Source organism: Antechinus flavipes, chromosome 1, assembly GCF_016432865.1.
Source record: "Antechinus flavipes isolate AdamAnt ecotype Samford, QLD, Australia chromosome 1, AdamAnt_v2, whole genome shotgun sequence".
In the NCBI taxonomy this organism is placed as follows: Eukaryota; Metazoa; Chordata; class Mammalia; order Dasyuromorphia; family Dasyuridae; genus Antechinus; species Antechinus flavipes.
In genome coordinates, this window is record NC_067398.1 from 125,955,402 (window position 1) to 126,027,490 (window position 72,089).

At 34.1% G+C, this 72,089-nt stretch overlaps 1 protein-coding gene across 1 annotated transcript; it reads right to left on the minus strand.

The window, feature by feature from the left end:
- Positions 1 to 2,399: 2,399 nt before the first annotated feature.
- Positions 2,400 to 55,726, minus strand: C6 (complement C6). The gene is made up of 17 exons (XM_051971061.1): positions 55,719 to 55,726; positions 55,293 to 55,449; positions 53,083 to 53,227; positions 48,243 to 48,384; positions 38,356 to 38,494; positions 34,804 to 35,004; positions 32,552 to 32,792; positions 30,738 to 30,860; positions 28,438 to 28,604; positions 23,372 to 23,597; positions 21,627 to 21,798; positions 21,297 to 21,408; positions 18,229 to 18,361; positions 16,432 to 16,620; positions 13,316 to 13,403; positions 10,696 to 10,937; positions 2,400 to 2,816 (listed from the first exon to the last, which is right to left on the minus strand). The coding sequence occupies exons 1-17, from the start codon at positions 55,724 to 55,726 to the stop codon at positions 2,635 to 2,637; spliced, it is 2,667 nt and encodes an 888-aa protein (XP_051827021.1). The 3' UTR covers positions 2,400 to 2,634.
- Between the last annotated feature and the right edge of the window lie 16,363 nt (positions 55,727 to 72,089).

Sequence of the window (72,089 nt, forward strand, 5' to 3'; positions counted from 1 at the left end):
AACTAAGACTCATAGAGTGTCCTGCCCAACATATCATAGATGAAATGTATCAGAAGTGGGATTTGAACTAAGATTTTCTTGCTTCTATGTCCATATGCTTTTTACTATACCACATTGCCTTTTCATAACAATCAAAACAGAACTAATGTGTTGGGTGTAGAATACTGAAGAAATGGAGGCAGTTTGGTTGGCATAGGAGAGCCAGATGATCTGAGTTCAATTCCCTTTTCTACCACTTATGTCCTATATGACTTTGAGCAAGTCCCTTAACTACTCTGTTCCTCAGTTTCTTCATCTGAAAAAATAGGAGGGTTAGATTATAAACTCCTTGAAAAAGGAATCTGTCTTTTGCCTCTTTTTGTATCCTTAGCACTTAGCACAGTGCCTGGCACATAGAACTTGGTACCTAGCCCTCAATATATGCTTATTGAATTGAATTGAATTGGCCTCTAAGGTTCCTCCCAATCCAAAATTTATGATCTTATGATTTAATGAAATAGATTTGTGTTAGAGATGGAGACTTTTATAAAGGAGATAAAACAAAAACAGATTTCATTTAGGTCTAGCTCACACAAGCTCTTGTTAAATTAAAATCTCAATGTGACAGTGATGTGGAGTTGAAGAGCTGAATTAAAGGATCTGGTCTTTCTCTCTGCTCTCCAGGCCATCCCTGACAAAACAAACAAAAAGTTATTCTTAGAACTATTATGTCCAGGGTAGCTCTCTGGAGGGCTTCAGGATCAGCCAGAGTCAGGATAAATCAAAGGCCTTGGTCTTTAGGGGAAGAAGTGAAGGAGGCAGCCAAGCTGCCAAGAAGCTTGCCAAAGGAATCCTGGATGCTGGAGTCTGGATTCTCCAGCCTCTCTCCTCCTTGTCCTGTCGCCAAGTGACTCTGACTTCTCTCCTCCAGCCCTCCAATCTTTGCCTCTGATTATCTCACTACTAAAACATTCAGCAAGCACCAATAGTGAGGAGAGCCATCACATCACCATCTCATCTAATTATGTATATAGAGCCATTATCTCACATTGAATAGGTAATTAACCTTAAGTGCTCTCTTGTCTGATTCAAACATACCTTTTCAGAGTTTCAGACCTCTCAAGAACTCTATAAGGAAGGAGGTCCCCCCCCCCCAATACATTGTTGTTAGAAAAAGTTTTACTCAGGTCAGATGCTGGTAGGAACTTAAGTTGTAGATGAAACTGCTCAATTACCAAGTTTCCAGTATCCCTCTGAAGATGTTGCAACTAAGCTACTTTCTTTTTCTAATCTAAAATTAATTTAATTTCTAGACTAGTCATTAAACACATCTTCAAGGAGATTTTCTTTCTTTCTCTTTCTTCTTTCCTCCCTCTCTCCCTCCCCCCTTCCCTCCTTTCCTTGCCTCCCTCCCTCCATCCCTTCTTTTCCTCCCTCCTTCTTTTCCTTCCTTCCTCCTTCCCTCCCTCCCTCTTTCCCTTTTTTCTTTTCTTCTTTCCTTCCTCCCTCCCTCCTTCTTGCCCTCCTTTCTTCTCTTTCTTATAGACTTGGTCAATCTAAGGGGTGTCAAATTTTATGTCAGAGTTATTTTAATTTATATTTCTGTAATTATTAGTGGTGTAGAACACTCTTTTCTATATAGCTATTGGCAGCTTTTATTTCTTCCTCTAAAAACTGTCTGTTTATATCCTTTGACCTCTTATTTTTATAAATTTAAATCAAACTATGTATCTTAAATATTAAAACTTTATCTGAGAAATTTGCTGCAAACATTCTCCCCCCATACACACAATTTCCTGCTTCTCTTATAATTTTACCAGCATTGTTTTTGTTTGTACAAAATTTAAAAAAATGTAATCAGAACTGTACATGTTCTACTCTTGTGAACCTTTTTACCTCTGTCTTATTCATAAACTCTTTGTCTATTGATAAATCTTAGGTAATTTCTTCCATGCTCCTCTAATTTACTTGCAATAAATATCACCCTTTATGTCTAAATCTTGTATTCAATTGGGCTAATTCTGATAGATGGTGTGAGATGTTGGATTATACCGAGTTTTTGCCAGACTATTTTCTAATTTTCCTAACAAATTTTATCAATTAGTGAGGTTTTTTTCCCCTAATACTTGGTATCTTGGATTTATCAAACACTAGGTGCTCATTTGTTGCTATGATTATGATCCTAATCTATTTCACTGCTGAATCTTTTTTATTTCTTACTCATAACCAAAATGTTTTGACAATTCCATTTTGTAGTGTACTTTAAAATCTGATACTGCTAGGACCATTTCCTTCTCATTTTTCCATTGATTCCCTTGATATTCTTGACCTTTTGTTCCTCCAAATGAATTAAAATTTTTTTCTAGCTCTAGATTTTTCTTTTTTTAGTAGTTTGATTGATATGGTACTGAGTAAGTAAATTAATTTAGGAGCATTGTCATTTTTATTATCTTGGTTTAGTATATTCATCAGTAATTAGTATTTTTCCATCCATTTAGATCTGCTTCCAATTGTGTAAAAAGTACCAAAAAAACATTTTTGGGGAGTGAATTTCAGATCCATTAATCCAGTGCCTTCCAAACAGGTTTTCTAAATATTTTTCTCTGTAGTATGCTGGGTTGTTGTTGTTGTTGTTGTTGTTTTTGCCTCAGGTCATCAGGCAATACATTGTCCTTGATGCACTATTTCCACTTTCTTTTGGGCACAATTCAGTGCTCCCAGCACACAACTATTCATTGTTTTCTTAGTCTTTGAAGAGCTTATTCTGATGCAATAGTCTTGTTTTCCATTCTTGGGACATTGATAGGGCATCAGACAGGTACATGTATATGTGGAGGCTGAAAAAAGAGAGTATATTATTTGCCACAGACCTTAAGAAACTTTTCATCTAATTCTTTTCCAGATTACTAGCTCTGCAATATATTATTCAATTCAATTAAACAATTACTATAAAACAATGGCTGTTTTCAGTTATTACTCTAAATTAGAGTAGCTAGAGAAATACAAAGTTTAAATAAGATACAATTCCTGCCTTTATGGAAGTTACAGTCAACTAGGAGTAGTTTAGTTGGCTGTACTATCCATTATTAATTTAGATGAGAGGTCCTCAGTTAGCTGGCCTCCTGCTATTGCTTATCTCAAATGCTACTTAGTTGCTTAACCTTTCACATACAGGTAACATACAGATTCATAGTAACTATGACAATATGTAATAATGATCTCTCAAAAAACAGATTTTTAACCTTTGTTGTGTCATGGACCTCTCTGGTAGTGTGCTAAACCCCATGGATGTCAAATGCATAAAACAAAATGCATAGGATTACAAAGGAAATCATTTATATTGAAATATAATTATCCATCTATATCTAGATGAGAATTGGGTGCATCAGATGGGCACCAAAGGTGGATGAGCAACTTTGAAAAGGACTCAGGAAGCCCTCTCCACCAGAGGTGCTAACCCTCTTTGAGTGCTCCTAAATCCAAGTATTAGTAAAAGGGCCTTATTCTATTCAGAGTTCCAAGACAAGGTATGGGAGCGATGCTATTTAGAATATAGAGAAAGGAATCTCCATGAGGCAAGTGGGAGTTGGAATATGGGTCATTTCCCACAGTTCTTAGAATAAATAAATCTCCGTGAAATAATCAACACAATTTTTGCTTACCATTCCATATGATTGTTGTCAGTTCATCCTAGAAATGAGGTGAAAGATTTCCCTGTCCCTATTTTTTGACACTTTAATTTATGTTGTAATGACGACAACAACAATAATTAACATTTATGTAATATTTTATATTTTACAAAGTGCTTTTCATATATTACCTTATTTGATCTCCATAGCTACTTGCTGATATAGGTACTATCATTATTCCTATTTTACAGATGAAAAAATTGGGTTGAAAAAGTAACAATGTTTGTCACAAATTAACATAATATGGGAGGTGGCAGAATGGTGGTAGTTTGGGGAAGAGCATTTGTGTCTTCTCTTCTTTGACATAAATAATGTAATTTTAGAGGCATAAAATTCAAGAGTTATGCTGCCTTGTCAGTCACTGTCCTCAGGAGCTCTTGGCTGCATTTCAGGAAAGTAGCAGAGATTTACTAATCTACTAGTTTGTTATTGGACTGAGAGTGACCACCAAAGAGTGGACTATGTCTTTTAATTGCCTTTGCACAAGAATTGGGGTAAAGGAAGAAAAAAATAGGGATTAGACATGCCTTACTATTTCAGCAGTAAGAGGCTTATTCAAGAATAATAATAAGCTAATTTTTATATTTTACTTTGAATTTCACAAAATACTTTTAATATAATATCTCATCAACTCTACAATTCTCTGTGTGTAAAAGTGACATTAAATCTGAGACTGAGAGAGCGTCAGTGATTTGCTAAGGGTAACATGTCTAGGAAGTGTGGGAGGCATGATCTGAACTCAGCTCTGTTTGAGTTTGGAACCAGTCTAGCATTTTTATACAGACAAGTTGACTCTAAAATGACATTATTCTCATCCAGAAAGGATGAAAAAAAGAAAATCCCTCATTGCACTTTGTCAATTTCCTCCTCTTTCAGCCTCAGTTTTCTCATCTGCAAAATGGGGATATTAATCATCCTTACTTTACAGCATCATTGTGAGGTTCAAAAGGATCCACTACAAGGTAGCTCTTTAAGTTTTAATAATTAAAATATTTCAGCTTTAATAACTTAAACAGGTATTTGTAAAGCACTTTGCAAATCTCGTAGAAGTATAAAATGCTTAATAATTGTTAGTGTTGTTGGCGATCATCATTACAATATAAGCTCAGACTTCAAAAATAAACTTTGTCTTTCTTCTAGAGTTATTTTAGAATAGTCACAAAGAATGATCTGAAAAAGTATATGAAAAAAAGTATATGGACAATTTAGAAAAAGAGGATTTGGTTTCCTAATCTAATAGCTTCATGAATAGTATTTAGTTATATAAGGTAGATGGCAAGAGCATTTGATTTAATCAGGACTTCTCAGTTCTGCTATTTATTTATTAGCTGTGTGATCCTGAATAAATCATTTCACCTTTACACTCCTCATTTTCCTCATCTTTAAAATAGAGAGGTAGAAATAGATGAGCTCTTAACTGTCCGGCTTTTGAATTCTAGGAATTAATAGCTAATGATAATAATAATATTTATATAACACTATGTACTAGACACTGTGCTAAGTGTTTTAATATTATCTCATTTGATCCTCCCAACAATCCTGAGAGGAAAATACTATTATTGTTCCCATTTTACAGATGAGGAAACTGAGGCAAACAGAGGTTAAGTGACTTGTCCAAGAATAGCATTAAATCTACTGCCCCAGTTAGTTCTCTCAAATAGAACAATTTTAACCTCAGCTGTTTAATTAAAAAGAAAATTATTCCACTACTTTGAAGAATAAAAACAGAGACAAGGGCTATCACTAGTCTAACACATCTGGATTTTTGTATCCTTCCCTCTCAGTGGGGATCATGGTGTCTGGCTACATCTTTCCTGGCAGACTGGCTCAACATTACTGTGGCAGCCAAGAAACGTTTCACAAATTTATAAGAAAACTCATTGCTTTTGCCCTGGATTAGGGAATAGATAACAAAGTCATACAGTGATGTTGACACTCTGTTCTCTGATGGATTTCATTGGAACACAAAAAGCTGTGGGACAAACACTTAAATGTGGACATAACATTAATTTCTTTGGAAATTATGAAATGTAAATGGCAGGTGAAATGAAGGGATGTCAGGTTGAAACAGATAGTTAATGTACTCCTTCCTGAAGGAGATCTTTTTATTTCCACTTATTTAATACAGAATCCCACTTTGTTAGGTGGTAACAAAGAACTATAGAACTATAAATTGTTTAGTAATTGTTACTTTTAATTATCATCATTACAATATAAGTTCAGACCTCAAAAATAAACTTTGTCTTTCTTCTAGAGTTATTTCAGAACAGTCACAAAGAATGATCAGAAAAAGTACATGGACAATTTAAGAGAAGAAGATGATTTGGCTTCTTATCTAATAGCTTGATGAACAGTATTTAGTTACATAAGGTACATAAGGTAGGTGGTACTAGACTAGATAGAAGGGCTTCTGAAAAAAAGGCAGTAGGATTGTCAAGTAATTTTCCACAAAGTATAATTAGCCAAATAGTCATCTGATATAAATTAGTCAAGTCAAGGAAATAGATGTTTTTTAAAGTTCCAGAAATGTCCCTAGAAGAGTTAGAGAGAACAAACAAGGCAGAAAGCATTGTTACTGCCTTCAGGAAGCATAATATGATCTAAGGTTCATAATTCATGTAAGTATTTTACTTATGAAATAGTTTGAAGTAATTTTATTCTTTGGATAAACACTTTATGAATAAAATATCCTAAGATTACAAATGGCAAAAAAGAAGCCATGGACATTAGTAGAAGGAATTTCCTTATCTTGAAATTTCCAATGCTAATGAAATCAAAGGTTTGGTCTAAAAGTACACCCTTACTCTGTCCACGTGATGAGTGATTGTTGGAAGTTCAGTTTCATTTATTTTAATATGTGGCCTTTTCTTCTGATTAGTGAATCCTGGATTGACCTGGATCACTTCATGAGGTTCACAGGTGTGCATTCTTCACTCATAGCTCTCTGTTTTTCTAAGTCCTCACCGGTGACATTTTTCTACTTCCTTCCTGCTTTCTACCCTTTTAGTTCCATTTTATTTGTTTTCTTCCACTAAAATGTAAATTCAGAGGTTTGGGACTATCTTTTTTTTTCTTCCTTATATTTGTATCTTCATTGCTAAGTTAGCACAGTTCATAGCACATAGTAAATGCTTAAAAATAGAATATCTATCTATCTACCTCTGTCCATCTACCCATTCAGCTATCACTATCTCTTTATCATCTTTCCATCAATTTCTATAATCTTTGTCTCTGTTTTCCTCTATCTCTCTATCTGTCTCACTCTATCTCTCTGAATCTGTCTGTTTCTCTGTGAATGTGTGTCTGTCTCTCTCTGTCTCCCTGTCTGTCTGTCTCTCCCCCTGTCTTTGGCTAAATATTCAGAACCACGTAATAGTTGGCCTTACACTACTCTTTCAATTCAATTTCCTTCTGTTCTGCTATATAAACGGTCATTGTTGATAAGGCTTTCTTTGGTCTTCCAAATAGCAGGTTATGAATAGTCCTGACTTCCCACATTTTTAAGTGATTTTCACTCTTCTCCTATCTTCAGTGGACCTCTTCCCCTTTCCTGTCTCTATAAATCCCATCCATCCTTTATGACCTAGCTCAATACCTCCTGTACAGATAGTTTTCTTCAATTACTGCAAAGCACAGGGAGATTCCTCCTTTCCCTGAACTTCTCTAATTTATTGTCTGTGTCAACTATTTGGCACTTTATTATTTCATGTTGTTAATTAACTTTTAAATATGTATAATTTAGATTTCTCCCAACTATACTGTGAAACACTTGAAGAAAGAGAATTTATTTGAATCCCCTGTTATACTTTCACTCTTCCTGTGCCCAAGAATAAACAAAGTCCCTTGTACAAAGTCAACACTCATAAATATTTGTTGATTAAAAGATTTATATTCAGAACTTAGGAAATCTAGTTTACTACACAGAAAAAAACATATATTGGATAATCTGTGGTTAAATAACTCCATGCTGATTAAAAAAAAAAAAAAAAAAAAACTAATAAGGCCAGAAAGTACCACATTATATTCCTCTTTAGGTTGAGTAGATTTGAAAGAGAGGTGAGGAGATACATATACATGACCTTGGAGACATCTGGCACCTCATCTGTAAAATGAGGTGATAGTGCTAAATCATCTGTAAGGTCACTTCCTGCTCTAGTAATCCATTCGTTTTTGTCTTCCTCCTATAGGCAATGGAAAGCTTTTGAAGGATTGGGGGTAAAGAATGACATAATAGTCTCTATTTGGAAGGTTTGTCTGGAGATGAAATGAAACAAATAAGAGTGGGAGGAGAGGCCTAGGAAGAGAGACTAGAGACAAAAAGGCTAGTTAGGTGACTAAAGGTGATAGGATTGAGCAAGGGTGCGATAATCAACCATTGTGGCTCCTTCTAATTCTCAAATATTCTTGATTCTGTGATTCTGTCTTTAGCTAGGGGCCAGAGCTTATGCACCACTGGAAGTCTTCCATGTTCACTCTTTGCTCTGTCATCCTTGTTATGGTGGCAGTGGTACAAGACCTGCAGGATCCAAAGATCTAGGATCTATGAATTATTCTATGAATTCTATGAATTATTGTCACAGATACCAGTGCACAAAGTGGCCCATAACTTTCCTAGGATGTCAGCAGAGGATATAGTAGTTGTTAATAATCATGTTAGTTCTCCCCGACAATTGAACACTCTTTTCTCTTTCAATTAGTCCACATTGTTCTGCTTCTGTCATTTTTGCACCTGGCCAGAAGGGCCCTCAGTAGGATAGGGCTCATTCATGAGGACAGCAGATGGAGCCTGGGGAAATGGAGACTGTTGTTCCTTCAAAGGAGTCTATTTCACCTTGGGGTTATGTTCCTGTTGCAAGTGCTGTGATGATAACATGTGTGGCTGGGATTTGTTTAGACTGGGTAACTAGAACACTCCTTCTCACATCCCCCTAGCCAGAAATGATTGTCCCAAGTCTGTGCTTCCCTTTTTGGCTCTTTACCTTTTATTATGCTATTTGTGATCATGTCTTTCTAACTAGAATGTAGTTACAATGCTTTATCTTTATAAAAATGAGTCCATGATTGGAAGAGGGGTGAGAGGGAAACATTATGATTATTTCTCAAAAGTAAATTTTGTTATTTTCCTAATTTCATTTTTGTGATTGCAGCAAAAGTGAGCATGATATAATCAAGACCTTAAGTTAATCAAGAAAAGATTCAATTCAACTCATTAAGATAATCCAACCAGTTGTGGCCACTGAGAAAAGGAGGGGTCTGTTTTTTTTTTTTTTTTTTTGTCATTTTTTTTTAAGCCATGGATATTGATGCTATTCTTTTCCAGGCACTACCAAGAAGAATGGTCTGTGACACAAATCTATTAAACAAAATTGGCCCTAGCAGAGAGGATATTCAGTGTGGAAATATATTCTGCTTTATATTTGTATCAAAGATCAGAGCATTGCAAAATGTTCAGACTAAAGTTCTTGAGAAATCCCTGTGGCCCACTTTAATAGCCCTAGGACATTCTGTTAATTTGGGTAAACATGGGATGAATGTATGAACTTTGGAGTCCTTCTTTGAAAATATGTCAACTCTTGAAATCTATGGAGATTTCAATACAGGTATCACAGAAGAAGTAATAACAAGCACAAACGTTTTGATAAAATTTATAGTGGGGAAGATTTTTCATTTAGACAACTGAAAAGAATAATGCATGGGAAAGAAAGCAAAAGAAAATTCTTTGCAATCAGAGAACTCCACTAAGGCTTTTGCTCAATGATAAATGGGATGAGCCAGAATAGAAGATAACTCATTGAACTCAAATGCCTCAAATAACTGACCTGCTTAGAACCTCACAGCACCAGAGAACATTTATGATATCTTATGCTAGCCAATAACCCTTTCTCTTTATATGTACTTTTCTAGATAACATTTCAAGATCTTTCAGCATCCTTGAAGAAAAAAGCTATATTTAAAATGCAAAATAATATTGAATAATATTTTTTAAAATTGTGAGGTAATTTCTTGTTGAATGCAGAAATCCCTTTTATGATATCCTTGATAGGTAGCCATGCATTTGCAACATGGAACTCTCTATCTCTTGGGGCAGCTGATTTCATTTCTGCGTGGCCCCAATTGTTAGAAAGATTTTAGGTATGTCCTAGTAATTTCTTGACCCAACAAATTGTTCCTAGAATGAATTCTATTACAAATAACATAGTCTCAATAGGAGTTGATACATTACATTGAGATTTCATTTTCAATCAATAGATGACTTTATTCTGAGGAGTGTGATGATGAAATTTTCCCCACTGCCCTAAATACTGTTTAGCCATGGGTTGAATGTGGTAATGAGCACTAGGTATTGATTTCCTGATTTGTTACCACAAAGATTTGGTCCATTGATGGTATCTATCTGCGTCTACCCTTTGGCCTTCAGTTCCACTCCAGGGATAAGAAAGTTGGAGCTAGATGGTCTGCTTTAGCTTTGTCAAGTATTATCCAGACTTTGGAACCTGCCTATTCTTTCCATATATTCAAGTGAGATGAAAAATATTTGCTTGGAGGAAAAAAAAGGCCATAAAATGCAAAAGGAAGAAATGAGAGGTAACTCAAGACATGGATCCTGACTTTGGTCACCATCAGAAACTTTTAAAAACATTTTTGAATTTAAGTTTTGGTGATTCATTTGAAAATATGACATATGAATGTATTTTGCATCACTTCACATGTATAATTAATATTTTTAAAAAATGTTAAATTCTTTTACATGTAGTTGGGAAATATATATATTTGCTGACACTCTGTAACCCATCTCTCTGTATTTTATGCAATAATGTGGATATTTTCTATGAATTCACTTAAAGACAGAGATACTTCACTAGTAGGTTTTTCTTTAAGTAGATTAAATGAATGAGTAGATAATAGTAGATATTAATAGTAGAAATAATAGTAGTAGAATAATAATAGTAGAAAATGAGTAAGTAAATATTAGTAACAAGAGTACCAATATACAGGTAATAAAAGCATTTAATCAATGCAATCTCACCTGAACAACTTTCCCAATCATAGCATGTGTCATAGCCACAGGGTTCCTTCTTTGTGCTATTGAATGAAAGTTTTATCCTTTCAATGGCTTGTTTCAATTGAGGTCCATCCTGGCAGGAGCCAACAGATAAGAAATGTAGTTTCTGAGTATTTGCACATTTCTCTGCCAAAAAATTACAGCTGGGTTTGGTAAAGTAATGGTTGGACTCTGAATTGAATACACAGAGATCTTCTGAGTTATGACTGCAAATGGAAAAAAAAAAAACATGTTTATCTGAAGAAAAGAAGGAGAAAAAGATAGACAAAGAAGGCTTTCAGCTGAATGATATCAACTTCTAATTGGTCCTTCTGCTGCTAGCATCTTCCCTATTCCAATCTATTCTACAAACTTGCCAAATTAATCTTTCTAAAACAGTATTTTCATCAAGATGGTCCTATGCTTGCAAGCTATCAATGGCTTCCTACAGTCTAAACAATAAAGTCTGAATTCCTTAGCCCAGCAGTCAGACTACACCATCTATAATTTGATGTCAATTTATAGATTTATTGACTGTGATCTTCTCTCTCTCTCTGCCTTTATATATATCCTATCCATTCTGGACGACAATACATGTATCTTACAGAAATGATGCTAATGTTAAAGCCAGATCAAATCGACCTTCTTCATGAAGCTTTCACTACTCAGTCTATTCTAAAATGATTACCTCCTTATAAGAACTTTTGGCTATATTATTCATTTGACATTTGATTGTAGATTGTAAGCTGTTTGGTTATTTTATTTTCCCCATGTCTACATATGGACTTTCTAAGTGGATATTAGAGACTTTATTTCTTAAATGATTAGTCATTGTTCATCAATTACATCAATAAAATAAAATAAAAATAATTATTGTATTTAAATTTATATTTGACACACTACCAATGAAACCAACAAAGTTTTAATATATAGAATTAGGCAAAGAAATATCAAAATTCAATTAAGGAGACGAAAGATCAGGAATTTTAAAGAAAATAATATGAAAAAATAATGGAAAATGGAGCTTATTATGACCAAGTCTCAAAGTGTATTATAAAACAATAAACATCAGACATCTTTGGTATTGATTAAAAAATAGAAAATATGACCAGTGGAAGAGGCTAGGTAAGCAAGATCCCAAAGCAATCAAGAAGCTTAGTGTTTGATAAAAATCAAAACCACAAATTACTGAGGTAAGATTTTCCTCTTGGATAGAACTGAAAAAAACACAAGACAGTTTTGCAGAAAATAAGCTTAGATCACACATATTACATTAAGCTCCAAATGACACACAATCTACATGGGGAAAGACAAGTTTAAAAAATAGAAACAAATAGAAGAAAGTACTTTTTACAGTTGTTCTAGGAAAAATTAAAGAGGAGAGGAGGAAAGTGATAAAATAGAGAATATAAGTTACAAAAAAAGTAAGCTTACATAAACAAAATCAGTTTAGCTAGAATAAGAAGTGAAATTGTTGATTAGAAAAAAAAAAACAAATTTAGCAATGAAAATCTCTGATAAAATTCTGATATGCAAAGACCTGATACCAATGGATAAGAATTAGAGCCATTCCCCAATACATAAATGATTAATGTATATGAACAAGTATGACACATAATTTATTTCATTTAATCCTTACAACAACCTTGTAAGACAAATGCTATTATTATCAGTGTTCATGTAGAGTACAATAAATTTGGTTATTGATGAGAAATAGTACAAAGGCCACTAGCTTCGCTAAGCCCAAATATGACTCTTTTAATTCTTGGACCTGGTTTGATTTTCATAGCAATTATAGGCTTGATGATTTTGAAAGAAATTCTCTTATGCTATCTCCGTTGATCTTTGCAGTTTTGCTAAGTGGAGTCCCTGAGAGAATTTGAAGAAGATTTAGATTTGTGATCAAGATGTATAAAAAAAGTTAAAAATAATTTCCTACCAATTTTATGATAAACGTTTAGAATGAGAGAATTTCCAAAGATAGCAGGAGAAAAGGATACTAAAAGATAGATCTAAATGTTTAAGCATTTCTCTAGTTAGCTAAATGAAACCAGCTCACTAGAATCTGAAAGCTCAAAAGTGTTAAACATTGCCTAGCACTGTGATATACAAAAATTTATAGAACCTTCTTCTAGGGAGGATGAAGTGTAGTGAGTGAATATAAAGAGTAACAATAAAGAGTAGCAGAGAGCCACTTCTGGCTTATGGTCCAAATGACTTGCCCATAATCATTCAGATGGAAAATATAAGAGGTGAGATTTGCATTAAATTCTCTCCTGACTCTGAGTCCATTTTCTACTACACCATGCTAACTCTGCTGTAGTATTCAAGTGGTAAGTGTTGAATGTGCTGGTTAAGACTATGGCTAACAATAAAAGACTTTTATGCAAAATAAGGAAGTATAATTAAAATAACTCATGGAGGAAAGGAATTTAGACTAATGGGAGTTTATAAACTCTAAAAACAAATATCTTATTACAATCATTCCACTTTGGAAAGAAGTCTTAGATAATATCCTTTATACTTGTGATTTCAAATTTACAGATGACTATCACTATATTAAATAATCTTGTCAAATTTCAAAATGGTCCATATGACACCTTACCTACAGTCTTCTTCTGAAGACATGCAAACACATTGGGATTCCACCAATTTACGTCCTGGTCCACAACTACTCATGTGGGTTAGAATATCTGGAATAGAAAGACTTCAAGACTTTGATCTATGCAGTAATCAATCAACTTCAAAACACTGCTTGTTCCCCTCTCCCTTTTAAGTTCATTATTTATTCCTAACATTCTTTTTTTTTTTTTAATTTTGAGTTCCAAATTCTTTCCCACCTTCCTATTTCTGTCCTGCCCACTAAGAAGACAAGCAAAATGATAAATGTTAATGACATTATATATGTCATGCAAAATATTTCCATATTAGCCATATTACAAAAAAGGCCAAAAATGATGAAGGTAGGAAAATTATGTTTCATTTTGCACTCAGTTCACTCTGGAGGTGCATAGAATTTTTTCATCCTGAGTCTTTTGGAATTTTCTTGGATAACTTTTTTTGATCAGAGTAGTCAAATCTTTCATAGTTGATAAATATCACAACATTGTTGTTACTAAATTCAATGATTTTAATCCTCTCACTTCACTTTGTATCAGTTCATATAAGTCCAACTATTTACTTTTTTCTTGAAATTACTCCCTCCCCAATAATTTCTTGTGAAATAAGAGTATTATATCATAATCATATATCACATTTTAGCTACTCCCCAATTGATGAGTATCCCTTCAATTTCCAATTATTTGCCATTATAAAAAGTGTTACCCTAAATATTTTTGTACATATGGTCCTTTTCCCCCTTTTTTTTTTTTTTGGTCTTTTTGTGGTACAGATTTAATAGTAGCTTAGTTTAAAATATGCATAGTTTTATAGCCCTTTGGGTATATTCTACAGAATGATTGAATCATTTCATAACTCCACCAACTGTTCATAGATGTATTTTTTCTTATCCCTTGAAGTTTATGTCATTTCTGATGAGTATGAGATGATTTTTAAAAATTTTCATTTCTCTAATCAATAGAGATTTAAAACATTTTTTTCCATATTATCTTTGATTTCTTTTTCTGAAAACTGCCTACTCATATCCTTTGATCTTTCATCAATTGGGGGATGACTTTTTTAAAAAAATAAAATTGACTCAGTTCCCTATATATTTAAGTAATGAGGCTTTTAACAGAGAAACTTGCTATAAAATTTTCAAGTTATTTCATTTTTATGGCATCTTTTAGCAAAACATCATTTCCCAAATCTCTCTTCTAATTAAGTCTACTTTTGCTTTTGTTTTGTCTGAGATCATGATTGCTACCCCTGCCTTTTTAAATTTTTACTTCAACTGAAGTATGAAAGAATCTGCTCCAGCCCATTTTTTCCAATCTGTGTGTGTATTTGTCTGTTTCAAATGTATTTCTTGTATACACTATATCATTAGATACTGATTTCTAATCTATTTTATTATCCACTTCTCTTTTATTTTATTTTTAATTTATTATTTTATTTTTCCCCAATTATATAGGAAAACAATTTTTAACAAATGTTTTTAAAATTTTGAATTCCAGATTCTTTCCCTTTCTCCCTTCTTCCCCAATTATAATGCAAGCAAGGTCATACATGTGTAGGTAGGCAAAATATAATCATGTTGTGAAAGAAAACAAAGACCAAAAAAAACCCTGAAGAAAAATAAAAAAGTTAAAAAAAACTATGCTTCAACTTACATTCAGACACCATTACTTCTTTCTTTGGGTATGGATAAAATTTTTCATCTTAAATCCTTCAGCATTGTCTTGGATTATTGTATCCCTGAGAGCAGTTACGTCAAGAGCTGATCATCTTACAATATTACTTTATACAAGTACATTTCCCTCTGAATCAGCTCAAAAAAAGTCTTTTTAGGTTTTTCTGAGAACATCCTGCTTTCTATTTCTTACAGCACAAAAGTATTCCATCACAATTAAATACCACAATCTTTTCAGCCATTAAGCCAATAATAGACATCTCCTCAATTTCCAATTCTTTGCCCCTAGAAAAGTGCCATCATAAATATTGCTTGTACAATTGATTCTTTTCCTTTTTGCTTTTTTTGGTTTTTATCTCTTCTACGAGTGATGTCTATTGGTAAGATTGGATGGAGTCACTGGGAACTTGGTAAAAGGACTCTATACAACTTGTACTTGGAAATTACCCTTTGAATTCTGGACATGATGGCAATGATGATGAAATTGAAAGGCAAATTTTATACCCATTTATGGCACTGACAGTAGACTAAAATAATGTATTATATCTGAAGGTTCTTTCATATCTAAGTCTGGTCCTAGTGATTAAAGTCATAATCCAATATACATTGGCAATTTATTTAAGTTAAGTGTAGCAGAAGTACTGACTAAAGTTGAAAGGCTTAGATTTGAATCTTTCCTCTGCTACTTAATTCCTGTAGGAACTTGGGCAAATTGATTAAACCCAGAAGGGTTTTGTCATCTAGAAAATAAGAGTTTGGATAGGTAACCTATTTCAGTTTTAAATTTATGATCCTGAGCCTTCTGTGATACCTTTTAGTTAGATCCTATGATCTAAGGGAAAAACCAAAGAGTCACCCTCCATGACCAAGATTTTAAACTACCCATTCAACCAATGACTTCTTTTCCAGATTTTGTTATTCTTTGATTGTTCATTTATGTCTTGGCTCAGTGACTCCAATGAACCATGCTGATCATGGGATTTTCTTGACATGATATTCCATTTCCTTCTCTCCAGGCAAACAGAGATTAAATGATTTGCCAATGTCACACAGCTAGTAATTGTCTGAGTCCAGATATGAACTCAGATTTTCTTGATTCCAGGCCTAGTACTCTATTCACTAAGCCATCTAGCTCCTCCAAATATAATTTATGTAAACCTATATATGTCTATATGCATGTATACATATATATAAAATACACACACTTTGAATATGTACATATTTTTACATACATACCTATACACACATACTTTATGTATATGTACATAAAGCATAAATATGCACACACCTAGTTTACATTATTGTTAATAACAGGCTAAAATATACATTGCCATTCTGCAATATGTCCCAATCATGCATGTTGCACATTAAAGGAAAATATACATCATCACTGCTATATCATTGATTTGGCTCACTACTAGGGCACTAACCTTGTTTACAAGTGAGTGAACTTGGAATAACTGGCTCCCAGGACTTTTTCCCACATGTATAATTTGGTGGCCCAGTAATGACAAAGCCATGAGGGCAAGTAAGCTTGATAGTGTCTCCGATGTCATATATACTTTGATATGGTGTGATTGAAAATCCTTCCTGTACTAAAGGCTTTAAGCATCCTACTCCTATAGAGAGAAACAGCAAAATTAACATGTTACATGAAAAATCATATATTAATAATTATGAACAGATTTTCGGAGATTTATGGGAATTAGGATGCATTTTATCAGCTCAGTTACATTGCATCTTAATGGATAACTTAGAAGTTAATGGTTTTCATTTGTATGGTACTGCATAATTTACAAAGCAAAAGAAGTAAACTTAGGGCACAGACTTTGGAGTCAGAGGATATATGTTCAAATTTTGGCTTTATGGCTTACTACCTGTATGATCTTAGGCAAATTTTTCAGTCCCTCTGGGCTTCAGTTTCCCATTCTGTAAAATTATATGGGAGATTAGGTTATAGTCACAATCCTTTGCAGGTATCATCCTCTAAGCTATTTAGGACTTTATTGTTGGCATAATCTCATTCATTTCTTATAACAACCTCTTGAGGAAAACATTATTATTGCCATTTTACAGATGAGGAAACTGAGACCTGTGGGAGAGGGATAAGCAAACTTGTCTTAAGACATATAGGGATTGAATATCAGATAAAATTAAAATCCAGATCTTCAAACTCCAAAGTAGGAACTCATTCCTGTATGCCAAAGGGTTTAGCCAGGTTTGCCACAATGCTGTAGTAGAATGAGGATAATGCCATTCATGGATAGGGATGTGACTTAGATTTACTACATCCTTAAGAGCACACTTTTCAATTATCTAAGCAAATGGGTAATAGAAAACACCATAGGTGACATATACAATAATTTTCAAGTGTAATTAAAACCACTAATTTCCATCTTCTTTCCAATAGATATTTTAAAAGTGCTTCTAATGAGCTACACATTGCCTCATTCAGTTTTGTTTCCTCTCTTTGCTTAAGTGGACTAATTGCTAGGATGGCTACCAAGCAGCCAAATGACGAACAAGTATTAAGACTAAGAAGGAAAACAAATAGCTTATGAGGAGACATGTCAGAAGCAGCCTTCGAGTTGTGAAGAGTTGGTAGGAATGTTTAGATAATGTATCAATGCAAGGAAGACAAAAAAGTTTAAGGTATTTTTGTCATTTTTTTTATACGGATATGTGAACCAAAGAGTAATTACCCTTAAACCCTTTAGAAAAGGTATTAATTTTATAATAAATATTTTGAAAAAAATTTACTTCTAGGGACAAAAATTTTATCTATCAAAATTTATAAGGATTAATTAGGGTCATTTTTAAAATGTCTATCTTACATGTTGGTGTTTTGATCATTTTTTTTTTTTTGCTTCTTTTATTCTTTATTATGAGAAATGGTTCTTTGGGAGGGGTGTAGATTTGCATACATTGGGAAAATTAGGTGATTAAAAAAAAAGTTACAAAATTTTATTTTTAAAAATTACTAGCTAATGACAACAAGTTCATTAACTTGTTTTAGCTGCTAAAACAATAGGATTCATTAATTTACCTTCTATTGAATCAGTTTCTTTTTGTTGATTTTAATTTTTTTTTAATTTTGTTACTCTAATCTGGCATCAGTTCATCTTTCTGGGTATCTCTAAAATTTTGTGGCTTAACTAGAGGCTTTCTTGGTTCCCTTCAAGCCTGGAGATTATGGATTATTCTAATATTTATCCACATATCCTTACTTTGGCATTCCACATCTTCTTGCTTCCATGACCGGTCAGGTAAGCACCTAAAGTATGGGTACCCAACAAGATTGAAACCCATCACACAAGCAACTTCAACTTCTTCTCCAACAGAATACAATCTCTTCTCATTCTACAAATCAAATAAAGCATAGGAATACAATTCAGAGATTTTATGATACTGTCATAACACCGCTGCCAATAATATGTCTCAAGAATTTCCATATCTTTGAGAGCTTCTAGATTGATTGGGAGTTGACTTATTCATGGAACTAGAGGTGATATTCTTTCAGAAAAATCAGGGTTTCACCAGAGAGAGTATCTTACCACCTGCTCTGTCATTATTTGTTTCTCTGTACCTTCTAAATTAGACCTCCAGAGACCTTACTACCTCACCTCAGAAGGTATTATTCTACTCAGCTTTCAGTCAGATGAGGGCTAAAGCTTCCCAGTTTGGAGAATGAGTACGTCAGTCTTCACCTCTGTCCCTTATACCTAGAAGGTTCCATTATCCTAAATTGTTCTTCATCCTATCCAGCCATTCACAAGCATACAAGCACCTGACCCCAAAAGTCATCTTGCTATCTGCCTTATCTGCCTCTGTAACCCTTCTTGTAACTATGCTATTCCTCCATTTTTTTTTTTTTTTACTTCTTGCTCAGGGAAAAATAATAAAAGATCTGATAATCTACCACTCTTTGTTTCCACTTATAATCTCTTTAATTGCCTAGATCAAAGCTCTCTCAGTCCATGTCTTGTTGTATCCTTCTAGTAGAAATTGAGGTCCTTGAGGGCTATAGTAAAGTAATTAAGGACTGAATCAATGATTGAATGATATGTACTCTTGAATAAGAACTTGGGAGTGTGGCAGCTGGGACAAGAATGCTGAGTAACTGACAGTAGTATTTATGGAACCCAAATGGTTAACAATTGCATTATCTATTTCACCAAATACTGTTCACCACTTCACTAACGGAAACAGATCTTCTGGATCTGGGTTTCAAATGAACTCAAAAAGTATTTATTTATTAAATTCCCAATAGAGTTTAGTGAGCTATATTGGTTATTCAGTATACAAAGATGGAACAAGACAAATTTTCTGTCCTGAGAGGTCTTAAAATCTACTAAATTCAATAATCAATATTTAAACTACTCTGTCAGATCAGTTGCATAAGGAAACCAAATATGACATTTCTGTCCTTGCCTTTTCATAGAGGACTTGACATATATTGGTTTCTGGACAAAGGTTCTACCATGATAAAACATGACTGAAATTCAGCATTATCTCCACCTACAAGGTATATCATCTAAAAAGTACCAGGAAGAGCTCACAAGAGTAGGTCAGTATTTATTACTTTTGTAAAACACCATTCATTGCAAAGGACATATGCTCTATAAAGAGAATCTAGTAGACATACCATGGTCTTTAAAATAAATTATAGAGATCCAAAAGAACAAAGGTTGAATCTGCTTCTGAGTATAAAAATAGGTAACATTTGGGAACTTTATAAAATAGCCATCAGATAAATATATTTTGTACATTTCTAATTCTTCTTAATTGTAGGGTTTAAAATAATTTTGTCTAATTCTGGGAAAATCTAGGGCAAAGGAAAATCTTTGTGGGTCCATATCAGACTGTGAAGTAACTTACTTTTAAAAATATATTCTTCTAGAATGGATATTAATGACAAAGATCAGTGCTTACTTCTTCATGTCCCTAACCCACCTAGAAACTTTTGCAATAGTTCTGGAAATAATATGTGATAGAAAAGCTGTTTAGAAAAGAACAAGTATAGGCCTTGTCTCAGAAAATCAAGTATTCATCATAAACAAAATACAGAAAAGTACCTCCTTTCCCAGGTCAGAGAGGAGAAAGTCCTAGTTCCTCCCCATCTTTCTCCCTGTTTTTAAATATTAATAAGATTTGAAAGTAAGGAATTGAAATTTTTCTTATCCATTCCCCTCCAGATAATGCTTTGTTAGTCTAGACTGTATCTGTTTCATTCAGGACTTATTAATGGATTGCCTGAACTCAAGAAAGGCCAAATTATCTAGATAATACAATCTTCTATAATCATTTGCAATTCATTATTCTATTCAATGGTGTGCTGGTAAATTTTAACAATGGATTGAGGGGAGAGAAAAGAAAATGTAAGCATGACAAACTTTTAAATTTAATCATCACTATTAATGTATTATTCATCACTTTCTTAAGTTTAGATAATCAACAAGACAATAATTCAAACTCTAGTCTGTTGATTTCTGAAATATAAATGCTCACAATGAAAACTTAAATTTTTTAAATTAAGTTTTGTGAGTTAGTTTGAGCTGGGTCCTGACTCTATCCCATTTAGAGAACTATGTCTACCAGGTCTGGTGGTCCAGTTTAATTTTAACAGTTTCACTATTATTGTTAGGTAGCGTCTTCTCCTGAGTATGCCATTTTACTGAGTTTATACCACATAGGTATGTTGAGGAAACCAATTGAAAATTATATAATTAATTAAAAACAGATATTTTAAGAAGAGTATCAGCGTTTTCCCCCTTGGAGTGAGATGGCTGCTAACAATTAGAGATTCAATCTTTTCTTTGACTAGTCATTCTACAGGGCATACTTTTGCCCCTAGATAAATTTACAGACCTAGAAGTGAGCAAGGAAACTATACCACTGCCAAATTATCCAAGTTCACATGGATTAGAGTTTAGCCTTCCCTCACACTACTACTACCTTACAAACTATTACTACATTTCATGACTAGAGGGGAAAAGATTGATTAATCTTCCAATGAAGTTTGGGTGAGGGAGGACAGGAGTTTAGGGATGAAGATGGATGCAGTCTGTTACCCAGGTGGAAACAGAAAGGTAGGCATGGACATTACCTGAAAATTTGGGCATGGGATGGGATCATAGGACTTTACAATTTTTGTGTTCTTTTTAAAAAATCTGCAGGGACTTACTGAAGTAGATACATACATGTTCTCAAAAGTAGTTCCAAATTGCAAGTATGTCAGTTTTTTTCTATGCCTAAGACTCTATCATTAACATACTACATGGCTAGGGCAGCTCACCCTGAGGAATCCATTTTCAGGAGGAATAGGTTTAACACATCCAGACTCAGGATCAACTTCATCAATATCCACCTCTTTTAGGGCCTCCTCATCATTTATGCAAAGATCTCCCCTGGGGAAACAAAAAGGCATGTGTGACTGTGTGTGTGTGTGTGTGTTTTAAAGAAAATTAGAGAAAAACCCAATGTTTCATCAGTACTGTTTTTCAAAGTCTCACCAGGACTCTTAAACTATGTCAATTACTAATCATCTCTTATCAAAATGCCTTAAGAGTACTTTCATTATTCATATTAGGGAAGGAATAATCCTTAGTTCTTTCCTATTCTTTACCTATTTTCAAATATTGAAAAAGAACAGTCCTCTTCTTGTTCTTGTTCTCCTACACAAGGTTTTCCCCCATTCTGGGGTGCAGGATTGTTACATTCACGGGTTCTTTGTCTTTTATAAGAAGCATCACATGGACTCCAAGGGGACCAGCAACTCCAGCCACCATCAACTTCATCTGGGATAAGAATAAACATCACCAGGAATTTGATTAATTCTTCCCAAAAATCCAAGATGAAGAATACCTAATTGTGGCTTATTTGTAAGTAAGAGACAACAATAAACAATAACAATAGCAAAATTAAGTATTGAACAAGACATTTTGCTAGGAAGTAGGATGGGGAGACAACATGGATGGCTAGTGCTTTATAGATCACACCAGGTGGTCCCCATGTCATCACTCAATCAATAGTAATTTAATTGCATTTATGAAGCACCAAATATATGCCAGGGGAGACAAAAACGTAAAAGGCAAGGCCTTCCCTTAAAGAGTTCACTGCCCAATGTAATATAACTGAACATACTGATGAGAAGGACTTAAATCAAGCTCCTCCTGGAAAAGATACTAGACTAACCATTCCATGAAAAATGGTAAGTAAATATAATTTCTATAATTAGAAATCACAGATAAGCTTCCATAAATGGGAATAAAGAATACTTTTTTAGAACCTGTAGGAAGAGGGTATCAATTAGATCTTGATTACAGAAACTGACCTTAACTTTCTAAGTGATCACAGGAGAATAATTACTACTGATGTTGCTAGGTATGGTCTTCACTTTTATTCCTGAGAATGTCAGTCAACATTATAGAACCTTTGTACTATAGTAGGCACAATTACAAAGACTAGAAGCAAATGTTCAGCAAGTGAGGTATGTCACTGAGTATTTGCTTATATGAAAAAAAAGAATCCTGAGTATAAAAAAACCTCATTTTGCAACTAATCATAAAGATTTTTTGTATAGTTAATTCACTAAGATAAATGTGACTGAAATTGTGGAATGACTTTCTGAATTGATAATTCATCTTTTCGATAGCTCTCACTTGTTATATACGTAACACCTTTTGCTGCCCTAGATGCAGGTGTTTGTTACTAAAATAGGAAGTCACAGAATTTCTCAAAATTAGCCTAAAAATGGCACAAATTTAATGATCTTGGAAGGCAGCTATTATCTCAGGGTGGGAAGACTGCCCTATCCAGGTGCTAATAATTATTTTGAGAATTACTCAAGAGGGAGGGCAGAAAGTTGATAAATACAGTAAGGCTTCTTGCAAAAGTTGCAAAATGGGGGTAAAACTGTTAAACTATTAGTTGTAAATATGAAGTTATAAAGTTATACTTCAAAGAAAATTCAATCCTAGACATTTAAGGAAAAAAGAGTTATGATTAGCTATTTCTTAATAGAATGCTGCTTCTATTAAGCAAGGGAGAACCTCCAAAAATGGGTTTTTCATTGACTTCTTCAAAATACAAAAAATCAGTAAATAGATTCAATCTTATGAAAAAGAAAAAAAAGGACTGAAAACAAAACAAAAAAGGTCAGGCTAAAATATTGTATCTAAATGTTATGTCCTCTAATGCTAACACACAGAGACTTGCACATAATAGGAGCTAAAGTCCTTCTAGTATTTATGATATTTTCAAAGATGATCCCTAAAAGATTTTACACAGGATGGGGTTGTTTTCATAGATTGTCTTAATACATATGTTAGAGAGAATATGATGATTTCATAACAACGCATTGAAACCTACTAGATGTGTAATCTGGGGCTCTTATCTCACAGTTCTCCCCATAAGTACCACTTTGACACACACAGAGGCACTCAGTTCCTGAAAGTGTGGGTCGACCATTGTTAGGGCATGGAGCACATTTGCAAGGGTCAAATTTTTCAGCATATTCACGTAGAGCTCTCTTGAGATTTTTCCGTTTTGTTACCGCACAGGGAATGTTTTTCACCAAATCCAAGATAGATGCCAGCTAAGAGAATACCAAAAAAAAAAAAAAAGAGTAAATAATCATTTAATCAAAGAATAAATATATATTAAGTACTTGTTTAAGTACATACTGGTATTCTAAGCTAAGTATTTGGTTCACACAGAAAAGTTATATTTTAAAAAGTCCCTTTTCTGAAAAAGGTGATATTCTAATGAAAAAAAAAAACATAGTTACATAAATAGATACATACAAAATACAAAATAAATGGAAGGTATTCCTTGAGGGAACAGCTCTGCTATCTAGGAGGAAGTGGAAAGGCTGCTTTGAGGATTATTTGAGTTGACTCTTCAGGGAAGTTAGGAACTCTAAGAAGTGGAAGGAAGGAAGGAAGGAAAACAAGCCAGAAAAAGCACAGACCCTGGGGATTGAAATGTTCTATTGAAAAGACAGCAAATAGGTCAATATGATTGGATTGCAGAGTGCATGGAGAGGAGCTGAACATAAGAAGATTAGAAAGGAAGGAAGAAGTCAAGCTAAGAAGGGCTTTAAATGCGAAACAACTGACTTTTTATTTGATTCTAAATGTAGTAGGGAGCCAGAAGTTCATTGAGTAATGGGGTGATAGTCAGACCTGCTCTTCATTTCCTACCCCATTGCCTTCCTTTAGACCTTCCTCTTTCATTTTTTAGCTTCTTTTTGTGTGTTGTATTCCCTCATTGGATTGTTGTTGTTATTGCTGTTTGTCCTTCCTTATCGAAGAGGACCAGGATGTCAAGATAAGCAAGTGAATTGGATTTGAGTCGCCTGGTTCACTGTCCCCTCCAGAGCCATCTGAGTCTAGTGGCCAGATCTGGATCAGGATGACTGGAGATGACCCTGGATGCCATGGGAGACCTTGGCCTTTTTAAGCTAAGGTCTCAGTTTGACTGAGACTGCACCCATTTAGCAATTAAGTCAAGGTAACAAATGAGGCAAAGAATTTCCTTTTTCAGCTAGTCCAAAAAAGAAAAAAAAATCTAAATGAACAAATAAATATGGGAGGGGAAGACTCTCAGGGTTTCAGTAATCTTTTTGAGGTCAGAGACTATCTTGCATGTCTTTGTATCCTCAGGATTAATATAGCACATGTCATATAGTAGTTATTTATTTTTTGCTGAGGCAATTTCATTAAGTGACTTGCCCAGGGTCACACAGCTAGGAAGTGTTAAGTGTCTGAGACCAGATTTGAACTCAAGTCCTCCTGACTTCAGGGCTGGTGTTCTATTCACTACACCTCCTAGCTGCCCCATTTAAATGTTTTGTTTTGTTTTGTTTTTTGAGCAATTGATTGATGATTCTTTAGGAGAATCACTTTGGTAGGAATAACCAAAATACTTGGCTAGATATTCTATCACCATAGAAATCTGATGGAATAAAGGAGAAAAGCTGTTTGTACAAAAACTTTTCAATTTGATATAACCAAAATTTTCTATTTTGTGGCCAATAGTGATCTCTAGTTCTTCTTTGGTCATAAATTCCTCCCTCTTCCACAGGTCTGAGAGGTAAACTATCCTATGTTCTTCCAAATTATTTATAATCTCATTCTTTATGCCTAGGTCATGAACCCATTTTGACCTTATCTTGGTATAGGGTGTTAAGTGTGGGTCAATGCCTAGTTTCTGCCATACTTATTTCCAATTTTCCCAGCAATTTTTGTCAAATAATGTGTTCTTATCCCAAAAACTGGGGTCTTTGGGTTTGTCAAACACTATATTATTAAAGTTATTGGCTGTTTTGTCCTTTGAATCTAACCTATTCCATTGACCAATTAGTCTGTTTCTTAGCCAATACCAGATGGTTTTAGTAACTGCTGCTTTATAATATAATTTTAGATCTGGTAAAGCTAGGCCACCTTCATTTGATTTTTTTTCATTAATTCCCTTGAAATTCTTGATCTTTTATTTTTCTATATGAACTTTGTTGTTATTTTTTCTAGGTCATCAAAGTAGTTTTTTGGGAGTCTGATTGGTATAGCGCTAAATAGATAGGTTAGTTTAGGTAGTACTATCATCTTTATTATATTTGCTCGCCCAATCCAAGAGCATTTAATATTTTTCCAGTTGGTTAGATCAGACTTAATTTGTGTGAAAAGTGTTTTGTAGTTTTGCTTATAAAGTTTCTGATTTTCCCTTGGCAGATAGACTCCTAAATATTTTATACAGTCAGTAGTTACTTTAAATGGAATTTCTTTTTGTAACTCTAACTGTTGGGTTTTGTTAGTGATATATAAGAATGCTGATGACTTTATGTGGGTTTATTTTGTATCCTGCAACTTTGCTGAAGATGTGGATAGTTTCTAATAACTTTTTAGTAGAGTCTCTGGGGTTCTCTAAGTATACCATCATATCATTAGCAAAGAGTAATAATTTGGTTTCCTCATTGACTATTCTTATTCTAAAAGAGAAAAGCTGAAAAAATTTCTCACTTAAAAGGAATGACATAAGATGTCATTCAGGTCTTGTAATTCTGGAGGAAAATTGGGTGAAAATGTAGGGTTTATTTGCCTATCTTTGTGAGAAAATACAATTTCTTTTTGTCCCTCTGTTTCTTGCTGTCTCTGTCTGTCTTTCTGTTGCTCTCCATCTCTTTTCTCCCTGTCTCTATCTCTGTCTGTGTCTCTCTGTGTATCTTGCTTTTTTTGCCTTCTCCAATATGATATTATATGTCCCTTCCACCCTCTTAGGAATCATTCCAATGGAGGTGATAGGCTCTAAGCTAATTCTTTATTTTAGGCATTTCTCAGAGGCTTCTATACAAAGAACAGTGTGGTTGATAGTACCTATCAAATAGACATCTAACAAATGCAAGATGATTGACTATGAATCAAGCAACTAATAGGCTAGACACTGGGTACCTCTGCTAAAATCTTACAAAGAGATTTTACATCTCTTTAAAAATCTGAGCATAGATTGTGACAGGGCATGGGAGTAAGTTTGAGAGAAATTTTTCTGACCTTGATATTTTGGTTTCTGATATATCCATAAGGAGAAATGAAATAGCAAAAGATGAAAAAATAAACAAAGTAGTAGGATGAACAGCAGAGTTAGCAATGATAAGGGGAAAAAAAACCTACTATGGAGCAACTTCACTTTTGGCGTGACAGATTTGATTCTTGAATCAGTTATTTTCTGTAGTATGTAAAGCACCACCTATCAATGCTCTCTGGTTTCTATTTCCCATATAGCATAAATGTCCTTCCTTAATACTCCATATAAATAAGATCTAACTTCCATGGGGACTGAATTATCTATTTCCTACTCAAAGAAAACATCTTTTGGGGGATCCTATTTACAGAAGTGGCTCTGTTTATAAGGTAACCAGATTGAAAAGGAATTTAAATGATTTATAAAGAGAAGGCTAAGCAAAACCGATAAAAAAAAAAAAAACGAGTTGAAATCAGGAAACCTATGTTCAAATCTGGACTCAGACACTTACTGTGTGACCTTAGGCAAGTTACTTAACCTGTCTCAGTTCCTCATCTGTAAAATGAAAGGGTTGATCAGAATGGCTTCTAAGGTCCCTTCTAGCCAGAGGTATACTCATAAATGGTTAACAATTAGTAATGTTTAATAATAACAACAAAAATACATGCAGGACACACTTTTAATTTTAATTTTAAGCTGCATTATTATAATTTTCTCCATTACTTTCTTAAGTCTAGAGAATCAACAAAATAATAAATCAAACCTTCATTCATAATTTTTGCTGAAAATTTAACGACTCATTAGTTAGCTAGTTTAAATAGACACCATCAGGTCCTTAATTTCATATATGATTTATGGGCATTTCAGTGGGCATGAGGCCTTCTATCAACCCTAGCAGAGATCGCCTTCTTTCATGAATTTTAGTAATCAATTGGCCAATAGTTAGTAAGCATTTATTATTTATTATGTGTCAGGCACTATACACTAAGTACAAAAATGTCCAAGTAAATTGGGGTAGTGGAGGCAAAATGGTATAAGTTTGAGGACCGTGTTCAAAACTCACCAATGAACCTTACAGTATCTACTATAAAAGGCAGTTGAATGGGTCAGTGGATAGAGCACTGGGCCTAGTGTTAGGAAAGCTTGACTTCAGACATTTACAAGCTGCATGATCCTGTGCAAGTAACTTAATCTGTTTATCCTAAATGATTCAGTAGTTGAGCACTGGATCTAGAGTCAGAAAGACCTGAGTTCAGATCCATCCTGAGACTCACTAGTTATATGATCCTGGACAAATTACTTAATATTTGTTTGCCTTAATCCACGGGGGAAGGAAATGGAAAATCATTCATTTTACCTGGGTCATATCAGCAAAGTGAGTAATTTGGAACAAACAGACTCTGAGGTCTTTTCCAGGTCCACTGGATGATCTAATGATCACTTCTAATCAATGACATCAAGAACAGTAAAAGCTGGAAACCAGTGGCTCAGGAGACATTTTTTCCTCATTCAATCATCCATGAACACAAAGGTCATCAAATTAAAAAAAAAGACTTGTAAGAAAAATGTAGAAATTAGATATTACCATATGCCCAGGGTGATAACAAGTAGTATTTGTACAAGTTTGAACTTTTTAATGCAATAAATTTCCTTTGGTGGATTTTCAAATATATTTGAGATATGTCCTGAATTCTAAATAGTGTTATCCAAAATACTTGTTTAAGTAACAAAAATGATATAATTTCAATTTCATGTCTGAGGGGAAAAAGCATATTGTACAGCTACACAAAAGGGAAGAATGTATTTCTTTTATTAACTGGAGGAAGGCAAAAAGAATGGTACATGAAGGACAGGAAGTTTGCTTTTATTTGCTTGAGAATGACTATACTGTTGACCATTAATCACTCTTTAAATTTTACCTCAAAGTTAACGACAGCAGGATTTTCCTTCACGGACTGCAGCCACTCAGTAAATACAGTCTCTTCTGGAGAGGCCCCTTTTTTCTCCCATGCCAAAGCTGCAGCATATTCACTCCTTCCTCCTTGTACAAGAGAAAGGGATTTTTCAGCTCCCTGCAGAATTGAGCCTGTGAAGAGGTTTGAATGAGATTGTAACTTCAAATTTATTTCAACTTTGCACTTTAAAAATGAAATCTGCCTATTTGAATCCTGGGAAAGTTGATAGAAATCATTCATGGCTATGGTTCATCATTTGAATATGTTGAGTTTATTGTCATTGTACCACAGATGAAAAGTGAAATGTACTTTTTTCTTTTTTGGAGGCAATTGGGGGTTGTGACTTGCCTAGAAAGTGTGTGAGGTAATATTGAACTCAGGTCCTCTTGACTTCAGAGCTAGTATTCTATCTACTGTACCATCTAGCTGCCCCAAAAGTATACTTTGTTTTATAAGAGTTTACTCTGTGATCCTAACCTCTACCTTTTAATTTATAGCCTCTTACACCTCTATCCCAGACAGTAAAACTATCCATATGATTATAAGCATTAACAATGTTGGAACATCAAAGTTTGAAGTAAAATGGGAAAGAAAATTTTCTTAAATTTAAAAGAAAGGGTCAAAAAGCCATTTAACTAAATATATATATATATATATATATATATATATATATATATATATATATATATATATATATATATATATATGTAAAACTGAATCCTGATGCTGATATTGTCACCTGTGAGACCTTGGTCATCTCATATGTAGGGGCAGAGAGGAGAGGATTTTGTATAAAATCCTCCAGTTCTAAATCTGGATCCTTTGTTTATGTGACTTTTTCTCTAATGATAGCCTTGTTTTATTTTGATCTCAAGATCCAACTTATCCCTTAGGCAGGGGAAATTAAGCTTAACAGAGCCATAGATTATGATGGTTTACAATCAAATCAGCCTAGCAAAGCCTGTGGCAGGATTTCAATATTTCATCTCTTGCTTTATTTTCTGTGACTATAACTCAACCAAAACTCCATTTTCCAGTAATTCAGATCTTATCTTAATGGATCTGCTATTTTCTTCTGTTCCATGATATCTTATACTTAACTACTTTGCATTTATTTATCTTCCTTATATTTATTCTGAACATACTTGTACATGTACTTTTTGCCTCTCAGATAATAATATCCTTGAGAAGAAGTGATGGTTCATTTTCCTACTCCACACTGTATCTACTGCCCTACCTAGTTTTAATTCCATAGAATAAGATGCCCCTCCCAGGAGAAGCTCATCCTTTCTAGACTCACCACTGTGCAAACTACTAGCAAATCATTTGATTGACTCCATCTTTTCATCTTTGTTTTACCATTGGTTTGGAAGGCTGGAGACAGAAGGACCAAACTTCCCCCAATGACTTCCTATATAGAGGGAAGAACCATGGCTCTCAGATTATTCTACTTGGCAACTGCTGCCCTGCTTTGACTCTGCCCTCTTGACACAAATCTCTTCTGGTATACCTTGCCTCTACTTACATATCCACACATTATCTAGTGCAATACTTACTTAATGTCAACTACCTACCTGTCTGCCTACATTTGAGGGTATTGTGGTAGAAATAAACCCCAGTCATTTGATCTACCATTTTTAGTCTTTAGGTCTTGACCAATGATGATCTGTTTAAATTTAAGGCAAAACTTAAAGCACAAGACCTTCTCTTGCCTAATGTTATTTTAATAACATTTAATTTTTGAATAACCAATAGTGACTTGGTAAAGAAGGGGTAGCTAATGTGGTTCATGACTAGGAATTTTAATTTGGCCCTTAGGAGTCCTGAGTAAGTTATCAGTTATAATTTTTATTCTTCAGACATAAAACAACATATAGCAATTAAATAAAGCCTTGAGAAGAAGAATTGGAATGGCATAAATAAGCCCTGCTATGTTTAAAATGCCAACAGGCTAGAACTGAAGACTGAGATTAACAAGACTCACAATATCCAGAAAAAAGGCAGGAATATTTTATTCCTATTGTACCAGTCCGAATGGATCAGACCATTTGTAGAGTAAGGATGGTGGTGAGTTCTGAATGCCACATTTCAGAGAACCATATTAATAGTTTGTGTTCAGAAGAAGACAAATAGAATGCTTAGGTCATGAAGATTATGTGATTTGAAGATAGACTTAAGGAACTGGGAATTTTCAGCCTAGAAGAAAGAAAGCTAATAGAAGGGACTCTGTATACAAATGGGTCTTTCTAAGAGACTGCCATTACCTTCATAGCGTTCTAACATCTTGTTTGCTGTACATCTGGTCTCTACTTTCTTTTTCTTGAAGAACAGTCTATATTTAACCGTCTCAATGTATACACAGTGTTGGAATTCTTCTTCTGTTAAACCTGGGAAATAGGACACAAGCAGAGCAAACCCTGAAACTTGTCCCTTCAGATAACTCAGTTCTTTTCCTACTTCCCACCAGTGGAGATACAAGAACTCAGATGACTGCTTTTATACTCACTTGTACTTTTACAGATGATGGAAACTTCTGCCAAGCTGACTTTGATCCAAATATACTTTAAAAATATATTATTCTCATGGGGGTATGTTAAAGGCCCAAACCTTTGCACCATGTTTATCCCATTGTTACTGCTAGACACTGACTTTTTTGTCTATAATTGTAACAATAGGGAGCTATAGAAAAGAAGATGCTGGTGATTTGATTTATTATTTCTTTCTTTCTTGTAAGCACGAGTACATCAAAATTCTAAATTAGTGGTTTTGGCTAATTGAGTATCATTTAGGTGAACTTATAGCATTATGGAATTACAGATTTAGAGCTACAAAGAACTTGACTACCATCTGGTCAACATCCTCCCTCTCATTTAATAAATGGAAAAACTGAGACTCAAAGATGTTAAATGGTTTTTTTCTTAATATCATATATCTAGTAATTAGCAAAATTGGATTTGAACTGAGGTCCTTTGACTACAAAGCAAGTATGCTCTCCAGGATAATGGCTTGCATTTAAAGCAAAGGCTCCATGATTTTTTTAAATTAAAAATTAAAAACAGTAAAAATGTTTTGTAACCATATTTCAAAATAATTGATTTCCTTTGTAATTATGTTCATTTTATGTATTTAAAAACATTATTTTTAGAATGTATTCTCATAGATTCTCCCCAAATTGCCCAAAAGGTCTGTGATATAAAAAAGATGAAAAGTCTTGATCAAAACAGGGAGAAATAGCATAGATCTGAGAGTCAGGAAACATGGCTTAAACTCATGACTCTATTGCCAATTCACTATGTGACACTGGCTTGTCATATGACTTTTCAAGCCAAAAGTTTTTTCTTCTATAAAATTAAGGGTTATACTAGGTGGTCCCTAGAGTCCATTCCAGTTCTAATATCCAACATCTATGATTCTGTGATTAGAAGATCCACTAAGGGCTGCTACAAAAACCAAATAAAGAGATTTTCTGTTGACACATGAATCCATGAGCCTAGGATCATACCCATAATTATATATTTAAATATTGTGAAATTTAATTTGGTTAATTAAAAGTTATTATGCTAGGGAGGTGGTCCTGGTACAGTGAAATATGGTGCTGGTCTTGGAGTCAGGAATTCCTAGGCTTAAATTTAGTCTCTGACATTTAATAGAGTTTTAACCCTGAATAAATCATATAATCTCAAATGTGTCTCAAGCACTTTCTACTAAGATAGGGAGAATTATGACCTACATGAAGGAAGATCCAAAGAAAAAATTCCCTACATTACAGGTCTTTACCATATTTACCTAGGTGAGACCAAGAAATTTGGTTACCTTTTCTGTTTGAAGTAAAGTATAATATTTGTTGAAATCTAAGCACTTTAAATTGCTATTTCCTACCACTTCAACCTAATTATGAATATGAAACAAGCTATAGATAACCAGTTCATTCCTTTTCTAGACCTCAGTTTTCTCATTGATAAAATTAGGAAGATGGGTTATATAATGCCTTAGATCCTTCCCAGACTTAAGTTCTATTATTCTAGATGTCTTTACCTCTGGGTACTTTACAATGATGGCAGGGTAAAAGGGATCTTACCTGAGTTCTTCAGTTCTTCCCTGCTATATTGATAGAGGAGGTCATAGGTACCTCCCATGGAACCAGAAGTGAAATAATGAGTCCCAAAGTCATCAAATAAACGACTGTATAAGGCATAATTGTATTGAAGAGGTAGGTGGTTAAGTGCCTTCAAAAAGACATCTGAGAGTTGGAGTTCTGTGGGTTTCATTGTAAAGTTGAGTACAGAAATTACTTTATGGACCCTAATAAAACTGGAATCCTAAAGAAAAAGCAGAAAAATGTCATTAATGGAGACTGCAGATTGTCACTTACAGAGGTTCCATGGACCTTTTTTATTCTTCCATTCATGTTGACTTTCTAAGCTAAAGGTCTCAGAGTAAACTTTGTTTTATATAGCATTTATCCTGTATATAAAATTCAAAACAATTTCCCATAGAAGGAACATGACGCTCAGGATATTTCAGATGAGATTATGTCAGTGATGTCAGTTATGGGACTCGGTAAGGATCCATGGCAAACATACCTCTTCTTTCAGATTTATGCAAGAAGAAACCAGAAGTCAAAAGCATTGAACAGCCAAGGTGCTCCAGCAAATCACAGAAGACTGGGGACGGAATTCTTATTTCTCTTTTTATCCTCCACACATAAAGATGTAGAGTTAAAAGAGTTGTCAGAGACTATCTAACCTTCTCATTTTACTGTCACTGGAGCCCAGGGAGCTAAATCTCACATGTGTGTCTCAGTCACCTTTACTCTGACACTTGCTTGAGCTTTAAGCCCTGGAAGGTCTTGTCCATGACTTGTCTGAGATGACACAGGTAGAGTCCAGGTTTAGACCAAGATCCTCTAATTCTAAAATCACAGTTCATGTTTCCCAAGGGTTTTTACATTTGTAATGACTTCCTAATGTATCACTGCCCCCAAAAGATTGCATCACAGGCAGAGTAGACAGAACGTTTGAAAGTTGCCCTTGAAAGAAGACCCTTCAGTTTCTTCCCACTACTTAATGGTTTGGGAATTTAAAGACTTTAAAGACATATTTTTGAGGCAGCTAAATGGTGCAGTGGAAAGAGCAGTGGCCCTGGGGTTGGGAATACCTCAGTTCAAATATGGCTTCAGATACTTGACACTAGTTGTGTGACTCTGAGCAAGTCTCTTAACCTGGATTTACTTGTACAAACACATATCTATCTGTCTGTCTGTCTGTCTGTCTATCTATCTATCTATCTGTCTGTCTTTATTGTGTATATACTTCCATTTGCAGCCAAATAAGCTAACTAGTTTTAATAGGTTTAATTATTAATTACACCAGCTCTTTTCATTTTTCATCTGATCTCTCTTTGTACTGTGCTAAATTGGCACTACGAAGTTGTATTTTTGATTTAATAGCTAATCAATCTAGATAAACTTCTAAATTGCTCCTGTTCTTTTCCATTCATTTGGTTATAAAAGTTTTATTTTCATCAAAAAATATGTAGACCAAAGATCTAGGTTTGAAAGGAACCTCAAGTTGTACTTATTTAGTACAACTCTCTCTTTTTAGAGTTGAGGAAATTGTGGCTCAGGGACATTTAATAACCTGCTCAAAATTTCACCATACTCAATACTATTCAATTCAGGAACAATTGATATTGTACTCAAAATGTATAAAATTTAAATACAAAGATATGACATTCATGTCAGAGCAGGCACAGAGATCTTTTGACTGCTTGCTGTTGTCCATTTTAAAAATTACAGAATTACACAGATATATTAAAGGGGCAGTCCTGGCCTCCAAGTTTTCTTCCTGCTGGCTCAGACAAAAGGATGTATTTCCGAATTTCTGAGTCAGTATGGACAACAAAAAACATACTATCACATCTTTTCTAGAATGGAGCCCCTCTATCCAACATCTCTAGGATCTGCTACAGATCCTAAATAAAATTTTGCAACAAAGGGGAATACAGAAGAAAGAACCAAATAACAAGCTATTAGAAGTTTAAGGAAGGGGAGTGTCAGGGAAGACTTCTAGGATATGGCATCTAAGTTGCACCCTAAAAAAAAAAGAAATTTCAAAAGACAAAAATAGTGGAGTTTGAGTAAAACTCTTCGAGGCACGTGAGGAAATTAAAAGCAAAGACAGGAAGAGGGCAGAGGGCAGAAGATACAACAAAAATGGATAATGGAAGTAATTTAGTTTGATTGCATTATAAAGTCTTGATTGTCATTCTAAAATTAAAATTTTTTTGACAAATGAAAAATAAAAAGCGCCACAGGCCATTTTCTTCTACCTTTTTGTGGGAAGCTTGAATAGCTTTTTTGAAGGAGGATTGTTGAGTGACTTTTTCCTTTCTTGATGTTGACCATAACAATGGAATCCCTGAATAATCCTTTCCTTGGAAATGAGATGAACCAGCCAGAGCATTATCATTTCCCAGAGAAATCAAATTATTGTAGAAATAAGTTTGCAAATCATCTTCTTCATTGTTGACCTGAAGAAAAAAAAATCTCACATATTATCCATAAAATAATACATCATCTTGGTTTGAATATGTACTGCACTTTGATATTTGCCTGCTTTCTTCCCCCACCTAAACCTGGCTTGTAGAATGTAGCCTATCATCATACTTTAAGTATTAATAGAAAACTTGCTTGCATCTCCAGCAATAGCAAAAGAAAGGGGAAAAAAAAGTAGGGAGTTCCTCCCTGGTGTCCCCAATACTGGAAACTATGTTCTCCTGGGCTGGTCATACAAGATGAGAAAAGCAGATTCTATTTGTTTGAATACTATACTTGGGGTGACCATTTGCATCCTACTGGGGTCCCTTAGAGATAAGTATATCATTCTTTCTCATGCGTGGATCCCAAAGGCAATAGCTCATAGCAGGTAATTCTATTTTCAATCATCATGCCCCACTCAGGAGAAGTTAATTGCTTGAAATCTCATCATGATTCTCAGCTTTTGGAGCTCAGAACTTTTTCAGCTCCTCTTTGGCATCTCCCCTCTGTTTGTGGGGATAAAGGATGGAGCCCTAAACTCCTCTGAAAGTCTTTCTGTATGGAGGACTCTGAACTTTCAGAAATTCCCAGATAACTTTTTCAGGGCAAGAACTGTCTTTTTTTTTTTTTTTAAATCTATATCCCTAAGGCTGAGTATAACACGAATAAGTCCCTAATAAATATTAATTGAATTATTTTATACTTATAAACCTGAAATGGATCTCAGAGATTACATAGTCTGATCTCCTCCCTTTTTATAGATGGGAAAACTGAGGCCACAAGTTAAATGATTTACCAAACTCTCTACTTCTTTTTTTCTTTCTTTTGCTGTTGCTGGAGATGCAAGCAAGTTTTCTGTTAATACTCAAAGTATGATGATAGGCTTTAGATATAGGAGATAGAGACAGAGATACAGATGATCTAACTATCAATATAGATAGAGATTATATACTTATATAGACAGATAAATATGTAGTTATAGATATAGGCAGGTTTAGATATAAATATATTTTCTTGCAATCTTGCTAATTTTAGATAATTTTAAATTGGAAAAGAAGGGAGAAAACTGTATAGATCTTTCAAGGCAGATATAGCAATATAACACATAAAGAAGAATAAACAAAAAGAAGACAATTCTCAAAACACCTTATTCAAAAAGAGATCTTGAATAAACCCTTTGACCTCAGATGTCTAATAACAGGTGTAAAATGTATGGGCAATGGAACAGAGTGAATTGTATGTGAATCCTAACATAAAAAATAAATTTTGTCTTGTAAATGCCACTAATACATAATTGGAATACGGTTGAAAAAATTGTGCTTTATTTGAGAGAAACAGAAGAGATAACAGAGGGGGTGTAATCACCTTATATTTTAAGATATACTCATGAAGAAATATAGGAAACAGAGCAAGAAAATGCAGTAAAAAACATTTAGATGGGATTCTCATGTCATTTAGATAGATAAAAGAATTAGGTGAGGAAACTAAGATATTTCATTTTCTATGGTTTTTGGACCTGTCTCTCTGCCAAAACTAGAGTACTTAATAAATTCTTGACTTGCCATAATGATAATTTTTCATGTCAAAAACTGGTAGAATGATCATGAGTAAAATCTAGAATAGATTCTGATAAGTGATTCTGATTCTGACAAATAAGGATTGAGGCAAAAATGATGGAAACTCAAGGATAAATGATGACTATGTCTTGGAATTTGTGTTAGAGAAGGAAAAAATATCATTGATTATAGATTTGAAAAAAAAAAAGATTTAAATGCATTTGTATAAAGAATAGGTAGGTAAAAATTAGCCTAAGAAGGGATAGCTCAAAAAAAAAATTCTGAAGACACGAAGACAAGCAATTTTGACAATAAGGAAAGAGTTATGTAAAGAAATTGATGTGGCTATGTCAGGAACTCATCAACCAGTGCATATTGGAGGAAGAGAAGTATAAAATATGGAAGGGTAAAATCAGGTAAGGAAAGAAAAGCATGGTCTTATAGGAAAAGTGTGAGGATTTCTAAAGTCCAGAATGTATTAAAATAATGTTATATGTTATGAGGAAGGACAACTAAAGGCTTTTTAAAAAATTATTTTGAGAAAAAGATAAAAAAGACGAAACCTCTGTTCAGAGAAGATAAAGCAAAGCTAGTATATGACAATGAGAAGGCAGAATAACTCAATTCCTATTTGCTTCTCTTCTTTTTAGAGAAAAATAGTATTTGGACAGAAGCAATCATCTTTTATTATTTTACATTAATTTGGGCATGGAGTCCATGCCTTTTCTTATCAAAACTTTACTTAGTCTGGTATTTAATCCCATGTTGTACATATAGTAAGTATTTAATATTTATGGAATTGATTTAAATTTTCTTGACAAACTACAGTAGTAATAATATTCAAAAAGAGGTAATCAAGTTGTCTTCGAATTTGTATGCTCTCTCATGGTTGGGAGTAACTAGTTGTACCCAAGTAAGCTCTGGTTCCTTTACAACTATTGAATCTGCATGAGCTGGAGTAGTTGCCTAACTGAATTAATAGCAAAATGAGTTAACACTGGTTTGTACATAGACTTTTCTTTCTCTCTTAGTATCATCACTTTGGGAAGTAATCTTAGAGACCACTGAGTCCAACCTCATCATTTTCCAGATGAAGAAAATGAGGTACACCAACATGATTTTTACCAATGCTCAGATCTGGCTAAATCAACCCCTCCTATTCAGTAGAATGCAATGACTCTTTATTACCTCCAGGATCAAAAATTATTTTGTTTTTAATCTCATTCTTTTGAAATGTCTATTTTTATGATGTATATCATTAGTAATATAGTTGTACATGCATATAACATAAGTAATATGTACCTATTCCTGACAAAATTTTTTTTTAACTAATAGGGTACATAATCAAAAAGCCCATTGTGCTAGATCAAGTTGGGAAAAACCAACGTTGTCAGCAGCAAATCCCTTATTTTTACTACAAAACCAGATTCTTATAAACAAACAAGCAAACAAAAAATTAGAAAGAAGTTTGCTCCTTGGTTTTCATTAAACTTTTTGATTTGCCTTAAGCTCTGAGTAATGGGCTCGTTTCAATGCTGAATTACTATCCACAGAGAATCAGCCCTGTAACAGAAATGAAAATGTCTTGGGAAGCCAGAGTTGATCAAACCATTTATCTGTGTAAGGTTGTGCCCACAGCTTGGTCCAGAAAATGTCCCCAATGTTTTCAACAAAAATATGTCCTGACATCAAATACCATTTCCTGGACTATATTGCAAAATGGACTGGACTCTTAAGAGTTTGGCACTAAGGGTACTTGTGACATGAGTGATCTCCATGCAATTGTACCTCAAAGTTGACACTTTCTATATTGGCTGGTACACGGTAAGGATTACTAGTTCTGCTGCTTTTGACTGTCGAACATTTTCCTCCTGTGAAAGCATTATCAAGGACTTCTCCTCTGGGCTCTCCCGCCAGAAAGTGAAACCTAGAGACAAAGCAATTTTCAGGAATTGAACAGCTGTGAAGAAATATCTAGACCTTATTCCTCTTCTCTGGGTATTTTCTGACACATGAAGAATGCTTCAGAAAAGTGTTCTTTATTCTGACCCAGGATGCTGTGTCTAAGAGGAGGCTGAAAGCCACAGCTTACTACTTTCTGTGCCATACTTGGCCCCTATCAGTCTACCTACCTACTTGTTCCAGATGTGATAAACATAAATTTAAGTTTTTATCAGTATTTCATTACTTTAAAACAGACATAGCCTTCAATGCCATTTATAAGGAAAAATACACATATGTTCCAGCCTAGCATCAGAGAACAAGAAGAGATAATAAAGAGTATCATGTTTTAGGATCTTAGATAATATACTTAGGGCTGGAAAGGACTTCCATGTAGTCCAGCTAGACCAATCCAGTTTTACATGTGAGGAAACTGAGGCACAAAGAAATTTAATTACTTGCCCAGGGTCACATAAGTGAGTGGAAGAGATAGAATTTGAATCCAGTTCTCTTACCCCAATTCTTTCATTTCACAGATCAGGAAACAGAAGTTCTGATAGAAAAGTGATTTATTCCAAGTGACATAGGTAAATAACAGGGTTCCCAGAGATTCCAGTACAGGTTCTCAGAATTCACATTAAAAGATTTTTGTTTTTCTCTCATGCCATGCTGTATTATGTAATACAACTCTCACCTGGGGCATGATTGCCTTCTCCAATATTCCAAACAAGTGGTTATCTAGTCTTTATTTGAACGTCTTTACTGATGGGGAACTTACTCCCTGTCAAGATAATCATTTCACTTTTAGAAATCTTTAATTATTAGGGATTTCTTTTTATATAGAACTTTAATAAAACTCTATAATTTTCTCCTAGTTCTCTTCATGATGACCTCTAGAGGCACCATGATAATGATGATGATGATGACAAATAATAAAATAATAGCATTATGACCTTTCAAATACTTTAGGAATATTTTATATTATCTTTGCAACTCTCAAAAGTAAGTATTATAGTTATTCTCATTTTTCAGATGAGGAAACTGAGACATACAGAGATTAAATGTCTTGCTCAGGTGTCTAAGATCAAACTAAAACTCAGATCTTGTTTAATCCAGGTCCCACAACTTTACCCAATGCATTTCCTAATCCACTTCCCCCCAAAGAACCCTGGCTGTAGAATCTGTACACTCAAGTTTCAATGCTAGTTCTGTTAACTATATGACTTCCAAGGAAATCAATTCTAATCTTAAGTTATCTTTTTCATTGTTGTTGTTCTGTCCTGTATGACTCGTTATGACCTTACCAGTGTTCTCAGGGCAAAGATACTGGAGCAGTCTGTCATTTCCTTCTCTAGCTCATTTTGCAGATGAGAAAACTGAGACAAACATGATTAAAAGACTTGCCCAGGCTCACATGACTAGTAAGAATCAGAGGCCAGATTTGAACTCAGGAAAATGAATCTTTCTGACTCCAAACAATGCCATGTCCATTGTGCCATCTAGATGCACTTGTTGGCATTGTAGTCCCTACAATTCAAGTCCACAGGAGCCACAATCATTTTTTAACATACTTGATATAGGGTCAGCATAAGTTGAGATGAGTTCAGGCTTTTATTGTTCTTTTATTGTTTATATGTTTATGGACAGTAGGACCATTTACCCCAAATGACTCCATGTTAGAGTCCTATCACATTACTACAACAAATAATAATATAGTTTAAAAATCACAATTAAACTCTATCTAATACATGAAATACCAGTTAATTAATTTGATCGAGACCTTGCAGAGATAATAAACATTGCTTGTCTCTTGTTAGACAAACAAAATAAAAAAAAAATGGGTTTGTTTCTTCCCAGGTTTTTAACTCCAAAAACAACAACCTTCCTGTGCTGATACCACAGCTTTGTCTTCAGATCCTTCCTAGATCTTATCTTCTCTCAGCTATAAACAAGCCCAACTCCTCCATTCATTTTAAGGAAACATGATTTTTCAGTCTATTCCCTATTCTTCTGGTCCTCCTCTGGATTTACTGCCCCTATTGTGCACTGAATACATTTCTGGAGCTGTAGTCTGAATTATGTGTCTCTATGTGCCTCTCAGCAATACCAAAGGAAATGCTGTGGAGAATCAGTGACTGACTTCTCCACATCCTTAAAGTTTAAGAGAGCCCATCAATTGGGGAATGGCTGAACAAGTTGTAGTATAAGATTATGATGGACTATGCTATAAGAAATGATGTTCTCACTAATTTTAGAAAAACATGGAAAGACTTAAAGAAAATAATAAAGAGCAAAATTGATAGAACCATTAGAACATTGCATATAGTAACAGTAATATTATTTTAAGAATGACTTTAAGTTATTTTATATATTATAAATACCCAAATTAACTAGAAATTTTGAAGATGCTATCTGCATCCAGAGAAAGAACTGATATGAAATAATTTTACACATACAATGTGTTATATATACATAGATAACATACATATATGCATATACATATGTATGTGTTCACATATGTGTGTACACAAACATATTTGTGTCTTATGATGGTCATCTCTAGGGAAAGTGATAGGGAGAGGGAGAAAAAAGAAAAAAAATTGTGCAATAATTTTGTTGTATATTTGAAAGGAATAGAAAATTGTACATAGTAGATTTGCACTTTCATGTACAATCATCTTTTTATTATTCTGTGTTATGAAAGTACTTGTTTCATTTCATAAATTAAAAAGAAAATAAAGTTTAAGGGTGTTCAAGAGGGATGCTGAATATTTGAATGTGTCTAAAGCAACAAGTGGTGTGAAAACGATGTGACAGGAAAAATGAAAAAAGTTAAAGGAACTGTGTATATTTAGCTGAGAGAAAAGAAAAGCTATCATAGTAATTCATGTTCACAAAGCATTTGTCATCTTTCGTCCTTCCTCATTTAAAGTAGTGGTTATAAAGGAAAAAGCTCTGACTGGAGACAGGGGACTCACTCATGATGCATACAACATCATGGTTAAGTCACTTGATAGCCCTATCTGTAAAATGAGGAAATTAAGTTAAAGGGCCTTTGAAGTCCCTCCTAAATCCATAACTCTATTTTTATTTTTTTGCTCCTTTTGGCAAATGTACATATTTGTATTAAGGTTTTAAGGACTGAAACTATCTTAATATATATTATCTCAACTGAGCTGCATAGCTCAGAGGTGTTACAAATTCCATTTTATATAAGGAAAACTGAAGCTCAGAAAAATTAATAATAATAATAGCATCAATATAGAGATTTAAAGTTCACAAAAAACTTTACAGATATTATCTGTTTTGATCATCACTACAATATTGGGTACTATTATTTTCATTTAATAATGATAATAATAGCAATAGCATTTATATGATGTTTTAGGATTTGCAGAGCATTTAATATACAACTTATTTGATCTTTACAACAACAAACTCATGAAGTAGATACTCTTATTATTCCTATTTTAAAATTGAAAAAACTGAGTTAGTGCCCAGGGTCATCAGTTAAGAAATATTTGAGACTGAATTTGAACTTAAGACTTCTTGACTCTCTTCAACATTATACATATTCACATGTCATATACATATATATCTATATAACATATGTATATGTGTGAGTGTGTGTGTGTGTGTGTGTGTGTGTGTGTGTGTGTGTCTAATGATGGTCATCTCTAGTTGCTCATCTATGATCCTGCATTTAGTAAGCATCAAAGATGAAAAATGAAACCAATTTTATCCACATTCTATGCTGCCTTTCATTTTTCCATGTAATAGATACTTATCAACCTACTATCCGCAAATCAATCATAACTGTGGGTAACTATTTTGACCAGAATCCAACAGTCAGTGTGTCCTTGACACATGCTGTTGATTTTGTTGAAGAGTTGACAGATGTTAATATTCATCTCTTTCTTATTGATTCTATTTTGGGTTTTTCACAGAATAATGTTGGCTATTTTTGCATCCACCATGGCTTCAAGGATTGCATGTGACATTGCAGAGAAGCACAGAACCCTCAGACAGTAGTCCAGCCATTTTTTTATCCCCATTGTTTTTGGGCATATTTATAGTACTATTTTATTTACATCCTACACAACCTCTTAGTATAATAATGACAGTCCCAGGGGCTGTCAGAGGTCATTTAACCCACCCAATCCCCCTCCCCTTTTTTTTACAAGCAAGGAAACTGAGGTCCATGTTGCTGAAATGATTTTCCCCACATTAAGGCAATGCATCTTCTCCTATATCTCTTGTGATACATATCAGTTATTTTCCCAGAATCATAAAATTTGAAAGTTAGAAGGGCTTTTACTAGTTTGCTAGGCAAACCCATCCATGAAGGGAATTCACCATATAATATACCTGATAAATGGTAATTCAGATTCTGCTTCAACACTTTTAAGAAGGGGGGAAATTTCCAGTTCTTTAATCTCACTTTAGGCAATTCTAATAATGATGTGGTTTTTCTTTACACTAAAACTATACTTTTCTCATTCAGCCTATACCCTTGTTTATCTGGGGACCCACATAGCTAATCTAATCCTCTTTTTCCTGACAAATTCAAATACCATGATGCAAAACTCATATCATCCAGATCAAATCTTCTCTTCTTCAGGCAAAATATTCCCAGTTGCTCTAGTCAATCCTTATATGATATGGATCTCAAGACCTTTCAATATCCCGAATGTCTTGCTCTGGAATTTTCAAGTTTATTAATATTTTTCTTAAACTGTGTCACCCAGAACTGAAGACAATATGCCTAATGAAGTCTGACAAAGGCAAATAGTACCATGGGACAATTACCTGCCTGTACCTGTCAGCCATGTGTCTCTTGATGCTGACTAAGATCCCATTTGTTTTTTTCACTGCTATATCCAGATCTTTTTTTTTCAGATAAATTGTGGTGTAATCATATTTCCTCCATCTTATCTTTGTGAAACTGATTTTGTGTGCACAAGTATAGACAACATTTATCCCTACTGAATTTCAACTTATCAGATTCAGGTAAATGTTGTGGCCTGATAAGATACTTTTGAATCCAGTATATTAGGATTCCCTCCAAGCATTATGTCATATGAAAGTTTTGCAAAAATGTCTTCTATGCTTTTATCTAAGCTTTGATTTAAAAATGGGAAACTACACAAGGTTGAGTATAGATCTCTGGGATCTTTGCTGGAGACCTTCCATTCTGACATTGGAGTTAAGCCATCCACTCTATTCTAAATTCGTCTAATTGCATCATCATCTATTACATATCTTTTCCAAAAGAAAAGCATGCAATATTTTATGAAACTGTTTGTAAAAGCTATGTAAACTATAGCCATGGCTCTAGTTTTCCTCATTTACCCATTAATAGCCCTGTCACAAAAGGACCTTTTTTATGAAATTATGCTGACTCTGTAAGTAAATCTTCCCTTTCTAGATATTAGCTTTCTCTTTAATGATTTATTCTGGGATTAATTAAGATCAAGCTTACTGCCCTATAGGATATAGACTCTGTTCTTTTCTGTTCTTTTTGGAAAATCTGGACAATATTTATCCTTCCTCAATATTCTGAGACTTCTCCCATTTTCCATAATCCTTTATATATCAAAAGCAATCATATCTGCCAGTTTTCAAGAACACAGTTAATCAGGAATAAGTGATTTCAATTTACTAAGATCATTGAGGAACTCTCTTAATGCATCTTTATTTACCTTGGTTATGATTGATCTTTCAGTCAGTTTGTTCTGTTATTTCTAGTAAAAAGGTTATCCTAAATAGAAAAAGGGAATAAAATCATAACTAAACACCTAAGCTATCTCTCCATGGTTAAGCACCTAAAGCAAAGTTCCTATTCCTTTTTTAAGCTTCCTTTTTCCCCAACAGAACTAAAACAAATCCCTTTTCATTGTCCTTATCATCCCTCCCCCTCTTCAGTTCAGAATGCATTTTATTATTGATGAAACTCTATTTATAGAATTTTGGCCTTTCTCTCATTGTAAACTTCAAAAACAAAAAACAAACAAACCAAAAAGAAAAAAAAACTAAATTGGCAAAGAGTTCCCTGTGTGGATCACATTAAACTCTTCAGGGAAACTGCATTTTCCCTTTTCATTAGAATTGTTTCCCTTTCTGATTTCAGACTCTCATTCTTGGTCATCTATCCTGTCTAGACTGATTTCCCCTGTAGACTCAGTCAGTAGGATGTAACCTATTTTTCTCTAGCTTTTTTGAAATTGAATTTCCTAAAAATCTCTTGGATTTGTCAACTAATGCCTGAATTTCACCTTTTTCTCTATCACAAACTTTAGAAGGGAATTGTTTGTTCCCTCCTCTACAGTTCCATCATGTTCACCTCAGATACCAATTCTTCTTTCTTTATAGAAGAATCAGAACAAAAACATAATGTTCCTTTATTAGTTCCTTCATCTTTTGACGAATGAAATTATTACTAAAGCAAATCAAGAAGTTATTAGAAGTTCTTCTTTTTGCAGAAAGAGAGCTCTAGATTTCTATATAAATTGGTCACCTATCTCTATTATTTTATGTCTCTGGACCTTACTTGTGCTCTATTTCCCAAACTCTACATATATTTATTCTTCCTGTAGAGATAAATGTTCCAATGATAAAATAATTGCTATTTTTATTAATCTTTACCTAAATACTTTCCATTATGCTTTCCTCCACTTGTTCCTAGATTTTTTCACATAAATATACATTAGAATATGCCAGGCAGAAGAGTGAATATGAAGCTGGAATTGCAATCAAGGTTAGCTGAGTTAAAATCTTGCTTCAGAAATATATTATTTATATGATTTTGGACAAATCTTTTAATTTCTCTCAGTCCCAGTTTCTTTATCTATATAATGGGGGAATTATAGTGCCTACTTCACAAAAAGATCAAGTGAGAAAATGTAAAACAATTTTCAAAATTTAAAGTGCTATAGAAATGTTAACCATTATCATAATAATATAATGTCTAATATCATGCCCCACAACTTCCACCTATTTTTTTTCTTTTCACTAAGGTATACCCATTCACAGTTGTGGTTCAATCATGGTTTACATCTCACAAATTTTAAAAATGTCTGTGAGGTCAAATTTGCCTCATAACAGATATGTACCACTAGTTCTTCATATTTGCTACCTAAACTTTTGGTATTTGTGTTTTGACATTCTGGTTCCTTTCTTAGATTGTGAGGTGCAGCTGTTGATACAGCTTTGCAGTTTGATTTTGAGTTCAAATCCAGTCTCAATCACCTACAACTATGTGACTCTGGACAAATCATTTAAACTTGTTTGCCTCAGTTTCCTCAAATTTAAAATGGGGCCAGGATAGCACCTACTAATCTGGCATATTATGGGGATCAAATCAGATAATAATTGTAAAGCACTCAGCACAGAGTTAATTGTAAAGCACTCAGCACAGAGTTCAGCCCATAAATTCTTAATAAAGGTTTATTCCATTCATTCCTTTGGTAAGTGTTGAGATGGGTGACCTAACAAGTAAATGGCATAATCAGAAGAGCCCTGAACTAAGATTCTAAAGAACTGAGTTCCACTTCAAGCTCTGCTATTTTTAAACTGTGCTCCTGAGGCTCAATCACTAAACTTATTTGAGCCTCTTGTGAAATGGGGATGATATTATATATCTTCAGCTTATGAAGTTGCTGTGAAGATCGTGTGAGATGTGTGTGTGTGTGTGTGTGTATGTGTGTGTGTGATAGACCTGGGGCTGAATCTGTTTTTGATGCTTTCTATTTTTGTGAATTTGGGCAAGTCATTTAATCTACTTGGCCTTCAGTTTCCTCTTCCTTAAAATTGCTAGTTTAGACTTAATTACCATTGAAGTCTCTTCCTGATCTGGAGACATGATGATATAAATGCAACATTGAATGGGATGGGCAGTAAGTGCAATTTTGGAGCAAAGAAATTCCTGCCAGCTGTTCCCAAACTAAACCCTCAAAGTCAGTATTGAAAGGATGGGGCTAGAGGCAACTAGATGGTGCAAGAGTACTGGCCCTGAAATTAGGAGAATTTGAGGTCAAATCCCGTCTCAAATGGCTAAGAATTATTAGATGTGTAATCCTGGACAAGTCACTGAATTCCAATTGCCTCACCAAAATAATACAACAAAAAAAGGATGACTCTGTCCTTGGAATTGTAATCCTTTGAGTGACAAGAATTTTCAGGACAAATACTTTGCTGCATCATTGATAGTTAATCACTTGAAAGCAAACAAGAATGTATCATGATCATTCCATCATTATTCTTTTACTTATCATGCAAGCTAACCCTTACTTCTTTGCTTCCTAATTACTTCTCATGACTACTGCAAGTGAGGAACCCTGGCATTTCATCCTAACAAATGCGTACTTATAATTTTAAAATGCACTAAGCAAAAAACAAAATAAAATGAAATTGCTATACTATATATGTTATCTCCAAGATTATCTCTGGCTCTAAGTCCTATGCAAGAAGAAAAAGGGAGCTCCCTCTGGAATCAGAGTCCTAGGGCAGAGTTGTGCTCACTCTATTGTAAAATTTTCAGTGTGAGCATTTACACCTCAGAAATTGGCAAACACTATAAATCAGAGTTTGATTTAATTGCTTTATGGTTTTCTAGATTTAAGAAAGTCATATTGAAAATGTTAATATGCTAATTCCACTTAAAAGTATATTTAGCATTAAAAAAAGTCCAAGTTTCTAGATCAACTCACTATGTGACTTCGGACAAATCACCTCAGAGACTTTTAGTTGGAAAGTACTTTGGCAACCCTTTGGTATGAGCTATGTTGGAGAAAGTATATAAATGTGCACAAGAATCTATTCAAATGGCAATCTGCCCCCACACCCTAAATAATGATGACTCATCTATTAATCAAGGTAGCCCATTCCACTTTTGGAAAGCTAGGATCATTAAAGTTTTCTCTTATATAGAGATATGCTGGTTCTCCAAACCCTCAGAATGTTTTAAACTTTAATTTACATTATACTTTTTCCATTTCTTTCTAAAATCTAGATAATCAACAAACAATACATTTCCAATGTGTAAATGTTTACAGTGAATATTTAACAATGAATTTGCAAGCCCTTCATGAGCTGGCTCCAGCACAACCGTGAAATTACATTAAAATTAAATAAGTTTACTTCTGTAATTTCTATCTATTTACTCTAGTTCTGCCCTTTGGGGCCAAATGGAAGTCTTCTAATCCCTCTTTTTAAAGTATTCAAAGTTGGTTATCACATCTTTGGAATAAATCAAAACAAATAATTTATACAGTTTCTTCCTACCTTAAGATCCTAAGATTCTTCTCCTGCCTACTTATTGGTATTGGAACAGCTGAATATGCTTAGAATCTGTTGCATGGCTGCTGTTAATCTTCACAATAGCAAATCTTCAATGAAACCATTAAGATTTAAGACTGGAGGAAGGATCTCCTTGCTTCCAGACACTCCTCTCTGGGACTGGACCAAGGGCCCAATAACTACACCTGGTATTTATGAGCCCGTCTAGAAATGAGGGGGTTGAACTGAGGGACCATCCATCTGCTTCTGACATCTCCAGCATTCTAGAACAGCCAAGGGATTGTAGTCATGGATGCCAAATGACAGTGTGAAGAGAGTTAGTGGAAATCAAATGTGTGTGGGGTGTTTCAACAAATATTTGCCCCATTTGTACTTCTAGCTCCATATTTCTGTGATTTCCTCTACACAAAAATGGTAAAAATTATCAAGTTACATACCCATTTCCCATTAGCTGCACACTTGGAATAGATTGATACACTCTATTGCATACTCTTTTTTTTCTATCACAATCGTTTTCATCTGAATTATCTCCACAGTCATTTTCTCCATTGCATAACAAGTTCATGGCAATACATCGACCTGTTTAGAGGAAAAGAGAAATATCATGTAACAAAATACTTTAATATATTTTTTTTAAAAATCTGCTATTTAAATTTGGGCTACAAATGTTCTCAAAGCTAAATATATGGAATGTTCTACTAATTTGGTAAATAGTTATAAGAATTTTCTAGAAATAGAGCAATAAATGATAAACTGCTTTTTCTCATTTTTCGTAAGAGCCTATAGACATCTGAAGTACCAATCCAAATATTTATTTTACTTTCTAACAAAGTGAAGTGAATTTTAGAATCTTCTCATTGTATTAAACAATAGAACAAATGTTACTCTCTTAGAGGGAAAAACACATATTTCTGCTTTATTATATTCCTAGATGACAGAATCAAGCTCACTAAATTATTCTTATTGTTTTTCATAGGCGAATGGGAGATTAAACCCTTATTTATAATTACCAGACAAATAGTACTGAGGAACTATTGGTAGAGACAATTGTAGGTTGGCATATAAATTACTGAAAAGATGTTGCAACTACTGAATATCAGGAAAAATGAGCAGGGGTTGCCACTTTATGAAACTGATTAATACCAATGACCATAAAAACCTAGGTAAGTTATATGTCATAGAAGAAAAATAAAAGTATTTGGCTTCATCAGCAGAACTGACTAATCATTCAAGTAATGAGAATTATTTTTTAATAAATAATATATAATATCTTCATTAACTGCAATAATTAGAAAATTCTGAAAAGATAGTCTTTGTTAACTAGAATTTCCCAGAAAACATTTCAGTTCTTGTTTTAAAAGTGTACTTCCAACCTCAGTAAGGAGAATGTAGTAAGGCTTTCTTGGACAAGTCAAACTCTTGTAAGAAAATACTATTATTTGAAAATTAACTTTCATTTTGCAAGTTATATATACAGAGGTTATAAAATACTATGCTTATTTATATAGAGCCCAAGACACACTGCAAAAATTTTTGCTTTATTTTTAAATAAAAAACCTCATTTCATTTTGAAATAAGAGAAATATGAAGAGTTAGCATGGCATAGTGGACAGGGAACTAGTCAGATTCTGGAAGATATGGGTTTAAATTTTTGTCTCTGACAAATACATATGTGGCTATAGACAAGTGGTTCAGTTTCTCAATATCCCAGGCAATTATGTACGCAGAATATATAGAGGTCCCAGAATCTTGGGCAAATTCATGTGAGGGTAGATGGAAGTGTTCTTCCAGAGAATTTGGTCTGTCACTCTGCTGGGATTGAAAGTGAAAAGAAAGGCTGCTAGGAAAGAGATGTTCTACTTATAACTATTATTTTAGGGGAAAGAGGGCAGCTCTCTCTCCCTTACTCCTCAGATATCAGATGTCTGATTCAAGGTCTTAGCTGTCCTGGTCTCAAAATGCCTTCATCGATAAAGCTATGAATTATAAATGAAATATTGGTCTGTAAAAGTTAAAGGAATTTCAACATAAGTCGTTCCCTATAGCTAGGAAATCTCAGGTCAAGAGCACTTTCCTACGCACACACACACACAAACACACACACACACACACACACACACACACACACACACACACAAAGAAAAAATATTGTTTGGCAAAGAAGATAACTAAAAGATTGAGGGACTTTTTTTTTAAAAAAAAGTTTTAACTTATGGTTTCTGTCAAGTTGATATAAAACCCTGATGTTAACTCTTTTAGAAAGAAAAAAAGAATATGATTGTGATTATATCAATATTATATCAAATTGTATAAGCCTTACAGCTTGAGCTATTGTCTCTGCTCTAGCACTTACTAACTCTGTAACTATAGGCGAGCCTCTTCTGTTCTCTAGACTTCACTTTATTCAATTAAAAAATGAAGATAATATATCATACTAAGCTAATAATTAGCATTTACATCGTGTATACTTTGTGCCAGTAACTGTGCTAAGTACTTTACAATGATTGTTCCATTTGGTCCCCACAACAACCTTGGCAGTTTGGTGCTATTGTTAAGTTCGTTTTAGAGATGGGGAAACTGAGGCAAATGAAGTTTGTTGTTTTTTTTTTTTAAGTGACTTGTCTAGAGTCACACAGCTTCCAGATATTTGGCCGGGTCCTCTTGACTCCAAGATCAGCATTCTATCCACTGAACCACCCTGCTCTAATATTAATAATAAAGATGTTGTGGTATGTATTTTGAACTGTGAGATGTTATATAGATATCAATTATCTGGCAGAGATATGAACTGAATGGTTTCTGTAGAGTCATCACCAATGATGTCTTGTAGGTAGTAAGATTAAGATTTTAGAATCCTCATAAAAATACAAGCAATTCCATCCATTGAATAGCCCAGGTGCTAACTAATGACTAATTCTATAGTTTTTTTAAAAAGGTTATTTCAAGTAGGCAGAGATTAAGGATGAAAAGAGCACACTTGGAGAGAATTTATCCTGTGGAAAAAATGTCAGGAAGAATGATGCAGAAAAAAAGCATAATTATCACCAATTGAAGGCCAACTCATGGGGCTGGAACCCCTACGTTACAGGGAACATATGCCCTCTAAGAATTCACATCAAGATCAACTATGATAGATTTAGCTCTTCTCAGAAATATATTGATCTAAGACAATTCCAATAAACTTGGTTTGGAAAATGCTATCTGCATCCATAGAAAGAATTATGGAGACCAAATACAGATTGAAGTATATTTTCACTTTTTTTGTTCACTTTTTTGTGTTTTTTTTCTTTTCTTTTACATGACATATGGAAATATGTTTAAAATTACTGTACAGGACAAAGAATTCACATCAAGAAATTGGGTGATACAGTTGTAACACACCTAACTTTCTCATACTAACTCATTATAGATTTGTCAATGGAGGTATTTTAAAATTTTTGTGAACCTGCTTATATAATTAATTTAAATAATCTCTTGAAATGGTGAAGGAGAAAGCATTTATTAAACACCTACTATTATGTCCTTGGTACTATGCTAAGCACTTTACAAATATCACATTTAATCTTCACAAGAAGCTGTAGAATTAAGTATTATTATTATTAGCCTCATTTTACTATTGAGGGAATTGAGGCAGAGGTTCACACAGTTTAAATGTCTGGGATGGGATTTAACCTCAAGGCTTCCTGATGCCCAGCCCTCTCTTAACTGTACCACCTACTTCTAGTGATGATACATTTAATTTGCTTATTATTTGCTATGTCAAGAAGTCTTTCTTTGATTTTTTAAAAAATAAGTGTGCTGAGTGGCATTTGTGCTATAAATTACAGTGTTATTGAGTTGCCTGGAGAAACTGAGGAGTTAAATGATTTTCCCAGGTTGAGAGAGCCGGTTTGCATTATGGATAGACTTGAACCTGGTCTTTCTGACCTTGAACAGCTCTGTATGTATCATGTCATGTTGTCTCAAATTTCCTTATTATTTGTCTAAAATGGTCTTCTTTTTAAGCTTGAAAAAATGCTTTATGTTTCTAACATTCCTAGATTAAGTGATCAGTTTCTTACTCTATATCTTTGTTACCCTTCCTTCTCTTTCATGGATTTCCATTGATTTCCAGAAAGGAAACTAAATTTACCAGCTTGAATTCCAACACCAACTTAAAAGTACTGAAGGGATATATTAAATTGATTACTATTTTAAAATTATCCCCCAGAGGAAGAGATATGTGTGAGTAAATAATTATATACATATATAAATCAAATAACAAAATTCTTTTTAAATGAATATAGAAGAACTTGGAGAAGATTTATTATGGGGAGAATTTTCAGTTATGAAGGGGACAATAAATGATTTGCCCAAGATCATACAGTTATTGACATCATATTTGAATTCAGATCTTCCTAATTAATTCCAGAACCAGCACCATATTTACTGTGCCACTTACTGATACTAGGTGTTCACATACTTCATGGACAAGTTAATTAAGCAGGGTCTCAATGGACTTTGTATTATTATAAATCACAGAGAAATTATAGATCTGCCTCTGTAGAAGGATTTTTTTACATGAAATATTCTCTACTCCAATAAAAGCATAGTTTCAGACCCATTTTCCCCATCCAAAAACAAACAGATTTTATATACCAAATAAATGTTCATCAGAGTAGTCACCTTGGGAAGTCATGTATTTATTCCAGTGACATTTCCATTATACAAATCATTTCTAGATTGTTTATTTTTTAATTGCCTTCATGGTTAGTTTATAATCCACACAAGATAATCAGTCATGTTGTTTTCTAAAACACCATATATTTAGTATTCTTGTGTGCCTGCAGTTTTTTTAAACTTACAACAAAGTTTTCAAATAACTTTATTAATCTGGAGGCTTTTTTTCCACCTATCTCCTAATTTCTGATTACCCAGATGTGACCTATAAATAGGAGCACATCTTTTATGTCAATCTTGTCTTCTTCCTCCTCCTTTCCTTGGTCTGCCTCATTGGGTGATATCACAAGACATGATTTGGCCTTGAAACATGTTATGTAAAAGAATCAGGAAGCCTGAACAAGATGATTATAACCTGAAAGCTTCCATTTAACACATGAACACCTTGGTAATCAGTAGGATATTGCAGTGGGGATATTTTTTATTTGCATTAAAAAATTTATTTCAAGTGTGATCAAGACTTCTGACAGATAACATTTATAAAAAGTAAACTAGAATGATTTTTATTAGGTCTATTTCTCTAAGCTAGCAATAACACCAGAAAGAAAAGTACATTACCACTGTCACACTTGAATTTGTTCTTGCAATCAGTGTCTTCTATATTGCACAATTTTGTTGGATAACATTTTCTGGATGCCACCAGCTGCTCCATACATGGCTGTCCCCCAAATTGTGAGGGACGCAAGAGGGATCGCACTTGAAACTGAAAGGGAAGCAGAGGATTATGAGGGACTCTGTTTATTGCTGCCCAAACCCCAAAGTATTGTATCACTTGCTCACTGGGGCAGTATGATTCCAAAGAATTATTAGTCCATAGACTTGAGCTCTTAATCCTTAACAGATCAGTGACTTCTTAGGACATTAAGAAAACTGTTTTCTTAGTGTGACTCAGTTTCTTCATCAGTTAAAGTGGTAATGATAACTTTGTGAGAAAAGCGTATAATGAAATGAGGAGACCCAAGTTCCCTGGATAACAACTGAAATTGTCTTTGCTTCATGTCTGTTATGATTTCATGGCTTCCATGGAAATAGTATTCACAGAAAGGCAACGAAGGGGAGAAGAACAGTGAAAATGGTGTCAGAAAACCTGGATTCTTATCCCTACTAACTGTATGACTGTAGGTAAGTCACTTACTCTTTCTGTCATTCAGTTTCCTCATCTATAAAATGAAGAGGTTGAACTCTTAGAAGTCCCTTTCTATCTTGCAAATTATGGTGCCAGTCTAAGCTCTGTCACTAACTTTTTGTTGTTTGTTTTTTGTTATGACATTTGGGATTAAGTGATTTACCTAGGGTCACACAAATAGGAAGTATTTTATCTAAGGCTGGATTTCAATTCAGGTCCTCCTGACTTCAGGGCCAATGCTCTATCTACCATGCCATCTAACTATCCGTACCCCTAACTATTTGTGGGCAAGTGATGAAACATTTTAGTGCCTCAGTTTACTCATCTGCAGAATGAAAAAGTCGCATCTATAAGATTATTTTCAATCTAAAGTCCTTTGATTATACAGCAGAACAAATTGTACATATTTATCGAGTTTTCTAACCATGTAAAGCATTGTGCAAGATAATGATAACTTTCTCCTGTCTTGTGAATATCATGAGTTTATAAATAGGGAAATAAACTTTATAGTTCTTTGGAAGAAAGGCAAAGGAAAAAGGTCCTTTTGCCATGTCATAGTGCCTACCTGGAAAGTAATTATAATTTTCCTTATATTGAACTGATTCTGTATTACTTTTATAATGCGACCTGGTTATAGTATAGAATATCTTTAATATATTGTTACATATAGCCTCTTTACTAATATTTCATATTAAAATTTTTTTGTGTCAGTACTCATTTGGGACATTGGTCTATGATTTTCTTTCTTTGCTTTGTCTCCTATGGTTTAAGTGTCAAGACCATATTTGTATTGTAGAGGGAGTTGGGAATGATTCCCCTTTTTAAAATTTCTATAAACACTACATATTGTTGGAGTTCATTGTTATTTGAATGTTTGATAGAATTTCCTTGTACACTGATCTGGTTCTGGGTTTTTTCCCCCATTTGGGAGTTCTTTTGTAGGCTGAATAATTTGTTTTATATTACATTGCCTTAAAATTTTAAATAATACATTTCTTTTTCTGCTAATATTACATTTTTATATTTTGTTAAATATTCATCTCTTTCCTCTAATTTTCAGTCTTATCAGCATGTAATTGGCCAAAATAGTATCTAATAATTTCCTTTTTTTACATTTTCAATTGTGAATTTTCATATAATTTTAAATAAAATTTGGTTTCACTTTGTCTTTAAATCAGATTGGCTATTTATTTTGTTATACAAAACGATTTTTTTTTGCCAAGTGTTAAATGATTAATTCATTCTTCTTTTTGTTGTTATCTAGAGATATTGCTTTTCTTTAAGAGCTGCTTTTATCATTATCTATGGTACCTTTAAGTATATAATAATTCATCTTTTTATCTTTCCTATCTGTATGTTTTGTGATAGCATGATTGCTATCCTCAATTTTTTTTACTGTTAAAAGCATAAAAGTTATTTTAAGTACTTAACTATTTTAACTATTTAAATTTTTATGTTTCAAATGTAAGCAGTTTTCTGAGCCTCAGTTTTTTCATCTACACCATTAAGGGGTTAGGTTCAAAGGCCTCTAAAATAATTTCTATATTGAAGTCTATAATCCTGTGGTCCTTTTAAACTCATTTGCTGTCTCAATAAATCAATTCTTCCTGACTCTAATTCACTGCAAGTCATCTTTACATACCTGTTTTTTGAGACAAGGGTCACAATCAGACCATGGTCCAAAGTCACTCAGTTGACAGTTGATAGGACATACTTGCTGGTTGCAGGCCCTGGATTCGCTCTTTGAACACAGCCTATCACAGTAGTTTTTTTCATAATATTCATCTTGAATTATTTGTCTGAAACCAGGAAAACAATAGCAATAATTACTTCACTTATACTGAGTCTCCCCTTTGGATACCATCTTTTGGAAATCAAAAATGAAAAAAAAATCAACAGAACCCTTTTCTCATGTTGTTTTTATTAATGGTTTTTTGAAAATAGCTCTGAAACATCAGGCTTTAATAAAATCCACTGGGATTCAAATGAAGATACTTGATTATGTCTTTTAACCCAAACTACTCTGGCTCTCTTTGGTTGGCCAAATAAATCCCAAACCAAGCCTTACTTGCTCATTGTTTGAGTTTTAATGGATCAGAGTGAGTGCAAATAGCAATTGTTTCTGTTCTTACTGGAAACTCTGAGGTCTTCCTCTCCTAGATTGATTCTTTTGTGAAGGCAAATTAGGTCATTCTTTGCCTTTGTTCTCACCTAGCCTTTGTTTATTTTATTTACAGGTGTTGCCCCAGACAGACTTAGATTAAAAAGGCCAAAATTTCCCACTGCATCTGGTGCCATTACCAGTCATCCTGATCTGTGTCTTGCCACTGGACTCTGATTACTGTGGAAAGGCTAATGACTTTTCACAACTGTATCTCATTCAAATCCATTTCACTTATAAGGTAAGATGTCACCTTCCTGATGTCATTGGTCCTCTGAGAATAAAGGACAAACAACAACAACAACAGCAGACAACAATCTCTTGGAGGAGATGGCAATCAAGTCGCATAATTTTTAGGAAAAAAGGAAAGTACATGGGGAGAGAAGAAGGGAATAAGATAGAATTAACCAATGGCATTTCTATAGAGAAGTTAAAAGGAAAATGATAATGGAATAGAAAGTTGTGGTTTCTTCTTCGATTGTAACAGACCTATCTGTATCATTTGTCAAGAGAATGATGTCTTAGTGTTAGTGGACAGAAGTTTATGAATTCCAGTTTCCTGAGGAATTACTGTGACTTTAAGTTAGAGGGATAGAAATCTTCCCTGAGTTGTGTCTTACTCTTCCTACATAGGAAATGGAGATAACACTAACTTGCCTGAATCTAATTTATGCCTTCCATTGGGCCAGGTCTTTTTATATTCCAAAATTCTCTTACCTACAGTTGTAAGAGAAATAAGATTCTTTTGAATCAGAAGACTTGGATTTGCTTTCTTGACTTTGTCACTTACTAATTATGCAATAATGGAATAGCCATTTAATTTTTTTGATTTTTCAATTTCTCATTGGTAAATCACAGATTATAATGCCTGAACTATCAACCTCACAGGCTTAAAAATGTTTTAAAGCACATTTAGTATGCAAAGCTCTATTCCAATGACTGGGGAAGAAATCAAATCCAAATAATTCATGGTTTATGCCCTCATGGAGGTTGTTATCAAAGTGAATAAGATATAAGTATATATAATATTCACAAATATTAGTTAATATAAATATGGGAAGTACAAACAATGTGGAGTATCAGGTGAGTAAGCAGCAAGGATTTATTAAATTCTTACTGAAGGTCAGGAATTATGTTAAAATCTAAAGATTCAGCAGCAAAACCAAAAAAAAAGTCATTTGTCAATGAATTTATATTCTAATCAAGCAGAAAATATGTACAGCTATAAGTATATGTAGGACATCTAAAAACAATAGCTAGCATTTCTATAGTTTTGACTATCATTAAGTGCTTTACAAATATTATTTCATTTGATTCTCATAACAACTCTGGGAGGTGGGTGCTATTTCTATCTCAATTCTACTATTGAAGAAACTGAGGCAAACAAATGTCATTTACCCAAGTCATATAACTAGTAAGTGTCTAAGGCTAGATATGAATTCAATGCTTTCTGACTCCACGCTGAATGCCTTAGCACTGCACTCTTTGGACATATCAGATACAAAATAACCTCACAGAGGAATTTGTGCAGAAAGTTACATTTGATCTGAATGGTGAAGGAAAGCAAGAGTTCTAAAAGGAGGGGAGCTAAGGAGGGAGAGCATTCCAGGCATGGAATACAGCTAGCTTAAAGGCATGGAAATGAGAAATGGAGAATCAATCATGAAGAACAGCAAATAGACCATTGTAGCTAAATGATAGAGAGCAAAGAAGGCAGGTAATGTGTAAGATAACTGGAAAGGTAAAAAGAGATTGTAAAGATGTGTGAATGTCAAATGGAGTTTATATTTAATCTTATAGGCAATAAGAAAGTGTAGAACTATTGAAGGCATCTAAGTAGTACAATAGGTGGAGCACGGGGCTTGAAATTAGAAAAGCTCTTTTTCCTGAGTTCAGATCCAGCCTCAGACACTAGCTAGTTGTGTGACCCTGGCTAGTCAATTAATCCTGTTTGCCTCAGTTTCCTTATCTGTAAAATGAGCTGGAAAAGGCAAAAGCAAATCACGTTGTATCTTTGCCAAGAAAACCCCAAATGGTGTCAATTAATCGTTAAACATGGTTGAAACAACTGAACAAACAAGCAAAAATCTATTGATAAAGGGATCATATGGTCAAATCTGAACTTTAGGAGTTTAAAGATTAGGTAGGAATTTACTGGATAGCTATCATATAGACACTGCTTAGAAACAAATACGGAGGATGTTATAATTCTTTGATTCTTAGCACAATTTTATAAGGTAGGCAGGTTAGTATTTCTATTATGTAGGTAGGAGGAGGGAATTGACATTCAGAGAGATAAAGTCCCTTGCTGATGACTAAGAGCTCATTTCTTTTCCTCTCATGCTTGGGACCACTCTTCTACATTGCTTTGAAGTACTTTCAAGCTGGATCATGTAAATTGGTGAACCATTGTCTCTTTGTCTGCTTCACAAAGTGATCTGGAAATGTTCTTCTCTCCTCAACTAACTGAGAGGTCATACAATGATGCTTTCACTACTTAGCACACAATTTAGGATATTATTGTCACACATTTCTTAAGTTATTACTAGTAAGTGACAAATAGGAAATAGATGAAAATACTGAGGAGTGTAAGAGATGTTAACTAATAAAGGTTTGGGCACTTCAAAGTCATAATAATTAGGATAATTAGGAGAGCTGTGCCTAAATTTTGACTTAGTTTGCATTAGTTTGCTATGTGACCTAGGAAAAAATCACTTAATCTCTATTAACCTCACTTTTTTCATTTGCAAAATGAAATGGTTGGATTAGAGAATCTCAAAAATCCCATATAATAGTAACATTACTAACAAGAAAAAAAGGAAGAAAAGAAAGAGGGAGGATATTATCTCCATTTTACAGATGAAAATTTGAAGCACAGAGATGCTAAATAATAATAATAAACATTACATTTCTTTTTTTCTTTCTTTCTTTTTTTTTTTTGCTGAGGCAATTGGGTTTAAGTGACTTGCCCAGGGTTACATAGCTAGGAAGTGTTAAATATCTGAGACTAGATTTGAACTCAGGTCCTACTGACTTCAGGGCTGGTGCTCTATCCACTGTGCCACCTAGCTGCCCCCGTATCATTTCTAAAACACTTTCTGTATGCCAGACATTGGGATAAGCACCTTACAGTTATTATTTCATTTGATTCTCTTAACAATTCTGGGAGGTCTGTGCTATTATTATCTTCATTATATAGAAAATGAAACTGGGGGAAAGAGGAAAAGGAGAAAGGTAAGAAGGGGAAGAAGAAAAAGAAAGAAGAAGAAGATAAAGAAGAAGAGAAAGAAGGAGGAGGAGAAGGAGCAACTAGAAGAGGAGGAGGAGAAGAAGAAGGGCAAGTAAGGAGAGGAGGAGGAGGAAGAGGAAGAAGAAGAAGAAGAAGAAGAAGAAGAAGAAGAAGAAGAAGAAACAGGAAGTAGGAAGAAGGAAGAAAGAGGAAGAGAAGGAAGAGGAGGAGGAAGAAGAAGTCAGTTTGCTTTGGAAATTGCTTTTTAAGGATGGTCAGATGGTGAAGTTAATTTTATCTCCAGGGCCTAAACTTGTGCCTTGCACAAAATAGTTATTTGGTCAATGTTCAATTGAATTGAATCAATGAGTGAGGTTTTTATGATGAGTATTCATTTTTAGGTACCTCATACTCCCCACTTCCTTGTAATTCTATGGAATTTCTGAATATTGGCTTCAATTTTCAGGAATTCCCAAAGAATGAAAAAGTAGCCAAATAGTCACACCCACCTCACTCTGCTCTGGGTTCCATAATTGCAGGAACTTGAACAACTGGACCAGGGACTCCATGGATACTTTTCACAGTAACAGGCCTGGTTTCCACCAATCAGGACACTCAATAGGATAGTGTGTAATAATATGTTCTGGTTCATATTCCAGGAGTGTTACCTAATGATTCTGGATAACATAATACAGTGAAGAGTAGTCAATTAACATTTACTGTATAACTCGTATGTGTCAAAAACTAGAAAAAGCATTGGAAATATCCCCTCTTTACAGATGAAGAATTTGAAGCACAGAGAGGTTAATAATGATAACATTTCAAAAGCACTTTGTGCCAGATACTGGACTAAGCATTTTACAATTATTAGCTTATTTGATCCTCATAACAACCGTGGGAGATAGGTGCTATTGTTGTCTTCATTTTATATAAAAGGAAAGTCAGATAAACAAGATTATATGACTTTCCCAGCATTACACAGATAGCAAGTGTCTGTGGCCAGATTTGAACCAAAGTCTTGCAATCTCCTTGTCCAGCACTTTATACCCTGTATTCTCTAGCTACACTTTTCACTTTACTTGCAGTTGAGATTTTCAATATTTGGTGTCTGCCCCATTAAGAAATGAGCTACTTGAGAATGGAACCATCTTACTTTTCTAATTGTATCCCTATTTAGTACTCTGCTTTTGCACATACTAAATACTTAATAAAATCCATTTTCATTTATTTATTCTTAGAGTCTCAGAGCTAAATCTGGTCCAGAGAGACTGCTAATTGATCTCCTCTGGGGAAGATAACACCCACATAATCACTGCTGAGAACCCATTATATTTTTGAAGCTCTAAGGGAAAGACATTCCCATTGCAGGACAGTATATACCTAGTTTTAGGACTTTTGATCTGCACTATCCAGCATCAACAGGCATTGCCAGGATGGCAAAAGTCACTGATCTTCTGAACTTGATGGGATAAACTATAAAGCTTGCAAAACTTTAGTTTTCCTCTCCCCTTTTTCTTTTTTGATATTTCTAGAAACATGAAGTTGGATGACCTCAAGTATAGTTGTATAGTTTGCTTAACCCACATTTTGTGCAAATTAGGGAGGGAGAGGAAGGAGCAAAGGTTATTACCCTCTGGAACATTTCTTTTACCAGTCAGCTAGGACTGATATGATATTATGCATACATAATGCCCTCATTTTAAAGATAAGGAAGCAGAAGCTCATAGAAATGACTCATGATATAACTAGTAAGTAACAGAGTTGGAATTCAAACTCAGATCCCCTCATAACAAAGTCAGGACATTTTCCTATTATACTAACATTAACAGACAGATATCACAATTAATCTAAAACTAAAAGCTCATCATCATGTGTCTTAGAATTGGATTTTGCCTTATCTGATGCTGAGTACTTGTGTCATTTAACTCAGTTATTTCCATCTCTTCTGAAAAATAGATTTTACAGCAAAAGTTGGATATACAGAATGAATTGTAGAGGGAGCATGACCCAATGGTTTGAATGCATGGGAGGAAAACTTCAAATTCCACTTGTCATATATTATATATTATCCACTATTATTTTTCTGAATCTCAACTTTTTCATTTATAAAATAGGAATTAGGAAAACTATAGCAACTATCTCCCAGGACCATTGTGAGATTCAAGTGAGATAAGTATGAAAAATCCTTTGTAAATTTTAAAACATTATATGTGTTAAGATACTATTTTCTGTAACAAGATCAGTTTGCTGTTGTTAGTTTATTGGATGCAAGAAAAAAGTAACATCTGTTAAGATGTTATCTCTTAGATGGTAGATTGTGTATTTCTTCTCTTTGAATCTTCAGTGTTAGTTTCTATATCTGGTACATAGTAAGTATTTAATAGATGCTTGTTGATTAATTTTATAGATGTAGAGACTAAACCTATGATTTCATTGATATAAACAATTTTTAGATGAAGAATGTAACTCATCATTTTCTCTGCAAATTATAGTCTTATGTTGTTGTATGGAATAGGGTAAGTGAATTTCCCAGGCTCATATAGCCAATATGTATAAGAGGTGAGATTTGAACTCAGATTTTTTTGACTCTAAGGCTGTCTGTCTACTTACTGTGACATGCTACTTCTCTTAATTGACTTCATATTTAAGTTTAATGAGATTTGTGTTTTATCTTTTCTGCTTCAAGTTAGTATTCAGTTGACATTTAAGAAGAACTACTTCCATAATCTGGCTCCAACTTATCTGCCTAGCATACTTTTATCCTATCTCCTTTCCTAAACTTTATATGAATGAAAAAGGGATTTTTTGTTGTTCAATTTTTTCAGGCATGTTCTACTCCTTATAACCTCATCTGGTGTTTTCTTAGCAAAGATCCTGGAGTGGTTTGCCATTTCCTTCTCTAGCTCATTTTACAGATGGAAACTGAGGCAAACAGGAATAAGTGACTTGCCCAGAGTCAAACAGCTAGGAAGTGTCTGAGACCAGATTTAAACTCAGGGGGGATGAGTCTTCCTGATTTGGAAGGAAGGAGGAAGCATTTATTCAGTTCTTAACATGTGCCAAACCTTGTGCCAAATGTTTTAGATAAAAAAATGCAAAAGCAAAGAGAGTTTTTGATCTCAAAGGGCTTACATATTAAAAAGGTTATTGATATGGAAAGAGGAGCGATGATCAGTGAGTGGCATTTGGTCTGGAGATTTATAAGGATGCTGATAAGGTTCAGAGAAGGAGTAGACTGACACAACCCATCCAGGAACAATGTAGAGTCTATCTGATCAAAGTTTTATGTGTCTAGAACTAATAGGGAAAGAGGAGGACAAAAAATTATGTGGCTTGACAAGGGAGTTGGCAAGGAGATAGAAGGAGAATAATGAATAAGGTGAAGCATAGTGGCCAGGAACTTCTGGAAATAGTGGTCCAGGAGGAACAGTCGCCATCAGGAGGGCAACAGGTGGAAGTTTCTCGAGGGCAAATAAGATGATTCTCAGGGGGTGGGGGAAGATGGCCAAACTATATTAGTCACTTCCTCTTCAACGATATCAATGTCATTTCTTACTTCTGACCTATCCCTTAAACCTAAAATCTACTCCTTCACAACTTCATCTGCTAGAATCCTTTTCTTTCATCAAATTCACTTGTTGTTCAGTCATGTTTGACTCTTCATGACCCTACTTAGGGTTCTCTTGCAAAGATACTGGAATGTTTTACCATTTCCTTCTCTAGCTCATTTTACAGATGAGGAAACGGAGACAAACAAGTTTAAGTGACTTGTTCAGGATCACATAGGTAATACATGTCTGAGGTCAGATATGAACTCGTGAAGATGAGCCTCGCTGACTCCAGACCCAACACTTTATCCACTGGCTGCTAATAAGATCTAATTTAAGAATTATCTTTTCCATGAAGTCTTTCTTAAAAGCCCTGATCTTCCCAAAGGAAAATGATTTATACCTCAGATTTTTTATAATTTAGGACTCTGCATTTTTCATACTTTGCCTAATATCATACCTGGTTTTTGTATGTAATTTATCTCCTTCATTAAATTGTAAGCTCCATTAGAGTAAGGACTGCCATCTTTTGAACTTTGCATGCTTAACAGCAGAAGTATCTTAAGCAAGGAGAGATTTATTAGCTACTATGCATTTGTATGTACATGTGTTTCTTTAAGGCTTGCAAAGTGTTTTACTTGCATTATGTCATTTGATCATTGTACAATACTATGAGGTAGGTATATAACAATCTCCTTTTATGGATGAGGAAACTGAAGCAGATGGAAGTTAAGCAACTTGGGTGGGCCACACAGGTAGTAAACATCTGAGGCAGGATTTGAATCCACAGTTCATTACTCCAAATCTAGCACTCTGTCCACTATACCTCCTAGCTGTTTCATTAATAAACATTTGATACTTATTTAATCAAACACATATTTAAATTAATGTTTTAATAATGTATATATGTGTATGTGTGTGTATATATATATATATATACATATATACATATATAATATATGTAAAATAATATAAAGGAAAGTTTCTCTCCTTTGTAACACCAGGTACAGTTGATGAATAACCCATCCCAGAGGTAGAAAGACTTGAGTTCAAATCTCATCTCAAATACTTACTAGCTATTTGATGGTGGACAAGTCACTTAATCTTGTCTGCCTCAGTTTCCTCATCTGTAAAATGAGCTGGAGAAGAAAATGGCAGAGCACTCCAGTATCTTTGCTAAGAAAATCCCAAATTAGGTAATTAAGAGTTGTACACAACTGAACAAGTACTATATATGTGTATAGATATACTATATATATGTGTGTGTATATCTATATGTATATCTAGATATATAAACACACACATACATACACACATATTTATACACATACATAGAAAGAGAAATAAATATATATATAGCTTTACATGTAATAGCTTATATAGAATATATAGCTTATATTTAAGTAAATAAATATATAGCCTTAAATATAATAGCTTATATATAACATATAGCTTATGTGTGATTATATATATAATAAATAGCTTATATATATAAGTAAAAATACCTCATTTTATCCTTACAACAACCTGGGGAAACAGGGGCTGTTATTATCTCCATTTATAGATGAGGAAGCAGATGAAGGATAAATGATTTGCCCAGAGCCACATACTCTGTAAATATCTAGGACAGGATTTGAACTCATGTTCTGGCTGCAGATCAAAAGAGACAGCTTTATAGAGCTTTAAGATTTGCTAAGCTCTGCATAATTTTGAAATTATCGAATCTTCATGATAGCCCTGGAAGGTAGGTACTGTTATCATCATTTTATCGATAAAGAAACAGAGATGGATAGATATTATGTAATAGTAGTAGTAGTGATAATAATAAAAATAACAACCAAGATTGCCAGGTACTGTGCTAAGCACTTTATAGTCATGATCTCATTTGATCCTCACAATAACTCTGGGAACTAGGTATTATTATTATCTTTATTTAACAGATGAAGAAACTGAGGTAAGCAGAAGTTAAATAACTTGACTAGTATCCCACAGCTAATAAGTATCAGAGATAGGATTTGAATTCAGGACTTCCTGTCTCAATGCCATCTTTCTATCCATTGCACTACCTAGTTGTTAAGTTTGTATTTTTTTGCCATCCGGTATCTTATCCAGTCAGTCATCTTATATTTGTGATCAATTTTGGTTGACCAAGCAGGAAAAAATCTAAAAATTAAACACACACACATATCCCTTTTTTGGTTTGCCTAACAAATTTATTCATTGCACACACACACAAAAAAAAAAAACCAAAAAACCTGCTAGTTTGCCTTCTCTATGTTTCCTATAGGGAAAATGAGAAATGGTCCCTGTTTTCATGGAGCTTATGGTATACATACAGAAAAAGCTAATTTTTTAAAAAAGCATCTTGTAGTTGCCATCAGCTTTTGCAAAGCTAAGGAGAAATCATGAAAAAATAGGCATATTTTTATACCAATTGTTTTTAAACAAAATATCTCAAACAGAACTTTTGTACAATTCTTTCTCATCTAGTTATTACTTTTCTTAGACAATTTGTGAGATGCTGCAAATTAATGTTAACTTCAAAACATCTAATTTGATGGGGTGCTAATAAAATAGTTAATTAGCAGGTATCTCCTTATATAATGTTTCACTGTTGTGAGAAAGGGAAAATGTTTTATGTAAAAATAAAAAGATTTTATTAAAACCAAGATTTCCTACCTTCACTCTCCCACCCCCTGGCTACAAGTTTTCAATGTTGTAGTTCAGCAAACCATTAAATAGGCTTAGTTCTTCACATAGTCTTCTCTAACAGATCTAAACATTTGATTTATCTTAGATTTCATATGGCACTTTGCATAAAGATCAACAATAGGCTGATCCCAGAGATCCCTACTCTCTGAAGAATAGGGAAGGAAGTTAAAATAAGTACAAAACAAAGAAGAAAACTTGCTTAGAATATTCAGGTTTTTTACAGAATTGTTTCAGTTTGCCATTCCAAATTCTCTTCAATTCATTACAAAGCTCTGAAGGCAAATTCCCAAGCTACCTCAACTTTAAAAATAATAGGGAAACAGAAACCTATATAATATTTATTTGGAATATTTATTCACATGGTCACAAAGCAATCCCATTAAGTTGGGCTTAAGAGTGGGTTTTAACGGGCTCCAGTCCCTGGTGTCCTTCTCTCCAGCTCAGAATTTAGAGCTAGAAAAGAATTTATAAGAACTAGTCCTAGCACTTCATTTTACAGCTGAAGAAACTGAGGTTCAGAGAAATTTGCTACTTGGCCCAAGTCAGACAATGAGTGAATAAGTAACACAGCCTGAATTTAAGCCTGACTTGACTTTAAAAACTGTTTTCCACTCCATTATGGTAACATTTTTGGGAATAGAATTGCAATGTTTTCTTTCTTTCTTTTTTTTTTTTTTCTCTTCCCCCCCACATCAATGATAAGGATCTGGTAAATGTTGCTAAGGATGGAGACTTCAGGTCCAGGTTTTAGAGAAACCTGGGATTAAGTGATTTGTGTATTTTTCATTTAGAACCTCAGGTAAATCAAGCACCACAGTTTAAATGTGATGCTTGCATAGTAACATATTTTTTAACCATCCTACACCTTAAAAGCCTGAAGAACTTACCTGATATTTCCCCCGATTTAAAGCAAGTCCTTTCTTATTCTCTAGGAGTGTCCAAAGTGGCAGCTACCTTCAGGCCCATGTCTTTGTCCATAAAAAGGTTAAAGGTCTCCTGATAATCTTATGACAACAACATTTCACAAGATTGAAAGTGAAAGAATCCCCAGGGCCACTCACCCCGGGGCAGAATCCTGTGAATGAGAAAACTAATGCTCAGGGTTTAAGCAATGATCAAAATAGTTGTGGCTGACTGCTAGCTAATATCCTCTAATATCATCACTGGAGCTAAAATCCTTATCAGGAGAGCTGCCAAAACAGTCAACTGATTCCCTAAAACTCTTTAAAATTATCCACTCCAAATGTAGGAGTGACTCTAGTCATGGCATGGTCAGGGATATGATTCAATTGATGTTTGAATTATTCTATCTCTCTGGGAAGCTGATCTGAGTGAAATGAAATATCATTGCAAAGGTCACAGATAATGATAACTGACATTAATAGAGCGCTTTGTAAAACTCATCTCATCTGATCCTCATAACAATTCTGTGTGCCTGTCAGTGTTATGAGGATGGTCCAGCAAAAGTATATTTTGTGGGGAAATTTGAAATAATAAAGAGAGGCTACTTCAGGAGATATAGAAGGTATGGAATCAAAAGGAAGACAAATGATCAAGAGAAGCATCAAGGAAAACAAGCCCAGTCCCTACTGACTTTTGCAAGTTCTTGTCTGATCATGTGTCTATCTGTCCAAGGGGATGATCTTTTGATGGTTATGCAAGGCACAGTTGTGCTCTCACTAAGAGACTCAAACAATTCCACAGGGTATTTATCTGATGGACTTTGTGGTTACAATCAATTGAAAACTATTTGCTGACCATAGTAACCTTTCCCTTCTGAAGCTTTCAAGAAAAAATGGAGCAGTAGTTGTGGCCTGTTGCCCTTGGGACTCACAGTCAATCAATAAGTATTAAAGAGTCACCATGTACCAGGAATTGTGCTAAGAACTAAGGATAGATAAAAGATAGTACTGGTTCTTAAGTTCTCAGACTCATGGGAGAAACAATATGAAAACAATTATGTACAAACAAGATCTAGCCAGAATAAATTGGGGATACCCAATAGCATTAAGGGGGATCAGGAAAGGTTTCTTGTAGGAGGTGAAATTTTAGCTTGGATTTGAAGGAAGCTGGGGAAGTCATCAGGCAGAGATGAAAAGGAAGAGAATTCCAGCTATGAAGGACATCCAGTGAAATGTATGGAATGTTCCACCTCCAGATAGAGACCTGATGATTTCAGAATTCAGATTGAATTTTCATTTTCCTTGTTTTTGCGGGGGAAGAGAATAGTTGAAGTGAGAAACTTGGCTAATGAAGAAAAAAGTTTTATATGATTTTCATGTATGGTTGTCCATCCTTTGTTTTTAAGGAGGACCAAAGACATTGCAGGTGATGTCAAAATAGGTGACGACAAGACAAAAGTCAAGATGCCTGGTGACCTAGGATGAGATGGATGAGCTTGCTTCATCAATGTGCGACTGTGCTCTAGGCTCTTTGAAGGGTCTGACGTCTGTTGTCTGATGGGATCTTTTTTACTGGAGTGTGGCTGCTGCACATGCTATGCTTCTTGGAAATGGACACAAAAGGTGAATGATCAGGCCTGAAAAGGGCTTTGAGGACTCTCATGCCTTCTTATGTCCTAGTTCTGCCGTGTATTCAATTTGTGAGCATAGAGAAGCCAAGGAGCTTCTCTGAACTTCATTTTCATAGTCTTATTATCTATTTCACTTGATAATTAGAAAAATGCTTCATAAACTATGTCACTCACTAATGTGAGCTATTCACAATATCAAATCAATCTCAGAACCTGTTACCTATTAGTTTCTAAATTATATTTAAGTGAAGATTATTTTTGCTTTCTCCCACTCCTACTTTCAAATGATAAAGAAAAAATAAAAAACAAAAATCCTTGTAACAAATATAAATAAGCAAAAAAAATTCTGCATTGGCCATATATAAATAATATATAATTTTGTTTGTTGTTTTTTTTCCCCAACTAAGGGTGAAAGTTTAGAAGGATAGGAAAAAAAAACTTGTTTGCTTTTACAGGATTATAGTATAGAAATGGTTCTCCTGATTCTACTCATTGTACTTTACATTCCTTAAAATCTTCCTTCCCAGTTTCAATGAAACTCTCCATTTCACTTTTAATTGCAAAATAATGTTCCATGACATACGTGTAACACACTTTGTTCAACCATTCACCAACTGATGGACAATCTTTTAGTTTGTAATTTTTTGTTACTACAAAAGAGCTTAGATAGATGAGAGATAGACATAAATAAATAGAAACACACATATGTACATACATGTATATACACATATATGTGTGTCCATAGAATGTTGTCAGTACATAAAAAACACAATTTTAAAAATATTTTTTTTTTGGTTTTTCAAAATACATGTAAAGATAGTTTTCAACATTGACCCTTGCAAAATCTTGTGTTCCAAATTTTTCTCTCTCCCTCTGCCCTTCTTCCTCCTTTTTTCCCTAGACAGCAAGTAATTCATTTTAGGTAATATGCAGTTCTTCTAAACATCATTTAGATTTGTTATGCTGTGAGAGAAAAATCAGATCAAAAGGAGAAAAATACAAGAAAAAAAAACAAGCAAGCAAACAATAGCAACAAAAAGTGAAATTATTATGCTTTTATTCCCATTCAGTCTCCTCTCTCTGGATGCAGATGGATCTTTCCATCACAAATCTATTGGAATTGCCTTGAATCACGTCATTGTTGAAAAGATCCAAATCCAACCCAGTTGGGCATCTTGTAATCTTGAAAAAACAATTATTAATACATTAAACCTATTGGGAAATAAAGGATTTGGGTCCAAGACATTTAATCTTTTACTAGAATTTGCTGAAAATACACTTTTCTGCATAAAATTCTTTATAACAAAACATTAATTCTGATAATATGTACTTTTCCTAACACAGTAATTATAATAATAATCTATGAAATGCAGCAGAGAGAGAGGTACCACCAGCCTGGACAGAAAATAGACAGGAGTATAGATATCATAAAATCTTTGCAGTAAAATAAGGGAAAAAGATAACTTGCCATCTCTAATTGGAAAAGCACATGCCTGAGGTAAGTGCCTGGCCCAGTTGGAGCTCAGAAATCATGCCTGGGGCCAGTGCTCTAAGCACAATAGTCATATTGTTCTGCAACCTACAGTCTGGCAAGTGTGAGCAGCAGAATGCTGGAGAGAGTGGGGGTGCCCACCCTCTCTTTTACCCACAAACTTAGTGTTTTTTGATTTCTCCAATTTCTCATCACTCACTTAGAGGTTACTTTAGAATTTTGTGGAGTAGATTCATGAGTACTTTTATAAATATTTTCTTCCTTTTGCAGAAATAGAAATAAACTTGTATTTCTTAAGTCTCTCATTTTTTTTCTCTATTGTGCATAGCCACCAATGTGTCAGGTTGCCAACATGAAAATGAAAATGAAGTTCCTAAAACCAGAGGAAAATTAAATACTAGAATATTGAAGGTTTTGTATAGCACACACATATATACAGATCTAAATTCACATATATATGCAAACACAATACAATACATACACATATATGTATAGCTAGATAGGTAGATAGTATGTGTATTTCATTTTCCTCTTTTTTTTGATCTCTTTGGGGCACAGAGCTGGTTAACTTTTCAAGGAGCTGCCCTGGCATAGCTTGGTGACAACAGCACAAATGGAGTACCCTCTTCTGCCTATTCCCTCTCAAGTTAACAAAGCACTTAATTGTTGACTGGCCTGCAATATAAAATTTTTATTAGTTCTAAATATAACTGAAGGGTGTAAGAAGAAAGCTGAGGTAGATTATAGATACTTATGAAGGGCCTATAATAATTTTCCAGAAGAATATGTATTTTGTTACATTTCCTTAGTCCTCTGCAATTAATCCTCTGTTTAAAAAAATCCTTACACCACCATGAAAATGAATTGTAAATACTGCAACCTTTCTCACAATGCATTCACATGCTGAATGTTCAGATACCATTTATTATTACGGAAAAAAATCATCCTTCCTCTTCAGGTCAAGTATTAAAAATACTATCCTTTGTTCAAAATCCTTATTTTGTATACTAAGGTAGTATCTTTTCAGGTAAAGTAGAGAGTTGAGTAATTTTTCTAAGAATATAAGGCCAAACCATCCATGATTACGGAAATATTTAAATTTATCTGTCTGCCTATGCTTTTTTTAATTTTCCAGATATTTGGTCAACTTTGTCCTATGGCAGCTAAACATTCAGAGCTATTTTTCAATTAGTTCATAATGTCCTTTCTATGCCTAATACTTTTTTTCTTGCATTATGAACTTTTAGGGCGAATGTATGAGTTTTATGAGTCACCTGAAATTAGGCAGAAATGGGCCCTTTATGGATTGTTGGGATTGGAAGGAAACTGGAACTGTGATTCAGGCTCTGAAGTTAAAATTGGTTCTATTTAAGCTATAATTGGAATTAACTTTGAGTTGGAATAAGCAGAGGACTATTACTCATTCAAATGGGAAATAGTACTTGCATCAAAAGTCATTTCTTTTGGAATATGGCAGAGGAAATAACTGACCTATAATAAATGACTCAAACCTGTATTATTCCAAAAGCCTTCCAACCATATTCTCTGTCTCCAATCTCTGATACCTTTATGGTATACTACATATTGCAGGACAATAATTTTAAAATACCCAAATATCACTCTGATGAAAACCCTCCATGACTTTCTATTGACTGCAGGGAAAGTCTAAACTATTATGGCATCCAAGGACTTTCATAGTCTGATTGTAACCTACATGTTTTTTTTTCATTTTTAACCTTACATTTTTCTTCAGGTACATTGTATTTGTACTGTCAGATACTGGCACAGTATCAAGCATGTAATAGGTGCCTAATACATTTTTTGCTATTGATCAATTGAATGCCATTTTTCCAAGCAGAATTCAACTCATGTGGCCTATATATTCATAACTCTTATTATTATTTTTTTTTTTTTTGCTGAAGCAAAAGTGATTTGCCCAGGGTCACATAGCTAGGAGGTGTTAAGTGTCTGAGACTAGATTTCAATCCAGATCCTCCTGACTTCAGGGCTGATGCTCTATCCACTGCCCCATCTAGCTGCCCCATTACTTTTTTTTAAAAGCACATCTTTCGAGAATCTCAAGGGAATTAATGAAAAAAAAAAAATCAAATGAAGGTGGTCTAGCTGTACCTGATCTAAAATTATATTATAAAGCAGCAGTCACCAAAACCATTTGGTATTGGCTAAGAAATAGATTAGTTGATCAGTGGAAAAGGTTAGGTTCACAAGACAGAATAGTCAACTATAGCAATCTAGTGTTTGACAAACCCAAAGATCCTAACTTTTGAGATAAGAATTCATTATTTGATAAAAACTGCTGGGATAACTGGAAATTAGTATGGCAGAAATTAGGCATGGACCCACACCTAACACCATATACCAAGATAAGATCAAAATGGATCCATGACCTAGGCATAAAGAACGAGATTATAAATAAATTAGAGGAACATAGGATAGTTTCTATCTATCTCAGACTTGACTCTCAGACTTGTGGAGGAGAAAGAAATTTGTGACCAAAGATGAACTAGAGACCATTACTGATCACAAAATAGAAAATTTTGATTATATCAAATTAAAAGGCCTTTGTACAAACAGAACTAATGCAAACAAGATTAGAAAGGAAGCAACAAACTGGGAAAACATCTTCACAGTTAAAGGTTCTGATAAAGGCCTCATTTCCAAAACATATAGAGAACTGACTCAAATTTATAAGAAATCAAGCCATTCTCCAATTGATAAATGGTCAAAGGATATGAACAGACAA

Coding starts and splice junctions, on each gene's coding strand:
- C6 (XM_051971061.1), bottom strand. Junction 23,598..28,437: donor CTGCTGTCGTTAACTTTGAG/GTAAAATTTAAA, acceptor GTATTCTCTTAG/CTGGCATCTATCTTGGATTT. Junction 13,404..16,431: donor TTCACTCACTTGTAAACAAG/GTTAGTGCCCTA, acceptor TTTCTATTCCAG/ATATTCTAACCCACATGAGT.